General features: G+C 39.9%; 1 protein-coding gene across 1 annotated transcript; it reads left to right on the forward strand.

Annotated features, from left to right (window-relative positions):
- The first annotated feature begins 10,873 nt into the window (after window positions 1-10,873).
- On the forward strand, window positions 10,874-39,890 carry LOC130146917 (opsin-5-like). The gene is made up of 5 exons (XM_056333553.1): window positions 10,874-10,961; window positions 14,510-14,672; window positions 22,061-22,188; window positions 22,736-23,070; window positions 39,350-39,890. The coding sequence occupies exons 1-5, from the start codon at window positions 10,874-10,876 to the stop codon at window positions 39,839-39,841; spliced, it is 1,206 nt and encodes a 401-aa protein (XP_056189528.1). The 3' UTR covers window positions 39,842-39,890.
- The last annotated feature ends 21,058 nt before the right edge of the window (window positions 39,891-60,948 follow it).

Here is a 60,948-nt window from a genome sequence, read left to right on the forward strand (position 1 = left end):
TTAACTAATGAAACCAGAACTGTGTGATGAAGATGCTCTCCCATTTGTTGGAAGCCTCCTTTCCCCTCTTCTCAGGTGCAAAACTGCAGTATGAAGCCAACGAATAAGACCAGCAGTTATAACCAGCCAAAACAGGAGAACTTCAGCTGTTCTGGGAACTGACTATCATGTTGACCTGCCATGCTCTGCTCTGTGCTGTTGGGCACACACCAGTCTCTGTTCTTGCATTTTGTTTTGGTTTTTGAGTTGCTAAGAGAATTTCCATTGAAAACAAAGGTAATGTCACGTGTGGTGTTGAAATAGTTCAGAAACTGTGTCCTCTGGTTGTAGTTGGTGCCTTAATTGTGGTTTTCAGAAGTGATGCCCCTCTTCATTTATTGTAGTTAAACATTTGGTTTAGTTTTTGTTATTTAATGTGTTTATCTGAAGATGCACTTTCTGCTCTGGCATTGGAGATTTCGATGGGCGGTGAGACAATATGGATTTGATGCTTTTACAAAAGTAAAGGTGAGTAGAGAATCCCCTGAAAATGGTTTCCTTGTCAATTTGTTAATAGATTCTGTGACTTTATGTTCTAATGTCCCTACAGCAGGCATCTTTGTCAGCCACCTTGAGTGCCTTGATTATCCCAGCTCCAAACGTGTAGCTACTGTCTTTCTCCTTATTTCATTTTGATTTGAACTCTCCTGGAGGAACAGTGCTTGCAGAATAAAATTTCTGCACCAGTTCACAGTATTTTGTGTTATGTGATTCTGAGCTTTTGCATATTCAGCTTACTTTGTTGGTGGCTTGCAATGATAACGTTACAATCAGAGCTGGTTATTTACTTCATATATTCAACAATATAGTAATATGCTTCTTTATAGTGCGCCTAGATTAATTGAATCCATAGATCAAGTTTTTCTTTGGTTATTTTGGCAGGGAAAAGACTAAATTATGTGATCACTTTATAACATCATCTTTGTTCCAAGGGCACCTATTATTAACAAGTAACAGCCTCCCGTAGATATGCCTTTGGACTGTACTATGTTTTAATGTGTCTGAAGCAAACCATGCATTGTCTGTGCTCAGCACAAGGCTGAGTTTATTCTTGCTAGGGCTTTTCAAGATTGACAATGGATTCATTTTCCAAGCATACATAATTTAGTCTTGTTCTAGCCTTGCGGAATGATTACAGAAATTTATAATAAGCACGTGCTTTCTGTATCTAGTCACATATATGAAATGCTTTTCCAGGCATTCTGAAGTCTTAGTGACAGAAATAAACTTGTCATAATTTACTTTTTTTTCTCGTAAACTGTAAATGCTTTAGGCGATGCCACTGTTCCACTGGATGACCTACTGTAAATTCTTCGGGTTTGGAACTCTTTTTATTATGTTTTGTGTCCCATGCTGCAATGTTGTATAATGTTAATAAGCAAAACAAAGTAGACCAGGGAAATAAAAATTAAGAATGCCTTTTTGAAGAGATGTTAGAAAGGACTGAGTTGTGATAAGGTATTTTCAGGGTAACTGGGTCCCTTTCAAACAGTGCCTTTCACATCTTGCTTGCTGTCAGCACTGCTGCCAGAGAGAGCATGGTACCCTTCTTGTATTGTCTGAGAGTGCCAGCTGGAAATCTGATTCTGCACATTTTGTAGAACCTTTCAACCTTCTAATATAATGATAGTTTTACATCAACTTTTGTTTGATTTTATAGAGATAGAAATAGCATTCCAGAGTCAACCCAAATGGAAAACTGATTTGGAATTTGTTCATGTTTCATCACAAAATGAAGTTCCTTGTTTGAGCACATGGTGATATCCAGGTGCTTCACTCTTCCCCAGCTGTTGGGACTTGGTCATCAGATGGCTGTCCTGTTGAGCTACAGGAACTGTGTGACTGGGCTCTGGCATGTCCCCATCACTGAAGTCAGATGCCAGAGGAGAAGCAGGACGGGAAACACCCGAATGAGAACTGCTGTAAGGCTTCCTGATAGCTTAGTGATAGCAGAGATTAGGTTCAGTGTATCACAGGCAAGACTGAAACATTTTGATATGTTAAAACACAAACTTTGACCCTTTCAGACATATCTTTCTTGAACTACTCATGCCTCAATTTTTTTCTGTTGGGTAGGTGGTGTTTCAACTATTTCAGCTGTGGAGCTGCCTTGCTTTTCTTGTGATGTTTCACTTTTGTGTCCTAACTTCCAACCTTTTCTTGTCTTGGGGCTGCATGGTTGGCTGGATGTGGACATCTGGCCAGATTGTTTCCAGCACAAGGAAGGAAAGGGAGGCAAGGGCTGGGAGTATGTTGTGTGTATGACCCTGCACATTTGCGAAGTGTGCATGCAGAGGACTGCACACAGCTGGAAGACAGACCTTCTCTTTCCAAAGTCCAAGTCTGTCTTTTCAACACTTACTCTGTGCAAGAGATGGTGCAACTCCTGGCTGCTTTCCAGCTGTCTTCACCTTTTCATTCCTTTCATTTATACGTGGACTGTCAGACTTGTCCTTGTGTGTGCAGTTACTCTCCAGGGAAGCCTTCCTGGCTGCTTGTGCAACAGTATTTCTATTATTTCTGTGAATCACTTTATAAAGAGACACTTAAGCATCCCTTTGTATCGAAGGGCTGAGGGTGTCTACTCACTTTTTCTAGAGCTGGAGCCATAACTGCATTTAGCATTTCCAGAATATTACTGCAATACTGATGAGTTGAAAAATTAATTATAAATGTCTGGTTGGTTTTTTTTCCTGCTGTTTTACATTCTGTTAATACTGTAATTAATTTTTTTCCTTTATCTGCTGAATAAATTTTGTGTCACTCAACAGATGTTTCTGTTTTAGCAATGAACCAACCCCCAGACAATCTTGTGCTTTTAAATGATTTCCTATTGTTTCAGCTCACTTCTAGAAATGACAGACGACTTAATCAGCTTGAGTTTTAGCTTTTATATATGCTTTTCTTCTAGTTAAAACATGCCCTTTCTTCTTCCAGCTCCATCAGACCTCTGAGGGAATGCTTTTGTTAAAGGGCCTGTTGCTTTGTTGTTCTTATAGATTCATAAATCCTCACACATTCTTGTCGTATGTCTCATCTATGATGTAAAGTGCTGTGGGTATGAAATGGGAAGCGCTCCTCCTCAGGCAGAGATCCTTCAGTGATCATGTCTATATATCTTTCCAAGAGTTGATGATCTTCTCTAAATGTTACTAAATACACAGCCATTAATAGACCAGACTTGCTGATTAGAACAGAAAGAGTTTTTAAGATTTCATGTGTTCAATGAACAAGATTTAGTGTTACTTATTTAACAATTTAACAGCAATTCCTCTTTTCCCTGAAGGCAAACAGGAGAGATTAATTTCCTAAGAGAAATCATTTTAGGCCTCACTATCAAGCAAATAGATTCTGTCATTAATTACAATGCTCAGATGAACAAATAAAATCATAATTTGATACCATCCCAATGAAATAACAATAGAATAAGCAGTATATTAAACTTAATTTTTTAGCATTTTGTGATACAGCAAAGTGCAAATAATTAGAAAGGCAAATGACATTTTTTTCCTCCTGCTTGCTAGGAGACTGCAAGATATTAAAATAAAAATTCCTACTTGAGATTAGTTTAGAGAATTCTTCAGCTAATACTTCTTGGTCAATGTACAGTGGAAGAACAGTCCATGCTGTGCTGGTTAAATATATAATCCATGCAGAATTTTCCTATTCTTAATTGGGAATACCTATTTTATGATATAAAATGGAAATTTTGTAATTTAAATGGCAATTAAAAATTCTCTTTTCATAACTTATTTATTGACCAGGTCTGCCACTGATCTACTGCAAGCAGGTAAATTAATATACTGAAGTAATCTACTGTAGCTATAGAAATTGTCATCTGAGGAAGCAGCTCATATGCTTCTTCTCTTAAGAATTTGTTTCAGACGCTGCAGTACTCTAATGCTTGTGGGGAGAAAAAGAAAACACTCCAACAGAAATACATGTTGGTCAGAATTTTGCAGAGGTTAATTTATTTCTTGCTCAGTGAACTGTCTCGTTAATAGCAACAGGTACTAGGGTCTTGGTTCTTTAGTAGTATAATGTGGTATATGTGTGGTGATTTTGCTAGGAAGAATGCTAGCTTGAATTAAAAAAAATAATCAGTGTAGAAAGCATTAGGCTTCTAAAAGGATTATCTAGAAGTACATGAAAAGAAATAGAGGAAAAAAGGGAAAAAGCATCATAAATAGGTTTGCTGGCTGAGTATATTTCATTTTTTTTCAAAAATTATTTAGAAGAAGTCTTCACATTGTTATAAAGAAAGAGTTGGTTGGGTCAGTCAGTACAAAAGGGTATGTGTAGCATGAATGAGCTCAGAATATTAGGGAAAAAATAAAGGGCTTAACAGTAGCATTAACTTACGCTTCTTCACCAATGAGTTCCCACTGTGATGCTGTGACTGAGAAGCTGTGACTAGCTATGCATATCTCAGTTGGGGAATATTGAGTTTGAGAGGTTAGATACTGCATTTATGAAGGTAGTTTGGGATTATAAGCTTTGTGCCACAGCAGGAGAAATGCAGGCTGAACAACTGCGAAGGAGCCAGGGTGAAGTGAATCAATCACTTCAAGAGCGATTAGGAAAAAAAAAAAGTTCCATCATAAGATTATTAACTCTATTTTATGCAAGTGATGAATATGTCATGCTTTGCAACTATGTATTTGGAGAGTACATTCCTGATACCAGAGGATTTTTCAGTGAAAAATGGTACAATGTGAGTTAGTGGTTGGTAGTTGATGCTAGACAAATTCAGGTTATAAATGGGAAAAGAAACGTAAAAAAATATGTATTGAGAATAATTAACTCTTAGACAATGTTGACTAACAATATTAATGTCTAAGTTTCTGCAAGCAGAAATTATAATAAGTTTACACTTTGTAATTCAGGAGGTTAGCCTGGAGGCTGGTGGCCCCTTCACTGCTTACAGTATTTGAGATACTCAATATTTAATTAGATGAGTAATTATCTTCTATATATTAGTTGATATTCAAAGGCATTCTTAGGCTGAGCATGGAACATCCCTGCCACAGGTTAAGAGTTTTTTTTTCTCCTATAGTGCTGCCCCAAGAAGTTTGTTTGTTTGTTTGTCTTGTTGGTTTTTTTGTGTTTGTTTGGTGGTGGTTTTTTGTTTGTTTGTTTGTGGGTTTTTTGTTCTTTTTTTTTTTTTTTTTTTCCCTGAGAGTGCTTTATCTTTTGATTCATAAAGGAGAAATACACAAACAAAGCATTTATGTCTCAACCCCTCTCATTGTGCTCTGGCTGCATATACAAGCAAGATTTATAAAGCAATTTTGAAAGTGATAACTTCCAGAATAGGAATATGTAATTTCCCTGGTAAACTCTATGTTATAAATTGACTGCAAGAAGAAAAAAGATAAGTAGGAGAAGAAACAATAGGTAAGGGAGAAATAACCATGCTTTAGGGGGATGCCTTACCTGAAGAAGAGAAAGTAGAAAGAAATGGGACTCTTCTAGACCAGACCTTCTTCTTTGTCCCATCCTATCAGTTTATCACTTCTAACATGAGTTTATATGATATAGAGAGCATATGATGCTTAAGCCGTAACTTCTGTACAAAGCCTAATTCTTTATCTTAAATGTGGATAATGCAAACTTCTGCCTTGAAATAAGTAAAACTATTTGTGCAAATGCAGACCAATTCATTAGTTAAATTATCACAAGCATTAATAGCTGCACTGAACAGGCAAATGAAAGTTCATTTTGTGTTTTACTTTTAAAGGGCCTAGCAATAATTCTTGATATTTTTACTATCCTTCTGACAATGCAATATTTTGGAAGTGTCTGTAATTTCATTAGATTTTCTTAGTACTGTAAGTAAGTGATCACATTAGCTATTTTTATGGAATGAGCAGCCGTTCATCTTGTTTAACCTGCTTAATCTATAAATGTCTGGAGGAAAAGGCGAACAATCAAAATGCATCTGTAAGTCTCCAAAACTTGCTAAGAGGCTAATTATCTGAGAATGCTGGCAGACTGACAGGGAAATGAATTTGAGAGTCATAGCCCACTTACACAAAACACATTGGCAACTTTTATCTGCTCTGGAGTAATGTGCTGGGTTGACCCTGGCTGGATGCCAGGTGCCCACCAAGCCACCCTATCGCTCCCTTCCTCAGCAGAAGGTGATGTGGGGGAGGAGATGAAAAAACCTTGTGGGTCAAGATTAAGGCAGTTTAATAAAGCAATAGCAAAGGTCATGTGTGGAAGCAAAGGAAAAGAAAAGCATTATTCTTTACTTCCCATTAGCAGGCAATGTCCAGCCACTTCCTAGGAAATAGGGCTTTAGTACATGTAGCAGTTCCTCTGGAAAACGAACGCTGTAATAAAAAATGCCCCCTCATCCTTCCTCTTGGCTTTTATATCTGAGAGGTGCCATAGGGTATGGAGTATCCCTTTGGTCAGTTTGGGTCAGCTGTCCTGGCGATGTCCCCTCCCAAGACCTTGCCCTTCCCCAGCCTGCTGGTGAGGGCAGGGGGGAGGCTGGGCAGACAGCCCGGGTGCTGTGCCAGAGCTGCTCCTCCGCACGGCCAGAGCACTGGTGCGTTATCACCACCTTTCTAGCTACCGGTACAAGCAGAGCACTAGGAGGGCTGCTGTGGGGCTCAGCCAGACCCAACACAATCTGTGACAGTAACAAACAGCAGTCCACTGCTACGGCAAGTCTTTCTCGCAGGGAGGGAAGGGATGTTTCATGTAATCAAATAGCAAATATTGAGCCATCCACAGAGTATAAAATGGTGACCATGTACTGTTCATTTCAGTATAATGGATGCTTACCATCAAACAGTAGTTGTGCAACATTATATTTTTAAGGGAAGGTTAACCAATGATTCCAAGAAGCAGCTAAAAAAAAAGATCTGCTTGTGAAGCTGGATCTGAAACCAAACTTGCCAAAAGAAGTTGAACTGTGGTTAAGGCAAGCCTATATAGGGAAAGGTAAATAAGGTTTAGTTCTCAGTCAGCTGTAACTAGAGGGTTGACTATTCTTTGAGACCCCCAGAAGTTTTCTTGAATACCTGTAAGGAGCATATGTGATGCTTATTTAACATAGTATCACCTATTCTTGGGAAATGAATGAATATGCATGACTTCTCTCAGAAATATAATGCATAAACATATGCATGATCTATACAATCTTGCCTGAATGTAACATATGGCATGCATGTTAGGTGGAGTGATCCCCCACACATCCAGTGCTGCAATAAAGGAATGTATGTTTCTTAATGCTACACTGGTGTTAAGGAGTTGTCTTATTGCTGATTTCAGTGACAAAACCATACGCAGTATAATGGGTAACCTGTGTGAGTCACAGACACTGAGGTAAAAACTTTCCTAATAAGTGTTTTTTCAGTTGTTTTTGTAGTGATGGAAAATAACGGCTGAAAAATTTTGAGTTGTTAAAAAAATTTAATGAAATAAAGCGTTCAGCTTTCAAATATTAAAAAAATATAATTGAAGTAAATCTTGAAACAATGTATCAAACAGTGTTAAATTCAACATATTTTATTAAAATATTATGCTAAGGTTTTTTTTGGTTTAAGAACCAGGACAATAGGAAAACCACGTGTGTTTTACAAAAACACTTGTTGAAGTCAACTAGACCATTTAATAAAATTTTATCAAAAACATTTCACACAGATCTAGTTTGAGGATAGGATTTTGTGCCCATTGTAATGAAGTCACTTTTCTCATCAGTTTCTGCTTTTTGTTTCTCTTCCAATATAGCCAGGTTTGCTAAGTCAAAACATAAATGATAACAGGAGCAGCATATGTTTGTGTGGATTATAACTACCATTTCACTAGGTAGGGATGAAATGAATTCTGTTGGACTCAGATGTTCCCTGGATACCTGTGACCTAATCAGCATTTATGTCCTGTGGACCTGAACCAATACTGTTTCACTCCTTCAGTTCTCTGTTACTAGTCAGTTTTCTTTCCAGCAAGCAGTAACATTCCCGCTGTATACACCAATAATTTATTTTTAAAACTTTGGAAAGATGGTTCAGATCAGAACACATGGCAGTATAGCAAATAGTCTTCTTTATGACCTCTGGAGAGATAAAATTAGCCAGTTACTGCTGTAACTTCTCACTGAACTGTCATTGTTTTGTTCTGTATCTGCACCACTGTAGCCTGTGATCTGATCAGCTTTCACAAACCTATCCCTGCTCACGAGTGCACTGTATGTTATAAAGTTTGGTGGAGTATTATGAATGTCTAAGTTTCTCTTTACTGACTGGTTAAATAAGTCCTCCATTCATCAGATAGAAATATTTCTGTAAAATTACAGAAATACTGGAATTAAACTATGCAATTTTTTTCAGCAAGGTAGACAGTTTGAATTACGTTCTTTGTAAATATTTGTAAATATTCTGTTTTCTGATGTCCAGGAGTGGTCTCAGGTATTCAGTGGGAATAGTTTGGTTGTTGTCAAAGCTGAAACCAAGTTCAGAACATAAACAATAGTTGTACGATTTCCCCTCTTTTCAGCTTTGCTTTTCTACTTACTCATCTTACCCCAGTAATTAAATTTTGATTCCTTTTTACTAACCTTGTCCTACAATTGAATACTGAATGCTGTTTATGCTTTGCTTTGAACAATTGCAGCTTTCTGACTAGAAGGTAACTGAATTATAGGAGTTGAATCTGAGAGCTTTTAGTATATGCAATAGATTTGTAGCATGAATAATGATGTGCTACAAATAATGATTTGCTTTGTTGAGAATTACCTCATCCTCTGGAAAGGGCTCCACCCATGACAGTGCATGCTGCACATCCCATATGTGTCAGACCTGTGTTTCTGGGAAGTGGGGTAATATATTGTGTACATCCATTTAAATCTGACCCCTTGGGAGGCATCAGATCTCATATGAATTCAGTAATATCGTGGTGGGCAGCTTACCTTGCCAGTATGAATTATGTGTCCCGCTCAGGCGGAGAGGTTGGTTGTCATTCCTGTCAGACATCAGGATTTTAGTCTGAATGCAGGTAAGTGAGGTGGGAATGAGTGACTAGGCCGTGCAGGCTAAAGAGTGTTAAGGGAGGGCATGGGGGCTGTCCAGCTTTCATGCGTTAACTGAGGGAGTCCAGCTAGACTGACACCCCAGTGTCAGACAGGAGTAACTGAAGGTGAACTTCATGGTCCTAATGACCTGATGCCATTTTAACCTAATCAGGCTGTAAGATTTGCTACTTTCTCCCCTGGAGAAGCTTTTTCTCATATTAAATGAAGAGCCCAGGCCGTTCAGTACACAGTGGTGCTTTAGCCAGAGGTGCTGGTAGAAGGATGTCTTCATCCATCACAGCAGTGAAAGCTTTTGAGCTTGTGTCTCCAATGTACTAAATCTGGACTGAACTTTCTCGTGGTGGTCACATTACACTGCAATTCAGAAAGGAGAATCCATTGTGGTCCCACTGAATGGGTGGTGTTTGAAGGTTGGCTTAGAGAAGTGCATTGCTCTTTTACATTAGTGTAACTCTTCACAAAGGATTTTGCTGGGAAAAGCTGAGCAACATCCCGCTGACTTGACTTGTCACAGCAGGTATGCCTCCTTGCTGAAGACATATACTAACACCTGTGCTTATATTCAGAGTTGTCACATAGGATGCCTGAAATAGACTTTTAAGTTTAATAACCCACTCCCTGAAATCTGAGTCAATCTGTTGTATTTTAAAGGAATTGGCAGGAGCTACACACTAAAGGAGGGGCTGTTGATTTACCTTAGTCCCTTTACTCTTTCACATACTTTGCTAATTTCTGGGCTGCAGAGACACAAATTTCTATGGACTGGTTTACAAATGCACTCAATGAGACAGATTCAGAAAGGTGGAGGGCAGGGATGGCAAATAAAGGTGGAATGCTTGTGGAAGGCAGGAAGAAAGAGAGAATTTATTTGGCTCACCACTACATAAAGCTACAATTTAAATGCTATAAATAAGTTTTAGAATTAAGTGCATACATACACATATCTCATACAGTCTTGTCTCTACTTACTAGTTATTCTGATGCCCTTCATACGTGTGTGTGTTCCCTCAGGTTTATATTTGCAGTTTTGTACCCCTTGTTATTAAGATTTCCTTCATTGGTTCCTCTGGTTGTTGTAAGGTGGTGATGAGTAATATTCTGGAACAAACAAATCATTGAGGCAAGGTAGGTTTCCAAAATTTAATGGACCCTTGCTCACCGATTGCATTCATAATGTTGTGAGCGTTCTTATATTTGGATAATTATATCCTCAAATTAATACTTATATATATTTTTATATATTAATATATAAAATATATTAAGATTATATATATATTATACCCTCAAATTAATAGAATTTTGTTTACTTCAGTTCTAGGCTGTGATTTAATCTTAAAGTTATACAGAATCACAGAATGGTTGAGGTTTGAAGGGACCTCTGGAGGTCTTCTGGTCAAAACCCCCTCCTCAAGCAGGGCAGCCTAAAGACAGTTGCCCAGGACTGTGTTTTTCACTATCGCTAAGGATGGAGACTCCACAACCTCCCTGGGCAACCTGTGCCAGCGCTTGGTCACCCTCAAAGTGAAAAAGTTTCCTGATGTTCAGAGGGAGCCTCCTGTGTTTCTGTTTGTGCCCATTGCCTCTTGTCCTGTCACTGCACACCACTGAAAAGAGCCTGGCTTTGCCCCTTTTGCATCCTCCATTCAAATAAATTAATTGCTTATTCAGAAAATAAAATTAAATTCTCCTTGTCCTTTCCCCACAAAACAGCTTGCAGCCTTGCAGAGAGCTCACAGGCGCCTACTTGTATACTGAATTTCTAATGCTGTGTTCTGTTTTGTTTTTCAGATGGGCCCATCTTTCAGTAACTCGACATTCCAGTCCAAAATAACAGAGTCAGCTGATATTGTTGTTGGAATATGTTATATGGTATTTGGTAAGTATGATTTCATGGTATAGAGCTTTGGCTGTATTTGATGTGGTAAGGAGACTTGACTGTAAAAGTAAAGTTTTTTTGGACACAGATGAACTTCTCTATATTCATAAAGAGGGGAAAAAAAGCACAGGGTGAAATCATTGAAAGGTTTTTAATGTGTGATTTATGTTAGGCAAAACCCCCTTTATTCAGTACTAGGAATATAAAGCTGGGCAGGAACATGAGTTTTTGAGGCCCTGGCAGTTTTAAGCATCCGTGTGATCATTGTTAAGTCTGAACAAGAGAGTGTCTCTTCCACACATCATTGCAAACCATAGAACAACGTATCCTGACTCCTCATAATGCCTGAAGTGAAATACCAAAAGCTGTAATTATAACATGTCGGGGATAGGTGCTGGAAAGACCAGGTTTATGGCCAGTGTCCAGTCATTGCCTTAGAAAGTGAGATTTCTGGGGAGGGGGCTATGCTGTTAGAGAGGAGGCAGATTTATTATCCGTAGCTCTGGTCTGGCTGAAGAGAAAACTCCAGATCCTAAAGGTACTGGCCAGTGTAACCATGAGCCAGAGACCAGGAAAGTCAGCCCAGACATCTGGGGGAACAGTGGCCACCCTCGTTACGTGCAGTTGGTAGGCATGGGGATAGAATCATAGACTCATTTAGGTTGGACAAGACATTTCTGGTGCTTCAGAAGATGTTGAAAAAGGAAAACGTAGCAGTCGAATGAATGCCCTAACAGACCTACGGCAACCAATACTAGCTCTGAAGTGTGGGATTAATGCAAAATAAATATAGCACAACAAAGAGTGAACTCATGTCTAGTCCTGTCAACAAACATTTGCATCCTAATGGCTTCAAAGATTAACATGTGTTCTAACATGTTTTCTCCAAATTTAAATGAATGTACGCCCTATTTATTTTAGAGTGTAGCTGTATATGGATAGCTGAGATTGAGAGGAGACATATAGCCTGGGTGGACAATACATGTCAGTTTAGAGACATGTCCCTGCAGCATTTATACTCCTGAATTTGCAGAGCTCATCAGCTAAATATAGGATCATTTCTCATCAGAAACCTCATGCAATTTTTCTACTGCCAGATGGACTAGAAATTTTCTTGTGTAGCTTCATTTCTGGTTTTAATGTTTTCTGTTTGTTATCAGTACCAGATAGGATGCAGACCTCTTTACTGACAACACTGCTGATAAAATAGTGACAATTTTATCCATGTCTGTCCCATGTTTTCCTCTCCCATCTTTGTTCAGCTAGTCATACAACGTAGTGTTGCCTCATAACTTTTGTTTTAACTTTCTCTTTCTGGATCCTATGATAATCCACTGTGCTCAGATCACTGAGTCTTTTTTCAGGATGTATCCTCAGTATCTACTATACCAATTTTACCAAAGCTGTTGGACAGCGCTGCTTGGAAAACAGATGCAGTATGTTCACAAGGCCATAGGAAATGGAGCTTGGAGTGATCCTGATGAGCATTTAGACCATTTCTGGGCCTCTTACACCATTCCTGACCAAAATTTGTCAAGCCTTCTCTGAAAACCTTTCTATGAACTCACTAAGCAGTTTATTCCAGTGTTTGCTAATGTAAGGCAGAATAGGAAACATGGCAAAGAGGTTTCCAGTAAGTGGTATTTTGTAAAAGTTGCACAAAATATTTGAATGAAAAATCATATGCTTAAAAAGGAAAAAAAAAAAAAAGGTTTTAGATAAAACCTCTTCCCATCTCTTCCTCCAGGGATTTCACAATGGAGATGTATGTGAAGAGGGATGGCTTTGACCATAACGGTCAGCCAGATGCTAAAGTGACTGTCATGTCAGTTGGTGCATGCTAAAAACTGTAAACGGACTTGAGCTGGTAATCCAACCAAGAACAGACACCATGGGAAATAAAAACAAAAAATAAAATTGAGGTTTTGCTAAAGGAAAAATGTGGTGATTGACTCTTCTGTAGTACAGCTGCTGAGGGTATTTAGTATAAGTGATATCTCTGATGTGGCTACTACTTTAATATTCTGGTTAAAATTAATCTCACTAGGAACAGTGAGAGAGCATATTCTGATAGTCTGATGGTCTGTGCTCCCTAACCTCAGTCAACTGGATTCTGCTTAAGTAATGTTCCTTTTAATGATACCAAGTGATAATCAGATTGAAATGTAATTGAAACATTGGAAAATATTAAAATGGGGAAAGAAAATGGAAATAATAATTTTAAACAAAACTGTTGCCTTTTACTGTGTTTTTGTCGTTATATTTTTGAAGTCTTGGAAGAAAAATGTTTGGAACAAAATTGTTGCACATTTGTGGGAGCAGAATTCAAGGAAAATATCTTTTCTCTTTCCAGGAGGTTATAAATTACAAATATTTTAAATAGGTGTAAGGAGATCAGTGGTAGAAAAAGAAATTACCAGTGTCTAACATTACTTGCTAAACTGCCATTTCCTTATAAGAAAATATCATAATCTGTAAAATATTTGGGAAAATTAGGTAAATTATTTCCTGTGAGAGTATGATTAAATTAGGCACATTCTCTTATGGGTATAATCCAAAGCCAATGTTGGTTTGCAGTCTCTATGCGAGTTGTTAACCTCAGTTTCTATATCAATATTTACCTATATTCTATATTTATAGTGTTGCTTTTTTTAGAGGTATACAGGAACAGGCAGTGAGGTCCATAAAGCACTTGGTCTCTATCCAACAGCTCGATTTCACACGGCATTAATTAAGGGACCCTCTTGTTTATTAGGTATTCTCATGTCCATGGCCCTCTGGAATTTTTACATTTGGAAGTGTTGTTCTTGTGTGTCTATAAAAGGCTGCTTAAAATTCTGGTTTTTCACTGTTATTTGACCTTCAAAACTGATGGTCACCTAACTCACATAACTTTGTGTATCCTTCATAGGGTTTGATCCTGTCAGTTTAAAGGTAGAGAGCAAATTACTTGTCTTCTACTAGATTACTTGCAGCCTTCTTAAGTTTCTTGTCAGGGCTCATAGTAAAACCAGCATTCACAGAGAAAACAGTTCTATTGACACACAGTGCAGACATTACTTAACTACATTTTTCTTTTTCATGCATGCTTCAACATTCTTGCTGTATTGTGTATTATTACTAGGAACTATAACAAGCACCACTGAAAAAATGCCTCAAAGAGAAAAGAAGAAGGTTTAGCGAATGGAGAGCTCTATACCTGGAACTGGGAAAATGGGTGCAGTGTCAGATGGGTATTGTCTCGTGCTTAATTAATGCCAGCTTCCTAAAGGAAAAATTATTTTTGGCAGGCCAGTTAATTTAATGAATACAATTATTCATTAGATCTTAGTAGACAGTTTGATGAACAAAACAGGAAGAAAGCAGGAAAAATGACAAAATATTTTGAAAAATCTTTGAAATATAAGGAAGAGAAAAGCACAAATATAAAATAGAGACAAGTTTATCTGATAAATGATAGTTATGATGACAGCGCATTATTCTTGTGCAGGAAAAGAAAAGGGATGGCTGAAAGTAAATTTTTCTTCATATTCCATGTTTCTCTGCAGGAATATGCTCCTTGTGTGGGAACAGTATTCTCCTACATGTCTCCTACAAGAAAAAGAATTTGTTGAAACCAGCAGAATACTTCATTATTAACCTTGCCATCAGTGATCTTGGTATGACTCTGACATTGTACCCTCTAGCTGTAACCTCCAGCCTCTCACACAGGTTTGTTCACTATGCACATATTTAACATGTAGGCTCTGGGGGTCTGTGTCAGTGATGATGACCAAATTGCTCTGCCACTTTGCGTGTTGTAAAAGTGGGAATTAATTAGAGGGACTGAGAGAAGTATGTTCTGTAACAGCAGCTTTATGGACTGCTGGTGTTAATTACTATTTGTGTCTGTTTGAGGTTACTGTCTTTTTGATTTCTGTAGGGCTGGGATTTTGTTCCAAATATTCGATTCCTACGGTATTTATCCTTTGTGGGTAGTATTATTCAAGTGATGGTGAAATGCTTCATTTTTTTCAATTGGACAATGAAATTTGGTATCATAAAAAGGAAACCCTGAATTTACTTATGATCTCCAAATGTAGGGGTAGTGATGATGCATAGAAATGTAGTGTTCTGTATTAATTTTTAGGTCAGCACTCTAATTTGGAACGTCTTCCTTCCTTCCCCACTTCTCTTTATCCACATGTATTTAACCTCATATCATTGTGCAAGATGTATTTTTTGTGATCTTTTAAAGTCTGGGAGTCTTGGGAGGCTCATTACTAGACCTCAGATAGTATTTGTGCAACCCAGGAAGCATGAAAGTGTTTGAGAGAAGGGAACTAGGTAGAAAAGGTGAAGGGAGATCAAGACTGATAATCAGGAGTTGTTCTGCAGGGTTTGGGATAGGATGGTATTGGCAGTATTTTGGTCTATCCCTCTGGGTTGCAGAATGTCTCACAACTGATGGGACAATAGGAAATGGCCTCATGCTGCACCAGGGGAAGTTTAGATTGGATATTAGGAAAAATTTCTTCATCAAAAGGGTTATCAAGCATTGGAACAGGCTGCCCAGGGAAGTGGTTGAGTCACCATCTCTGGAGGTATTTAAAAGATGGTAGATGTGGTGCTTAGGGACATGGTTCAAGGAGGGACTTGGCAGTATTAGGTTATTGGTTGGACTTGGTGATCTTGAAGGTCTTTTCCAACCTAAATGATTCTATTATTCTATGTGACTATGCAGTACTGATCTGGCTTCCCAAAACACTTTACTGAGAAAACTATGAAGGCCTGTAAAATGCTAAAGATTGTGAGAAAGTAAAGGATTGCTAACTAGATGGAGACATCATCAAGATAGCCCATAAAAAACCTGAAAGAGATAAAAAGATTAAATTAGTTATTTAAACTGGCTTTTCCTGTATGGGAATGATAAGAAAATAGCAGCAGAATCAAAATCATTAAAAAGGTTAATGTGTAGTATGATGAAAGACAGCCAAATCTGGAAGAACTGCCATGGCAATTTGTATGTTGGTGACAAAGACATATAAACTAAATATTGATGTGAAGTCAGCTAAACAGAAAAAAAGGGAGAAACAGCCTCGTGGTCAAGAATGGAAATTCATTTAATTGTCACAGAAATTACATTCATTGTAATCTCCTTTGGGAATTAGGTGGCATCCACCAAGAATTCCTGCTGTCCCTCTCTAATAGGTGTCTGGTCTAACTGCTGCTGTTGTACCAGCTGTTTCTATAGCAGCAACTGAAGCTCCACAGCTTCCAGCCTAGCATGTGGTGGTAGATTGGCACTTGTTTTAGGACATTTAGCACGTTTTAGCCCAGCACTGATATACTGGCAGTGGCTCAGTGCGACGAGCGAGGGGAAGCAAGCAGCCGACTCAGTATGAGTGATAAAGCAAGCTCCGATTTATTACGGCGCAATTATGGCATTTATACAATTCCAGTTAATTATGCCTACTAGTCATATGTTGATAGGCTAAGCCCTAATGGTTACGTCTTCATACGGCCTCCTACTTGCGGTTTCTGCGGTTAACTGGTCACATAGCTCAGCTCCGTGCTCTACGTGCCTTCCTCAAAGTTAGTTGCTACATCTTCTGCAAGCTCAGCATTGACCTTTCCCTTATCTTCCTTGTCCATTGTCCATTATTGCAGTAACTTTTTTACTGCGGCCTAGTCTGGTTCACTCCAAACTCATGTCAAGTGCTGTGTCACACAGTCCTTCCATGGATCCGTGGCCGTTTTCTCTCATCCATTCTGCAACAATTCCCCCTTTTTCTTTTTGGACAAGGAAGGATTGGGTAACACGTTCAAACAATTTTCGGATACAAGAAAGAATACAAGGTAACAAAAGCAACAGTAAAACAATAAGCAACAATACAGATAAACCCTGTTTTAACAAGTCTCTTAACCATCCATTTATGCCCAGAGAAGCAAACCACACATCTATGCCTGATGAACCTTCTTTAACTTGATGCATACGATTTCTTAACTCCTCCAGCTGTCGATGAATACTTTGTGAATGATCAGAAAGATTTAGGCAACACATGCCTTCAAAATCCTGACACCCATGCCCATTTGCCAAAAGCAAAAAATCTATAGCAGCTCTATTTTGCAAAACTGCATGTCGTAAGCTATCAACATCAGTGGCAAGACCTGATAAAATGTCCGTCGTAGAATTAAATTGTTTCACTGCCCAACAAGCTAGAGTCTTTATTTTAGCCCAATTCGCAGCTGCTGCGCCACCGGGAAGAAAAAATGAAAGAGCTACGGTTCCAGCCACTGTGCCAAGATTTACATTATCATTACAATCTGGCTTTAAGTCATGAAGACTGCGTTTTGCTCTACTCTCATTTGCTTGTCTTACCAAGTCACGCATGGTGGGTGCAAACATGGTTAGTTTGCCAATATAACAGGGTCCTCCCACGGGACGGAATGGTATGGCGGGCCATGCCCTGTCTCCACATATTAGAAAATATCCTTCTGGTAATAATTTCGCTGTAACATTTTCCACATCAAATTCACCGGCATATTTTGAGGTGTTCCAATGGCTAGAATTCCCTGATACATTCTGATATCCTAAGTAAAATTGTATTACATTGTCACGGTGCATGATGCGTTTCCATTCATCTCCAAACATGACAGCACCTGAGCCATTGATAGGTCGAAATAGGGGGCGAACTCTGGTACAATTAAGTTTTTGACTAACATTTACTAAAGGCCCAGCGGCTGGAAAAGAGCCCCATAGGTCTAATTCTTGCTGAGGTAAATGGATTGATTCATTTAGATGGTAAATCAACTGTTGTAAAAAATACGTATTTTTAATAAGTGTACTATTCCACCAGGTACAGTTATCACCAAAGCCAAAATTCATGTCATTATACTTCCGGTCTAACCAGGCCAAATATGATTGATTTATGGCTGTATAATTTACTCCCAAAGGTTCAAAATCAGGCCAATGTATATAAGGGTAACCAATTAGACACGTTCGGAAAGGATCACTTGCTTTCTGCAGGGAAAGACAAAAATCTGTAACTCCTGATTGATTTGCCCACGTAACCCACATATTTTGTCTAGGCTCTATACTATGTAAAGCGAAAACAACGACAATATTCAATAGGCTAATTCCCAAAAACAATGCCATCATCCACGTTTGCAATGATGTTGTATGATATGAGACTCAAAACTTTTCTTAATAATGCGAACCCAAAAGATAAATTCGTTACGTAATTCTGCCAAAAATAATTGTTCAAAAGCCTCATAAGATTGTAATGCTTTGTTGATAACTGCAAAACTAGGAGCAGGTGTTTCAGTCAAAAGGGAATTTCCACCAAAGCCAAAACGTAAAATGTTATTTTGACAGGGTGGACATACCCAGGAACATAAAGTTTTTCGTCTAAACACTCCAACTCTTTTACAATATCCACAATAAAATGTAATTTTTGAATTACAAACAATTTTACATATAGGACAAAATTTTTCTAATTGTATTGGTCCTTGCCCAAAGAGGTCTTGCAAAGTATGCAAAATACGGGTAAAATGTAATAAAGACAATCTATCAGAGGGTAATTGATATTGTATCTCCCGAGGCAGCTGCCATAAAATGGGAAGAATAATATATGTCAGCTTTTCTACAAGTCGTTTTTCTTCATCTGGTCGTGGCAGCCGAAATAATCTGTCTCGATGCTGTGTCCATTTGACAATTTTTGCACCATAGGTGGCGCTCTCGACATTGACGACGTGTATGTCCAGGACGCCCACAACGAAAGCAAATAAAGTCTTTTCGAGGTGGTTTCTTACTTTGCCGTTCATCTAACGTCTTTAAAGGAGCGAGGGCTGCAAAAGCTTGTTGCTGAGTTTTAACTAAATTGTCTCCTACCTCTTTAAGCGTTTCGACTAACAAAGCTTGAGGTCCTACAGGCACTCGGCTCATTCTTTCTAACATAGTTTCAACAGAAGCATCTAGAGGAAGGGTAACTAAAATGCCTTTTGTATAAGTGTTACAATTTTCTAATACACACTGCCTCAATAATGGTCCCTTCATAAAATCCGCTATATCTGCTCGATTGATCGCATCAGTGACTCTGTCTACAAAAGAGGCAAAAGACTCATCCCTGCTTTGTTTAATCGACATATATGAAGGGGTAGCAGGGGTTGTTCTTACTTTTTGTAGTGCTTCACGCGCCAGTTTCATAGATTCTAACAGTACATCAGGACCAGTTTGCATCTGCATTTCTATTGAGGCAAAAGGTCCAGACCCCATCAATTGTTCTACGGTTACTCCTGCTAATCGGTCACGCGACGCATGTACAGATAGTTCACAAAGCCTTTGCCAATGAGCTTGCCACAACAATTGTTGTGATTGCTTCAAAATAAGTCTCATAATATTTTTTATATCTTCCGGACACAATATTCCACTTCCCCAAATATAGTTTAACATTTGTCGGGTAGGTTCACCATGTAAACCTGAGTCATTAACTATACTTCGCAGTTGATTTAAAATTTTCCAATCTAAAGTATGATGTTCTCCTGTCATTACTCCTGCATTATCGATCGTGTAGATCACAGGATAAGCTTGACAATTAATTTGAGTTACAGCATCAAAATCTTTCTGCTCCATTGCCTCTCGGAGTATTTTGTCCCAATCGACCCGAACTAACTGTGAGTGCGGGGGTGAGTGAAACGGTTTACTAAATGTTTTATCTTTTAACTGTCCCCTTGTCATTTTTCCCTCAGTCTCAGTAGACTCCTCCTCTGAATTGTTACTTTGCGAGCCATCCTGCACCTGATCTTGAGACGGTGCCGAAGGACAAACTTCTTTCTCTGTGTGAGGAGGAGGAGGTGGTTGATTTGAGGGCTGACGAACAACAGGGACAGGAATTCCTGAAGCAGGAGGACTGAAGTAATCTCCTCCTGCTGTAAAACGCCCCGCTGTTGAATCAGTTTTTTCGAGCCGATTAGTGGCAGCTGCGGCCATTTGTTTTTCAACTTTGTAACGTTTTAAACAGTTAATGACCTCTCTCCAAGATTTCATTAACTTTTTAGCAACTTTATCATCGTCAATCACTAAATCCCATAAACAGTCCCCATAATTACGCCATTCTTCTATTTCAAACATACTTTCAGGATCTTTAAAGTAACCTTTTGCCTTGCCTAACGTAATTAGCCCAGCTAAATCTTTCAAAGGGCTTACCCCCCGCTTTTCTAAAAAGCGTTGTAAAAGAGCGAGTGCTACCTCTTTTTCCATAGCGCGCTTTTAAAGAATTCTTCCCTGATTAAGAGAATTCTTCTCCTTAATTAAGATGCAGCCTTTTTCCCCTGGGTAGCCTCTGACGGACGGCGAACCTTTCCCTTGATTAACGTGGTTCAAGCACGGATCGAGATACGATGCCAGCATCAGTCGATCTTTGCTCCCTGGTCGCTGCTACCAGTGCTTCTCCGTCCTCGCTGTCCGGTGAAGAACAGGGATTGGGGGTCCCTGTTCGGGCGCCACTTGCGACGAGCGAGGGGAAGCAAGCAGCCGACTCAGTATGAGTGATAAAGCAAGCTCCGATTTATTACGGCGCAATTATGGCATTTATACAATTCCAGTTAATTATGCCTACTAGTCATATGTTGATAGGCTAAGCCCTAACGGTTACGTCTTCATACGGCCTCCTACTTGCGGTTTCTGCGGTTAACTGGTCACATAGCTCAGCTCTGTGCTCTACGTGCCTTCCTCAAAGTTAGTTGCTACATCTTCTGCAAGCTCAGCATTGACCTTTCCCTTATCTTCCTTGTCCATTGTCCATTATTGCAGTAACTTTTTTACTGCGGCCTAGTCTGGTTCACTCCAAACTCATGTCAAGTGCTGTGTCACACAGTCCTTCCATGGATCCGTGGCCGTTTTCTCTCATCCATTCTGCAACAGCTCAGCACAGACATGAATTGCTGTGGCTCAGCTCTTGCTGGGTGCCCCTCAAAGCCGCGATACTGGGAGAAGGGGGGAAGTGAGAGAAGAAGCTGTTCTAATTTGTGTGTTGCCAATGCCTGAGATTTATTTCAGTTGGAATTCAATACTAAATGTATTTATGCTCCTTATATATTTTATTTCTCCACGCATTCCTTAATACATTAGAAGCAAATGTACCTACTAGTTAAAATACCCTTCTGGATTTCATATATCAGTAGATACTTGAAAGGTAGAGTTATATGTGGAACAGTTAAGGAATTTCTCCATGTTCAGCTAAATAGTTGCTTAAAGAGAGACTGGTAGCACAGCGGATCAGAGAGTCATGTAGCAGTGTGTGGTGCAGAGATCCAAGCCCTATTGGAATGAGTGTTTAGTAATGTAGTCAGGTAAAATATATTTAACAAAAGACACAGAGAGAACCTCACCCAACCTAACCTCTAGGTAACTTTTTCTTTTCAACTAATCAAATTGAAAAAATTGTACTTGATGTGAAAAAAAATCTCTCTTTGTCCTTCTTGCATCTAGTTTTCTCTTATTTTGGCACAAAATTAAGAAATAAGAGAAAAAAATCCAGTAATTACTCAGTTTTTACCACATTACTTTCTGTGCTGAAATATTGCTATATATATTGACTAATGGAGGTGATGTCTTCAAAATGTAGCAGGGGGATTTTGACAACTGCTACTGTAAATCATACAAGTATATGAATAGAAAGGGAGGAGGTATAGTGATTCAGATCAAAGTTTTGTTCCTCTGGAGAACCTTCACAAGTGTATGTGTTGACTTTGATGGAAACTAGTTTGAAAAAGATGCATAAAGGTAGCAGAAGTAATAATAAGCAGTATTTATGAATTTATGAATTATCATGACCTAGGTCTACTACTGACAAGCATTGTGATTATTCTTTTCAGAAAGATTATCATTAAGATATACTGCTTTGTTTTATAAAAATGGCTTAAATGTGAATCATAAAAATGAAGCAGAACATTACTGGCTGTATCTTCTGTAATCCATCATTGACCAACAAATGATTTAATCATGCAGTTTTATTGAAATTTTAAGGCTACAACTATAACTATATTTCTACCATTTAGCATTACATTTAAGAAAAAAGGATAACATCTGAGAATTAGTTTTCTTGGTTATTTTCCAGGTGGCTGTATGGGAAACAAATTTGCTTGTTCTATGCGTTTTGCGGGGTGCTGTTTGGGATCTGCAGTCTTTCAACACTGACATTACTGAGCATTGTGTTCTGCCTCAAAATTTGTTTTCCAGCTTATGGTAAGCTAATGTTTCTGTCCTAGGTTACTCAATTTTTCTTCTGAACACAGACCATCATTTTTGGGTTGCATATCCTAGAGAGTATTTTTATAGAAGAGAACTTTTAGATCCAGTCAAAAAATTCTTATTTCTGTGATCATTGATAATTGACTATAGGGCTAGATATATGTGATTCATTACATTTAAGCTCTTGTAAGTCAGTGTGATAATTTGGAAACCTGGAATAAGAGTTCTTATCTGAAAGCAAGGCTAGTCTGAATAAACTGTGGGTTTTTTTCAGAGTTTATTGCTACATTTTGATAGAGATTTATTCATACAGATTTATGTTGTACTAACTATCCTAATTGTATACCCAAGAATTCAGCTATCTAATCTTTTTGCAAATTGTTGTGAACCGTGCCCTATTCTTACAAACCTTCAATATGCTATAATATCTAGAACACCTGTTGAAGTTATCCTTCTTACTTACCCTGCTTATCTGTCTCTATATGGGAAACTCCATCCAGATGTGTCAACGATGCTGATCTTCACTGATTGTGTCTTCCAGGGAACAGGTTCAAGAGAGAACATGGACAAATCTTGATAGCCTGTGCTTGGACTTACGCAGCGGTTTTTGCCTGTTCTCCTCTAGCTCACTGGGGAGAATATGGACAGGAGCCCTATGGCACAGCCTGCTGCATTGACTGGCATTCCACCAACGTAAATGCCATGGCCATGTCTTACACCTTAGTCCTCTTTGTTTTCTGTTTTATTCTCCCTTGTGGAGTAATTGTCACTTCCTACTCTCTTATTCTGGTGACTGTGAAAGAATCCAGGAAAGCAGTGGAACAGCACGTCTCCGGCCCTGCCAGGATGAGCAATGCACAAACCGTTACTCTCAAGGTATTTGAAAGTTAGTCTTTGGCAAGCTGTATTTGGCACAGCTGGGCTGCACCATTTAAGGACCCAGAAACTTCCTGAGAAGGAAATAAAGATGGAAAAGAAAATCGGTCCTTACTGCATTTTCATTTCAGACAACAGTGTTGTCTTGTGCGGATTCACTGTATGTCAATGAGTTGCTAAACATACAGATAGTATTTGTATTGTTTCTGGAGGGTGGTAATTAAACTCACAGAACTCCATTATTTGTGAAAATTAAGGTTTCAGTTTTTGATCAAAAGGAAGGTTAAAAATTGGAGCACTATATAGAAGTGAGTTTGGGTCTCATGCTCTTGAACCACTGCTTATGAAAGCCATTCTGGTTTCAAGTGAGTAAATTCTGTTTGCCCAGCTACAGAGATCTGAGCACATCCAGTCTTAAGCTTTGTATCACTGAATATTTAAAATAGTGTCGTAGAGATCAAATTCTCTTGTTTATAAATGAAAAAAGGACAAAAGTCACAGAAAAGTGTTTTTCTGTAAATACTTTTTGAACCAAAACCTCTGAAGGTTTGTGTTTCACTAGTTTATAAGCAAAATTAAACCTGTGGTTGCAGTATTTGTTGTGGAAATTGTTTCTGGCTGCCTGTCCTTTCCAGAAAACCAGCATCTATCTTTTTAATATAACAAAAAATAAGAAGAGAAACTTGCGCAGCTGACATTAGGTGTGCTTTACTCCTCAGATAATGTACCTATTGAAAGATGTGTTACTTCTTGACTCTGTTAATTATCTCCAGTGAGAAAATCTTTGTTTTTTCTTGATGTCAGTGTTCCTCTAGTTATTTGTTTGGCATGTCCTTCTAAGTATCTTCCTCACCACCCTTCAGTTTTCTGCTTGGAATCATCTTTGGTCCTTCTCTCTGTTCAGGAATATGGACACTCATTTGCAAATACAATTAGATATCTCACAGATCTGCTTCTGTATAGATGATCTGCTTTCTTTTTTTCATGCTAACAAATTTGGTCCCTTTCGGACATCTCTCTTCAGATGACCAAGTGCAGTGTAGCTGCACTAGACATCTTAATCTGCCTCATCTCTCCCTTTGAGTATCTTGGGTTTGACCACTGTTGGAAACATCCTCCTCCTATCTACTGCATAGTCTTTAAACCTAAATATCTTCTGCAATCCAAGCAGTTTAATAACTAAAGAGTTGTGTCCATATCTTTCCTACTCCTTCTTTGTAATAACCCTTAGATGGGAAATTTCCCAACTGAAGTTTTTAGGTATATTCCTGCCTTGTTCCTGGATATTCAGTAGACATGTAGACATTAATTTTCTTAAGGCTTTCATTTGACCACAGGATACTTTGCTGTAACTCTAATTAACTTTTAAAACTCTTCATAGCTTATGCTAATTCTATACTCCAGTAAGACCAAGATGCTGGTTACACTGCATCCTCACAACAATCAGAAATATGCAGGCATGTTCCATGCTACTTGTCATTCTTATGAGTTCCTCCTAATAGAAACTGGCAAAATGAAAACAATATGTCCTTCAAAACTTCCTTTGTGATGTTAACACAAAAAGTCATGCTGGTGTGTCATACAGATTGATACTGGTTGGGCTGCTGAAACACCAGGAAAACTGCTTATCATGTACCGACAAGTATCTCTTCTTCATATTACCTGATTTTTTCCCCTCAAAATTGCTCTGATCTTCACTGTTAGATTGTAAACTCCTTAGTTACTCTGAGGGTGCTTATCATCTATGGAGAATCTCACCCTAGGATAATAGTAATAATGCAAACAATAAGTAGTTATACATGATAATCCCTTCGAGACATCTGCTAAGAGGATGATGTAAGTCAAACTCCTAAAAGCAGAGAGGAGAGAAGAGACCTTGTTTTGGTTTGCTTTCTTTTGTTTTGGGGTTGTTTTTTTTTTTTTTTTCCTTAAGAAACTCTGCTAAAACAATCCACTCCAAATCTGCCAATTTTATGGTGTACTTGGAATGATCATTTGTTGAACTGTAGCTCTTCCTGCAGGATTTGAGCTGCAATACAGTCCACTTTGTAGTGCCTGTCAATTAGAGACAATTTATAGCCTGTTCTTCATCTGGCATTTTCCATCCTGCCTCTGACATCAGGTCACTGTGACTTAGGAGTCCTGGTCAGGTTTGACCTGTGCCTCTACGGTCTGATCCAGCTTCAGCTGAAGTGCTTGGACACTGCTTCAGTCTTGAAAAGCTAAATCCAGAAACTGATCTGGGGCTTAAAACGGGGCTTAGACACTTACAAGTCCAGCTAAGCCTAGATCATGGAAGCTCTTGTGTGGTGGCTCCCTATGCCTCGACGCTCCAAGAAAATGTCACAGGTTCCTCTTCAAGCATAAAGGTTTCCCAAGTTCCTGCAGTTTGCTTTAATCTGTATTGCCCTGCACTCTAAGTGGCTCTTTCCCAAAACATATTAACTTAACCAGGCCATAGCGTGCAATTTAGGCCCACTTTAGCATATTTATTAGTAATTAAAATTAGTAATTAAAAAAAAGAACAATAAAGTGCTGATAACAGTCACTATCATTAATCTACTTCCCATGGTAAAAGATCTGTCTATAGTGGTGTTTTCTGTGCTTTTTTAGAATGACACTAGCAAGATTTCTAGAAAATTTAATGGGAGCTGTATCATGCTATTAGTGCTTTTGTGCTTGTGAATTTGCAAGGCTGGCTAACTGCTGATATTGCTTTTATTATTATTATATAGTGCTATTATATAATGCTATACAATATATTATATAATATTATATAGTATTATAAAAATCAATTATAATGTGTACAGAAGACACTATTGTTCTCATGTGATCTCTTCACAGGTGCATGAGTTTTCCAGCTTCTGGAGAAAACATGCTCTGAGCATATAGATAAGACTGATAAATATTATGAATGCAAGGAGAGATGTAGAAAATTGCCTCTTCTCCAGGAGTTCCTTGGGATTAAGCTATTTCAGAAACACAATTTAGTTCCCCCTAGATGCTGCAGGAGCAGAACCATGATGAGCGTAACTTCATGTCTCATCAGATACTGATCTAAATACCATTACTGAATTGTCTGCAGTACCTTCAATTTAAATCATGAGGGATAAGCCTTTGGCCTGGCAGATCGTGTTCAGTTTTTGTTCTGATTCAGTCTTCGTGTATGACCTTGGACAAAACTCCTGCTACTCAGCTTGTATTTCTTTGTGGCTGTAGTCTGTGATACCTCTGAAGTACCTGATTTAAAGCACTGAAGTATCATTTGGCTGAAAAGAAGGTTGAACAATTCACATCTCTCTTCTAATATTGTTTACTGAAGAAACTGGGTTTGTTCATTTTTATAATGCAATGATTTCCAGAGAAACAACACACACAAATCTACACACTATGGAGGTTAATTGGTCTTAAACTGGGTTTCTACAATGCAGGGACATAGGGTTTGAGTTTTTTTAATCCTCACTAATTTTTTTTTTGTTAAATTAACAGAAATTTTACCACCAACATTAGTGGAAGGTGTTGCATTGCTTTGAAATTGGAAGTATTCTATATCCCCTGGTACAAGAAATCTTGAAAGCTGTGGCTAATTACAGGTGGGAAGATCTATGAGCATAAAGGGAAGTATAATGGAATAATAAATTGGATAAAGGTTGCTATTCAAAGAAGACCCTCAGTTTGGAATACAGGATGCTAAAGCTCAGTAATTCATTGCAATGGGTAAATCTACTCCTGAAGTAAAAACAGAATTACAGCTGTTCAATGACCTTTGTGATTTTGGCCACCTTAAATACAAGCTTTAGTTGTAAGGCAAAGCAACACTGTGATTTGCTGCAGGCATTTCAAAGCTGTTTGGGGATTAGTGGTCAGTGTGCTGTTTCTAAATGTGTGTGAAGGGCAAGAATCTGGATGAAGATACAGTCTTAGTGCCAAACCTGCACTATTGACTTTATCATATTTATTGATTTGAGGGGAAGGCAATCAGCTTTTTGACAAGTGTAGGAGAATCTGGTTGACTGATAAAGAACATGTTGAACGTGTCTTACTTCAACGCATGTTATGGAAGAATACAGAAATTTCATTTGGAACGAATGTGAGATTGAGCTTCTGTTGCTTTAATGCAGATGGTCATATTTATGGTTGGCTTTTACTTTTGTGTAGGATAAGCATTTATAATAGTGAAATGTGAAAGAAGTGCTTTTAGATTCCTGTGTGAGCATGGTCCACATCAAAAAAAACCCTCTTCCATTATGTTTTTAACCTTTCAGAAAAGTTGCCTTCATTTTTGTGTGCTCTCATTTGACTAGTTTATTTATAGTGATCACCGCTACACATCTAAAAATCCTAGGCTTTCCAGATGTACAGGTCCTACAAAGTTGCCAGGCATCTTGGGCCAAAGTACAATTGTTATTTTTTTTAAATCTGGAAAAGGTTTACAGAGGAAAAAGAGGACAGATCAAGGGTAAGACAGCCACTAGCCATCCCAAGTTCATCAGGCTTTTGTTACAGCCTTATGAATATCATTTTAATTCCTTTCCTCCCATTATAGGAATAATAGCATTAGTTATTCTCATTTGTTGCTTTTCAGACTTTGCCATCATTGCTTTGGAATGTTTTGCAAGATACAATTGCAATATGCCTTGGCTTTACAGTTCAGTAAACTCCCAGTATGCAGAGCGTTTAGCTGGCTAGTTTCATGATTTCTATGCACAATGAAACTCTACAGGATGGGAAATTATGGCAAATATTTCCCTTACTGACGAGAACTGGAGCAAGGTTGAACTACCAAACCAAGGCCACCAGTGTAGTCATAATCACCTACCAGATTCAAATTCAGGAACCAGTCTTGCTTTGCCTGGTGCTTAGCCTGTTAGCCTCTGCCTCTTGCACATTTCTGCCTCCAGGCTCCAGGTATAGTACTTGTGGTGACCTGACTACTCAGCAAAGTTTGCACAGATAGCCTGCAGTTTTCTAGTAGAGGGGTCTGCTCTTGCAGGCTTTTGAAGAAAGCTAGATGAGCCTTGCCAGAGGCTGGTCCATGAGATTGGATCTGTGAGCCTTGTAGCCTTCAAGGACCCAAAGGGCTATTTTGGGGTCTGTGCTGCCTGACTCTAACATAAATTCAGCAAACAGAGGGAACAGGTGATTTGTAAAGAGCCTGTCTTCATCTTGTGAGCCACACTAGGGGACAAGCAGCATCTTGGTAGAGGGTGGTGGACAAACTGACAGGTTTGAGGTCATAAAGGGCTGGATCAAGGGACAAGAGCCATTTCCTCCATCATGCTCCCTGCCAGCTGAGCTATTTGGCTCAGAGAGGTACCATCCCCTGTCCTGCTCAGACATTACCACAGTGACTGCACTTCTGAGAAACTCTGGAGAAGCAGTGGTTTCTCTATGGCACCCTGCTTATTAGACCTTGCTCTGGGGTGCACAGCTCATTGGTGTTCTAGGAAGACCAGAAGAAAAAAACGCTCACCTATTAGTATTGCTTTCTATATTTTGATGAAAAATGGCTTTCAAAAAGGAGGCTGAGCACACAGTACTAAAATAAAAGAGGTAAAAATATCAAGCGATGGAAACACTCCCATGATGATACGTTTATATTCTCCTGTCATCTGTGACCTGGATCAATGAGAAGGCTTTCTTTCCAGCTTCCTTAATTGCCCTGGGTGCTCCTTGATTTCTGAAAATAAAGCCATAGCAACTGTTTGTGAAGGCCTCTAGCCTAAAATCTCATTGGTGAGATCCTCAGTGAAATCTAGGAATTCCCTTTGGCACTTCAGCAGACAGGGGTGGGTGCTGGGCACTCTGAGGACAGGTTGGCTCTGGTCATTGGGGATCACTGGGATTTTGCCTGTGTGGTGCATGTGTACCTGTGCGCACAGACTCTGAACAAAACCTTGCTTTTGCAGCTTGTGAGATGTAGAAAAAGTTGTGCTGAGCATACAAGGAAGGGCAGAAACCAGCTCTGGATATGCTCTGTGTGTGTAAAACCCCACAAGGAAATCTGGCCCTGAATCTAGCACTGGAATTCCTCCTCCAAGGGAGCCTAGATCTTCCTCACTCGTGTGCTTTAGGTGACCCTAGGGCAGGATAAGTGGAGGCTTTGTTTAGTTTTTTTAAGTATTTAATTTATCAGGTTGCATATAATGATCCTATTTACATGACAACCAAAGTAGTCCATGATGCAAGGAGAATGGATTGCACTGAAGATACATAGCTGATACACACATTTTAAATAAAATGCTTATGCTACACTGGATCATTGTTTTTACTTAGAGCTATAAGTAATAGGTGACTGACTAGAGGAGAGGGTATATCTATTTATGTGTACTTTTTGTAAGCTATCCACTAATCATAGAACTCACTTTATAAAAAAAAAAACACAAAAAACAACCATAGGCAACTACCAAGAAATTTTTGGCAGTTGCAACTAGATAGCATTAAAAACATATTTTTGCCATATTTTAGCAAGACAGCTGAAGAAGACTTACCTTCACCTTGCACATCTCAGCAGCTCTAAGCTGAGCAGATACAGTGAGATCTAATTATGTATAAAATAATAAGTCAAGAAAATAATGCCGCATTGCTTAAAAAAATCTTGCCAAAGGTCTGTTCCAAAGTCTGGGGAGCAGAGTGATGATTGGAAAGAGGCCCATAGACTTGTTTTGGAGCAGATACCAATATGAATTAGGCAGGGGGTTTTCTGAACCATGTCGCTGTAACAGTATTTTACTGTTTTTACTTTTTTTACTGCATTGTACTTTGTTGAAGGGAGGAGTAAAATCCATGACATGAATTCTCAAAGCTTAGCCTGTGAGTTTCTAATTTCTTTTACTTCTTCCTCTATTTTAGAAATGCATTGGTTCACTGGCTTATTGTTTTGCAGGAAAACAAAGTAGACGTTGTAATAGTCCCTTGAGGCATAAAAAATCGGTGGAATTAATTTGTTGCATATAAGCATGCATTTGGACTAAGTCTTACAGATTTTGAAAATAGTGGCACTTACCCTGTCAGAAACAATTTTTAGGAAAAACTTTCTATTCTCAGCAGAGCATCTTCATCCATAGCAATTCTTTTAAAAGTGAAAGGAAAGAAGAAGTATCATTATATTGGCTTTGTCATAGCCTTATCTGATCATCTTTGGGGAGCACATTGCTTCTTCTTTGCATCCTCTGGGAACTGAGAATCCTTTAAGGCTCTGCTGCAGTAAGTATATGCCATAAATAAATAGAGAAAAGTTAAGCACTTGCTGCAAATATTCTTTTCTGTTTTGCAGGCAAGAATAAATTTGGCTTCTACAGAAGAGACCAAAGATGGACAATACATAATTCATAGGAAGGACAAGATGCAGTCCTCTTGATTTGAATGACACAATCATAGGGATACTTGATTTTTCTAATTCATTAATGCTCAAGACTTCTTACTGAAAAACATTTTGCAATGTATTTCTTAAGAAGTAGAAAAATTACTTCTAACGTTCTATTCTAAACACCTCTTGTTAACTCAGGGAATTATCCTTTATTAACAATTTTGTACCAGAAACATCTGTGCACTGGCAAGGTTCTATGTTGTATGTAGAGATACTTCAAGTCAAGACATGTAAGATGCTGAGTACATCAAAACTCTGCTTTCCTGCCTATTCCTAGAAGTGGCCTCAGGCATGTTGGGTGAACTATCCCTGACAGCTTGCAGGTTTACCTTCTCTGCACCTACAGGCTACAACTGTTCTGTGCTTTGTAAAAGATCCATAGGGGCACAGGGTTTTACAACAAGACTCAAAACTATCTTTCTTTGACTCAAAACTCAAAAGTATCTTTCTTGAACTTGACCATAATCTCTTATTTCCATGCCTTCTGTACATTGCTCCTTCTTACTGATATTCTTGATAATCCTGCCAATCTTAAGCAATAACGTTGTAGTTTCCATATGGGTATATAATAGTCAGTTGAAAGTGAGTATTTTTAGGTGGGTTTATTCTTTAGATGGAAGAATTTCCCAAATCTTTACTATAGCGAATATACTGATACACCAAACATTTATATGAGTCTGAAGAGAGTTCATTATAGTGAGGGTAAAGTGTAGTGAAAAAAATGTTACACAACTCTCATAATCATTCTCAATTTTTGTATATATTTCTGGACAATATTATTCTTCTAGGTGAAATTTGTAAACATAGAGGTTGGCTGTTAAGTTGAACCTACCACATTAGATTTGGAGACCTAACAAAAGTTCTTCAGGCTATTTGAAGATCTGCAGCTCATACTGTTTTAGTGGAACCTGTAGATAACGGACACACATGTAGCTGTCGAGTCTGTAACTGCAAGCAGACGCTTAAATAGTGACAAACATGCTGAGCTGTAGGTGCTAAGGACTGAATGATCTAAAGCATCTACATGGTTTCCATTAAAGCTTGCTGAGATTACACACTACATGACAGATAAATTCAGCATTTATATTTTTTATAATTAAAAAGCAAGCCCACTATTAAATTATTATACTGTTAGCTAAACCTGGCATCTAGCAAAAGCTTGCTGTTATAGCTCCATGCTGCACTATGATGAGATAAGAAAGTAACGATGACTCCTAAGATTTTAACATGCATACTTTTTTACCTATATTGAAATCTTCATTTGCTGTTTCAAATACTGGTGGTGTAAACTAGTCTTGAAAGCTTAGGGCAGCCTAGTATCACAGGTATAAGGTATGTACCTGTTTACTTGCATCTGAAAGTATATGAAATGTATTTTGTTGAAGAAACAAATGTCACCAGAATGCAAAGGAGCTTGTATTGTTAGATGCTGTGGCAGTACAAACCCAGAAAACTGGGAACCCAAATGTTTAGGAAGCAAAATACAGCAAATAAAAGAAGAAAAATCTGAGGATCTGTAGCTGGATATGACAGTAGTTTCTGTTTTTTTAAAGAAGGTCAAGGATCACAAGCACTGACTCACTGATTGCCCTCTTGCTTAGTTGTTAGCATGCTCCCTTGTGTGTTTTTTACCCATCCCTGGGCATAGGCCACAGAACAACACAAATCAGGGACTGTTCCTAAAAGATGATCTGGGCAAAGCTGTGGCACATTTGTCTTGTAACAGTTCCCTCTTGTATAGCTTGCCAGTACCATCCTAGGAGCATCTGCACCCTAACATGGCCCTAATGCCCCTTCCTGGGGCATACAACAAATACTCTGTACCATGCAATAAAAACTCTGAACGGAGAAAATGTACTCCAAACCCCCAATAATTGTGTCTTAAGCCCACCGAGATACCACAAGAGAATGTTGGTGAGACCCAAGGTCAAACACCATGCAGTGTGGATGTAATGAGCCTGTGCTAGACCCAGACAGCAGTTCCTGATCTTATTTAGCACTTTAGTCTTATATCCAATGAGACTATCAAACCCAGTTTTTGTGTCCTGAATAAATTTCCTGCTGCTGTGTGTTAGTTCTTAGATGGATCCCCTTTTCTAACATGCCTGCTGTGCTGGGAAGAGGTTCTGGGGTTTTTAAAGAGTTTTGTTTTTTTTTTAAAATTTATTTGCAAGCTACCCCTGGCTGAGTTACACCATGCAGGAGAAAGCTTTATGTCTGTATAGTTTAAGCAGGAAAATGGGCAATAACACCTTGGTTTTTCTAGCAAGAAAACTGTCAGTGTCAGGAGCCAACTGGCCTCTTGCTGCTCCTACGATGACAGTGCCCCATCCTGTTCCCAGGCCTGCAATGCTCCTTTCAGTACAGTCTGGTGCTAAATGATGATGCAAGATTAGATTGACTTTTGTCATGCTGATGCTTTTATACCAAGCTTAACAGGATCTTGACATGTTCTAGTGATTGTTGATCTTAATTCCTCTGCTTAGTGTCTGTGATGTCAAATCTGTTTGCTTTACTAAGGACATACATTTACCCAGGGAGATTTCTGGCTTCTGATTAAATCTGGAGTAGTTCACTGCAGTTTGGGCTGAAATTATTATTTTGAAACTTCTATGATTCACAACATTTCTAGATTTCATATTATCTAATACAAGCAGCACATCCTGCCAAGATAACTCCTCAGGATACTAAAGTCGATGAGGCTCGGCATGACAGTCACTGATGCCACTTTTGCAGTAAGCATGCTTTGCATCTGTTTATGCTGGCCAGAGCAAAATGGACCAATCTGTGGGGACTGTTCTGAGAAAGATGAGAACATGGCTGACTGATTCATACTAGGTATACCTACAAGGCTTTTAAAATCCTTTCAGCAGAAAAGAGTTACTAGAAACTTGCCTAGAACGTAACTTTGAAATAATGCTGCAACCCATAATTAAATATATAGACAAAAAGACTTTTTGTAATGCATGTGCTCTCATTCTTCATGTACTTTCTTTTAATTATAATGAGTAATGCTTTGCAATATGGGTAGTTTAATGCAAGTTACTTTGGTGACTGTGTTAAGAGAAAGATGAGGGCAAAAAATGAGGACAATGACTTGTGCATTGTGTGCTGGTTCCTGTACAGCAGAAGTGCAAGTCTGGAAATTTGTTCCTATATGTTGGTAGTTCTCCATAGGCCGGGAGACTTTGTTATCTGGAAGCAGATTGGAAGTGACAAATACTTTCCTTGATAGGGTGTGGAAAAACATGTAGTTTCAGGATTTGATTTGTTGAATGTATCAAGCATGGGTGGTATGTTGTGTTTCTAGTTCTAATTTTTATAAACTTGATGGACAGATGGAGAAATCTGGACTGCACATGCAAAAATGCACATTCCTTTGCATGCATGATTAGAGATGCATGAGAAAAAGGCAATTTGTTGTTGTATTTTTAAATAAGTTTAGATACTCCAGAAGATTTTGCATGTAAAATTACAGGATATGTATACATAATTTTAATATGCGTGTACACAAATACATATGTGCTTTTACATGAAGAAATCAGTAACTTTCTATTGAAAACTTGTGGCAAAATAGCTCCACAAGTTAAACATCTACAATTTAGAAACAGAAGTCAGACAACAAGGTTTCAAATAAGATATTTGTGTTGTAGTAATATTTTGAATAAATATCATAGTGATCAAGCGGTTCATGTTTTTCAATTAGTTTTCAAAATGTATGATTTGATCAAATCTGGTTTTCACTTACTTTAAGTCAGTATCCTCTCCAAGCATTGTGCGTCCTTACTAAAGAAACTTAGGGTAACCCTAAAAGGCAAGTTGTGAAAGATTTGTACGTGTGCATAGTTTCCACTTCATGGGAACAAGTAACACAACTTTGTTTCTGGTAGGCTGACAGCAAGACATTGCTGCCACTAACTGGCCGAGTGTCATTGCCTCAAGGATATTCTCACCAGTGGTTCAGTCCTGTAAAACACCATTTACTTAAATGTGTCAAGAAGTTGAATTCAGTCCATATTACTCAATATGTACTTCAATAAACATCTAGTTTGAAATAGTTGAATCTGATCCTCAGCTTGTGCCAACAGCCAGGGTTCCATGAGTGAACAGGCATACACAAGCCGAAGATCTAACTGCAAAGATGACTTACCACTGCAAGTGTAGAGCACCTATTTTCTTTTTCTGTTTTTCTGTAATGTAAAAAATATCCTCTGTAATTTGTGGGGTTTGCTGTGAAGCTCTTCTTATATACTGTAAAGTTTCCCCCTGTTCCAGCTCAATCGTAATTCCCCAAGAGAGACTTTTGCCTGTAAATTTCTGAGCAGTGTCACCTACCATTATATTTGGTATGTTAGCAATATCCTTGTGCTTGATATACAAAGAATTTTTTTTTAATTTGTAATGGTGTTTATTTGCTTCTCCAGGAGGTATTTTTAAGAAGGTTTCTGTATATAAGATTAGCCTACACACAAGGCCAAAGTTTAAAAAGATTTTTGAAAACTCCTCTATGACAAATCATATTGTTCACAAGCTATGATAGAGTCCTGTCTAGACTAAGAGGCAGAGCAAGGATTCATCACTTCTTTCCTTACCTTGGGAAATAATTACATTGCTATATGTCTACATTTATATGAATTTTTACATTTTATGAAAAGATTTATACTTGGCAAACTATGTAAGTTATGTGAAACTTCCCAGTCAGAATGGATGCTGGATGTGTAGGGGATGCTACGTATCCCGTGATAGTATTTTTCTTATGTCCCTGTACGATAAACAGGACCATAGGGGTTCTTCTGGTCAGTGAGATCTTTGAAATACAACTAATTAAAATAAAAATATGGCTTGCAAGTTGTAGGAAGAAGGCATTGCCTTTTATTCATACTACTTCAGAGCAACAATGGAACACTTGATGGTCACTTTGATAAGGAAAAGTTTTAGAAATTTCCATGGATATGTGCAGTTATGAAAATATAGCTCATAGAGCTGAAGCTGTTCTATTTCCATGATAAAGACATTACAGAAAGTCCATTAACATCATCTTCCTATTAACATGAAAAGATTGTGGATTGTAAACCTTTGATTGTACTTGTTACAAACTGTGATGAGTTGGTGACTTTTGGAATAGTTTCCATAACAACTAAATATTTTTATTGCTATATATGAATCCTGCACATATTTTTCTAAGTCACGTTGTCACATTGTTCCTTAATCAGCCACACAACTTTATGCTGGATCTCCTTGTGTTCTACACAGGCTCAGTTTGCTGTTACAGCAATGTTAGCAGCTGTGTATTAGGCAATATGTGTCTTCTTTGCTTTAATGGGAGATGCTGGGCTCAAGTCTAGAGTGAAATTATGAAAAGGCTTGGCTGTAGCCCAGCATGCTGGTTGCCCTCCCTGGGTCTCATTGTGTAGTGATGCACAGGTGACTGCTGCCTCAGGTGGTGTCACCTTCACAGGAGGATATCCAAAGCCAGAACTGACATCTGTCCATCAAGTATAGCATGAATATAATTGAATCGATCACAGAGTGATGTAATGAAATGGGGTAGTTGACCCATTTCATACTGTGAGAGTCATATTCACTTATGAACTGTTCTCCTTGGCGTGTGGCCTTTGTGAGTTAATGAAATGAAATAAAACAATGAATGTACAGATCAGTAATTCTGAACAGCAGTTTCTGGAGTAAAATTAACTCCTCATTGGAAATAACCTGCCTCAGGCAGAAGTAAAGGTTTTTTCTGACATATTCACAGAATTCTAGTTGGTTATTGAAGCTTCAATTACAGAACAATGCTGTTTTGCTTCTGTCCTGGTACTTAAATTTTTAGATAACCTTTGGTCACTGGTAACATGCACTGAATTCAGAAAGCTCTTTGGAAATCATTGGCAAAGTTGAAATACAAACCAGCAGGAAAAAAGGAAGGGTCACTCACAAGTACTACTCTGCCCCTTACAGTGAAAGAGCTTGTAGAAAAGATTATTTTGCTTTCAAAACTTTTTTTGTTGTTATCTTTGACCAGTTTATATACAGGTAATTGAAATCCCTTGTTATGGCTGACTTGTAATGCTTCGTTGCCTCTCTGTTTTCACTGGAACAGTGTACCTTCAGTCGTCTTTTTCTGATCATTTTAGGAAAAGTGACCACTGCAACTTGTATGTGTAGTATTTCAAAGGTAGCTAAGATACGGTTATACAAATACACCGTGTCTCCCAGAATGTGTACTAAAGGACACTGAAGGCATAGTGTGCCTATACAATGTTCCCCCATTTGTTGTCCTTATGCAGTTCTGCTTTTGTTTGCCTACAAAAACACAACAGTGTCCTTTGGTTTGGCCCTTTGGCCAATTTCTTTTGAATGTTCACAAAGTTGCCCCATATCTGCCTCATTAAAATTCTTCTTTTTGTGCTTCTTTTTGTGTTCTTCATCATGAAAACCTTGATGTTCTTTGCCATCTTGTGTTGCCATCACTGGTTAGCCCACTCATACCTATCTTCTTGGAACCATGTTGGTCACTTTGTTGATCTTAAGGAGCTGGAGGTACTTCATCAAGCACTTGGCTTGAAACTTCTTAACATAGGCAGAAAGTGTTAAGTCCTTTCAAGCCTCCAACTTCAGACTTCTCAATATGCGGCATGATCATAAAAAATAAAATGAAGTCTCTTTCTACATTCATCTATGTATATGTACAGTTGATATGCTTAAATATCTTCAAGGGGGTTCCTTTTGCCTAATTGTGCTCCACTAAAAGCTAGTTGTCTTAAGTACATCTTCAAAATTGTCACTGACAAAGACCTGAGAGCAATCTATCACTTCTGTTTTAGCCATAGATCTTTGAATGGTATCAATTACTTTCAGGAGATATGTCTCTCTTTCCTTTGACATTATAAAGAACATGGGCTGGCTTAGATTTACATATAAGTTTTTGGATAGCTCAAGATTCATCCTGTCCTTGCTCTAGAAACTGTATTGATGGAGTTTTGGAAGTTAGCTGAAAGCTCTTTGAAAATATGCGCCAAATGTCTTTTCATAGGAACAATGTAAAGCTTATCGCAATCCCAAAGATTAATTGCTACCATAAATAAGCCATCTGGGAAATGCACCAACTGATTCTAATGTCCATTTCTTCTTAATGTGATTCTAAAGGTCCAAGGGATATTATTTGCCACAGAGATTGCTTTTAGTTTCAGGCTTGAATACTGGCCACGGACAGTTGAGGATTACAAAACCAATGCATATGGCACCAGTATATCCATAGACAGAGCCAGACCTTCAGCAGATATTAAGAAATAAAATGCTGTGGAAACAAAGAGTAAAATTAAATTCACCCCATCCTGTGGATTTGCCTCTTCATAATTTCTTAACTAGCCTCATTCGGCCAAAACACCTTGTTTCTCAACTCTGTTAAATGACTTTAACTTTGAACTTCATGTGAGCTCTAACCTGTTAGAGCTTTAAAAGGTTATCACCCATAAATGGGGATTTTCTTCTCTGCCACTACTATTATAGTGGATAGCTTTTTAGAGACATACGCAAATTCATAAACAGATTTTATCCTAATAGAAAAAACAGTTAAATGCCAAAGACGTTCCTCATAAAACTCATAGTATGTATTTCTTGGCAGTCACCACGCATTTCTTCTTGCAAAATAAAATTTGTGAGACTATTAAACTTTGGGAGAAAATAATAGCATTTGGAGGAGCTCTCTGTGCCTTAAAAGAGTCTAATGTGTGTTCCTCTACTGTTAGTGCCCAGGGTCTCTTTCATTCTCACTCTGAACACAACAACGTTGCCTCTCTTAATAAAAAAAACCTCAAGATTTTTGCAACCTTGAATCTATAGCCAGCGCCTCACTGAGAAAAGTGGTGGATTTGCAGTTAACTGATCTAGTTAGCAGCTCTGTACTCCCACTTGCAGAGGGCAGCTCAGGCAGGTGGCACAATTAGTAGCTAAAACCAAAAGTACTTTCCTTATGTATTTTCTTCTGTTCCTTGGATCCAATGCTACTCTAAATTGAATAGATTCTCTACAGTCTTCCTTATTTGGAAATACGTATTTTCGGCAAGAATGGACTCATGAAGAGCATGAAAATTCTTGTTTCTGTCTATAAAATATATGTGCACTTCAGTTCTAAACAATGTTTAGGATGATGCCCAGCAAGTTAGTCTTCCTAGATGTGCTGATGCTCTCACAGTTTAGATTTCTCGAGGGTTATGTTTATTGCAGATCTAATATTTATTCTTGCATTTTACATATCTCTGTAATAATTCATACAGAAAAACTTGTTGGTTTTGTTTGGTGGTGTGATTTTTTTTTGGAGGGGGGTGTTTTTTTTTTTTTTAAAGATTCTCAAAGCTTTCTTCATAGAGTTTATTAGGACAAACAATTGTGCAGTAGGAATTCACTTAAATTCATTAATTTGATGCACCTTCAGGATTAATTCTGTTTTCTGCTTCAGATGTGTACGTGCGGCTCCAGTTGAGCACTGGCAGTAAAATTATGGAAGACATTCCATAGCCAGGAAAACCAGTATTACTAATGAATTAGACAATAAATTGGAATGGCTTTGCAATCCAGACAGCTGTTTCACCAGAATGGTATCTTTTTCTTTAGGTTGGCTTCCCTTTTGGTCTAAAAAGAGTTTTCATGGCACTTTCATGAAGAGAAAGAGAAATGTAGGCACTGATACGTTTTAACTCTGAAAGTTTCAGGTAGAAGTAAGGTTCAGAAAGAATTAAGTTGCTAGAAATATTGGCATTTGGAGAGCAGTTGAGGTATGATGGAAGACTTGGGGAGACTTTTAACAAGGGAGTTCAATCAGGTGATATTTTTATGCATATACTATTTTGATGGCTATTTTTCTCATGCATGCAATTTTTTAACTCGCTGTTTTCTCTTTTTCTCTGCAAGCTGAGTGTTGCTGTGTGCATCGGATTTTTTGCTGCCTGGAGCCCTTATGCCATTATTGCCATGTGGGCAGTTTTTGGATCAATAGATAAGATTCCTCCATTAGCCTTTGCTGTGCCAGCTGTCTTTGCAAAGTCATCCACACTCTACAATCCAGTTATCTATCTCCTCCTGAAACCAAATTTCCGAAAAACCGTCGCCAAAGACTTCACGGTTCTTCAACAGTTATGTATTAGGAGTTGTTTTTGTGTCAAGGCACCGCAGGACTACAGATCAGCTGTGAACACCAGTCTGAGAACACTTAAAGGCAAAAATGAATCCAGCTGTAATTCTCTGCCTGTTGTGGAAGAATGTTCTTATTTCCCCCATGAAAAGCACAGTGATACTTTTGAACATTTTCAAAGCTATCCAAAATGCTGCCAGGAGAGGCCAAGCGCTATAGAATGCCCTCCTCAAGAAACTATGTCCTTGGCAGCAACCTCCAAGCAAAAGTGAGACAGGCCAGTAAGAAGTCTGTGGGGAATAAAAAGCACTGAAATTGATACCTTGGAAATAAACTTGGAAGCACTACCTGTGCATTGCACATTTACAGACCTCTAGAGCTGCTTGCTTGGAACCCTCTGACAGTACTTTGTTATACTGGATTTATGAATGTAACATTTTCTGACGAGTCCTTCTACTCCATTTTCTAGACTGTTTTCCTTTTCTCATACTTTTTGATGGGGCATGTGCTATAACATGGACATGCTTATAAGTACTGTATGACTCTTGCGATGCCAACTTAAGTATGTTCTGTGTTCACATCATGAACTATGTCAGACAAATCCTCTCTGCATTTCATAACATCCTTTCACTCTGTTTTCAAGAGAATACACTAACCATTGAGAGGTTTTCCATAAAGTGTTATTACCCTTTCTAGAATATGTACATTTTATATTCTGGCTGTTCAAAAGAAATAACTCAATGTAGAGTTTTAAAAGGACAAGCTCAGGCTGTCCTTTTAATTGTTATAGCAACTGAAAAGGTAAATGCTAACTGAAATGTCTGTTTTCCAGGAAGCAATGCTGGATGACTGCATATGTTGCATTTACTGGGAGGTATAGGTCATTTTGTTCCTTGCTTTGAGATGAACAGGCAGGTTCTGACCTCATTCAGGAATGAAATCAGAATATTTCTGGTAATTCAAGATAGTATGTAACTTTTGTTTACCTTTTGGTGTAATTTTAGAACTTGCCCTAGGACATAAGGTATTATTCCCAGTTTCCTGTATAGGACCTTGGAATAAGGAGTGTGAAGACCTGACCAAGAAATACTGTAAGGGACAAGAATCTCTGCTGGTGCAAACCACTGAAACCTACCCCACACGAAGATCCCAGTCCTCCAGAAATTCTTGAATTTGGCTTAAAAGGACAATGTTGCAGGGTAAGCATAGGCACAGTTCATCTTTCCCTTGTTCTTGGGCTCCTTTTTTCTCTGGCTTGCCAGCAAAAAGCACCATATCTTCTGGTGTTGCCATGAGGGCAAGGGCATGCTAGGAGTGCCAAGCTCTGATTTTGACCAGGCTACAGCTAAAATTACCATGTATTTGTTAGTAGAAGTGATTATAGCTTTGTTTTCCAGCTGGGGTTACTTTGGTTGATAAGGCAGTCCTCCCTGCAAGGATTTCACCATCTGCAGGGCCAGTTCATCCTTTGCTCCCCGGGAGACACTACCAAAAGCTCAGGGGAATACTTGTATCATTATAACAACAATGATTCATGAGCAACACATTTTGCCACTGTTTCTGTGGTGACTTGAAGAAAAAGTACCTGACTGCAAAAGGGACAGCCACGTTAAACTCTATGAAAGTCTCCAATTAGACACTTCAAGGGATTTTCAGTTGCTATAGAGCGTATTTGGCATATTTACTTGGGACACGGTTTTCTGTCCTGTTTTTAAAATGCCCCCCTTTTATCCTCAATGTTTTTGTATATGAGCAATAATTAAAATATTTTTATTGGATTTCCACAGATGCATATATGTTTAAAATACATGACCTGATGAAGAGTATAAAATGTTACAGAGCATTAGAGGAAAGACATCCCCCCAAGGTAAAAAACACCATGTTTCTTCAGGAATCCTGAAAAAGCAATCAGAAAAGACAGCTAGACTTTGAATGCTTAGAAAGTCCTTTCAGTGGGTGTTTTCTCCAAGACCTTCCAAGACACATGGTAAGTGATGCAATACATACAGCAACCTAGTTCTGCAGAGCTGTGATTACTGTGACTGCTGTCTCGGACTTCAGATGAGGAGGGAACAGGCTTTGAGGACCTTTTGGCAATGCTGAACTTGAACTTTTCAGATGGTGAATCAGTGAAAAACAGGAGTGGAATCTATGGCCAGAGGTCATCTGGTCCTTCTTGCTCCAAGTCTCATTGATGTCAATGCACAAAGCTGAGTATGTGAATAAATCCCTGGAGCACTCACTGATGAAGGTGTGTGTTTGCGGGTTTTAACTGGCATATCATTGCAAAGAAAAGCCTAAAAATGTCATGCTATCAAAAGACAAAAAATTATAACCTGCATTGTGCAAAGGGACCGCATGTTGCGCTTCCATACAGATATTTGAAATCCCAGTTGTAACATGCCTCTGTGCTGGGTTGACCCTGGCGGGATGCCAGGTGCCCACCAAAGCTGCTCTATCACTCCCTCCTCAGCTGGAGGGGGAAAAGAAAACATAGCGAAAGGCTCGCGTGTTGAGACAAGGGCAGGGAGAGATCACTCACCAATTACTGTCACGGGCAAAACAGACTCAACTTGGGGAAAAAATAATTTATTATCAATCAAATCAGAGTGGAATATATACATTTAAATATATTATTGAGACCACAAAAACATCCTATCTGCCTCTTTAGCTAGCTATCTGCTAGATAGTTTGAAACAGCTTACAGCTTGATACTTAATATTAGTATGTAAGAGGCTGTGGTGGGTTGACCATGGCTGGATGCCAGGTGCCCACCGAAACTGCACTATTGCTCCCTTCCTCAGCTGGACGGGGAAAAGAAATTATAGCGAAAGGCTTGTGGGTCAAGATAAAGGCAGGGAGAGATCACTCACCAGTTACCATCATGGCAGACCAGACTCAGCTCGAGGAAATTAGTTTAATTTATTATCAATCAAATCAGAGCAGGGTAATGAGAAATAAAAACTAAATCTTAAAACACCTTCCCCCCACCCTTCCCTTCTTCCCGGGCACAACTTCACTCCCGGATTCTCTCCCTCCCCCCAGCAGCGCAGGGGGACAGGGACGGCATGGGGCTGGGTCAGTCCATCACACGCTGCCTCTGCCGCTCCCGCCCCCTCGGGGGAGGCTCCTCACACTCGGGCCCTGCTCCAGCCGGGGGTCCCTGCCACGGACACGGCCCTCCATGGACTTCTCCAACCAACGCGAGCCCTTCCCAGGGCAGCAGCCCTTCCCAGCCCGCCCCAGCCGGGTCCCCCCCCGGGCGCAGCCCCTCAGGCACAGCGGCTCCAGCGCGGGTCCCCGCGGGGGCACAGGCCCGGCCAGCAAACCTGCTCCCGCCTGGGCTCCTCTGCACGGGGCCACAGGCCCTGCCAGGAGCTGCTCCAGCGCCGGCTGCCCGCGGGGCACAGCCGCCTCGGGGCATCGCCCTGCCCCGGCCTGGGGTCCCCGTGGGCTGCAGGTGGGGATCTGCTCCACCACGGCCCTCCACGGGCTGAGGGGCACAGCCTGCCTCGCCAGGGGCTTCACCGCGGGCTGCCGGGGAACCTCTGCTCTGGGGCCTGGGGCACCTCCTGCCTCCCTCTGCGCTGGCCTGGGGGGCTGCAGGGCTGTTGCTCTCACAGTCTCACTCCTCTCTGGCTGCAGGTTGCTGCTCAGTTTATCCCCCCCCCCCTTGCTAAATACGCTGTCCCAGAGGCGCTACCGCCGTCACTGATGGGCTCGGCCTTGGCCAGCGGCGGGTCCATCTTGGGGCCGGCTGGCGCTGGCTCTGTCAGACATGGGGGAAGCTGCTGGCAGCTTGGCACAGAAGCCACCTCTGTAGGTCCCTGCTACCAAACCACGGCCACACAAGCCCAATAAAGCATCTCTTTAAAATGATCAGAAAAATGGGGGGTGGGGGTGGGTGGGGAGGGTGTTTGTGCTATGACTGCTCTTTGAGCTCTGCTGCTAGTTAGCTATGTGGTGAGATAATATCATGAGCTACTAGTCTAAGCCACAGATACAGTTTTTCCAATAGATCTACTTGGGGAACTCAGGAATTTGAAGTGTCCGTGCCTGGATTTATAGTCTCTTTCAATTTAGTATTCCCTATAATGGAAGCCAAGGCTGATTTGCACTAGATGCTACTTTTTTAAAGTGGAAAAATATGTGGACATATATTTACATAATGTCTATTTGTTAATGTGAAGAAAAAAACCACTATATCTTTTAAGGTTATTTCAAATCGGTGTTGGGCTCTCTGAACCTGGCGGTCAGCTCCCAGTATAGAGTAAAATATTTATGTAGAAGGTCACTTTCAACTTTGAGTAGAACTTGTAATGTTTTTAAAATGACTGAAGAATCCCTGCCAGCTCCTTTTATAAGTTAATGGGAAGAACACTGTGCCTTTGCAGAGAATTCCCCATATATTACATATTATGAATGACAGTGCACTCAGACTATGTTACCATTTGCAGGGGTAGGGAGAGTTTTCCCTCTTGTGTGGGTAGTTTTTTCATAACAATGACAGTCTCCAACAAACCTGCCAGGTTTTGAATTTTTCCGTCTGTTGTTCATCATGGTTAGTCATAAGTTACTGCTACTAAGTGTATAAATCAAATACCACTGATTGCAGGGGACTCTGTTATTCTGCATTAAGGTCTGATGAAAGAGGTAAAGGATTACTGGAATTTAGTAACATATCTAAACAAAATGTTTGTTTTTAAAGAGAAAACAATAAAACTTACTCTTACCTGACAAGTGAATTTACCATTTTTGTTGCCAAAAATGTATTTAAGTACATTGAATTCAACAATTATGGTGTCAGTGGCAGAAATGGTAAGGCAAACCAGTGAGGTTGCTAGAGTAGCATAGCATATCATGGAAGATGTAGCAGGAACTGATTGCCTGATATACTTTTTCAAGGGGAAACATTGTTTTTCTAGATCTCAGTTGCTGAGAGAGATCACTGATCTAAGCTTGCTCCTGACCAGAAGGGACCAAAAGTCATTCCCACCTGGTGGGACTGTTGGTGATGCACATAGGCACAGCTCATGCGCTTACAGATAACTTGATTTCACTGCACACATATTGCTTAGCAAAGACCTAGTACTGAAAGTGTGCAAAAAATATTCCTCTTTGCTTGCACTGATGGGATGAGTGGACTCAGCTGGCTTAGCTGAGGAGAACAGGGCAGAACTAGTGGCTCTGGGATGAGGATGGTTAATCCTTGGGCCACAACAGCAGGAACTGGAAGTGTGTGTGCCTGCACTACATAACCACAGCACCCTTGCTCCATGTGCTGGGTAGTGATGTCCTTGCAGTGGAAGGAGTCTGTCAGGGGTTGTAGAAAGCGTGTGAACTAGCTGGCCTACCTCAGCCAGAAGAGCTGGAAATAGCTCTTCATAACTTGTCTGCCACCTTCTTGCTCCTCCTGTGGCACTTTTCCTCCTTTACACTGTGTCCTTTCCTGCTGTGCTCTCTCATTCCTCTCTGCTCTGCTCTCTGCCTTCCCTCATCTTCCTATTTGTTTTTCTGATCTTTCTTCCCCTCCTCCTCACTCCCTGGTACTCAGAGCACCCCCAGGAAGCTCTGGCACTCTCATTACACCCAACAGAGTCGTACAATGCTGTGAGCAGCCCGGTTTCTGTGCACAATGTCAAACCTTTGAGACTGATAGATTTTGTTTTTCCATTCATTACCAAAATGATATTTACAAGGCCAGGTTGGATGAGGCTTTGAGCAACCTGGTCTAGTGGAAGGTGTCCCTGCCCAAGGCAGCGGGATTGGAACTAGATGATCTTTAAGTCCCTTCCAACCCAAATCATTCTACAATTCTGTGATTCTGGTCTGTGGAGGCCAGAAGCACATGCTATGTATTTAATTTTTGGGTTTTTTTCCTCTTGTTGACTCTCTGGCTTTATTTTAGAAAGGTACCATGAAAGTTTTTCTCTAGCACACATGCCAAGATGACATGTTCTTGCAATAGGGTTGGAAGGACACTGGGATAGCTCCATTATTTTTCCCCTTTTAGACAAAAATACTATCTGCAGAGAGAAGCAGTAAAGGCATTACTGTAGTACATGCTTCTCATGCTGTGGTTCCTCTGTGAGAGAAAGTCACCTTTTCCTAAAAATGGGCTTTTAACAAAGAGCTCAGTGATGTTCTTCTTGTTGTGTCATCGGTAAAGGACATCTGTAAAGAAAAGCCAAGAAGAGAGGCTTTTTGGACAGGAAGTCTATGACTGGCATCCTACAAGTTTAGTACCCCTAGGAAGGCTAGAAATAGACTCTTTGCATACAATCTTTGCATAAGCAAGCAGGAGCTGTACTTTGGGCCAGTTCTGCATGGTCGGGCGGTGCAAGCAGTGTGATGATGAAACAGACTGGCACTTCACTCACCAAAAACAAGACCATGAAGCATGGGATGTATTTTGCAGTGAATTTCAAAATGCAGTTGTGAGATAGTGAGAGCACTGAATGGTTTGGGTGGTGGTGGTGTGTGAAACACTGCTGGAAATGTCAAAACTGTTCAATAGAGCAATTTTGAAGTGAAAAGCTTTGATTTTCTCTGTCTGGAATCATAAAGGTGTTTTGGTACCATTCAGAAGGTGTCAAACCAGACGAACCCTTTGTCTTTGGGTGATGCCTGATGGCTGAGGGTGCCTGAGAGGTTGTTGGGGGCAGCCATGCAGCAGCCTCATCATCCAGCATCCCACAACCTGCACCACACCTGGGGGGGCTGGCAGGGGAAGGGTTAAAACTGCACAATCTCTCCTCCACAGGACACCTTACAAGCCCCCAGGCCAGAGCTAGCCATAAGCCTCCCCAGCTGGTAAGACCCATGGACTTCTGGAGGTTTAGAGGCAATGCTCCTCTGCTAAAGAGCTGCTCTATTGCTGGCGTTCCAGCCCTGGAATGAAGCAGGCAGCTGCCCAGGCCAGCAGAGCTGAAGAGCCAGCTGGTGATCTGAGCTTGTCCGTGGTCTTAGTGCAATCAATATATTTTGTTCCAGATGTAGGATATCTGGGACTGATCCTGTCTTTCTTGCACTGTGGTGATTGCATCGTTATTGCCAATTACACTTTGCAGTTACTCACGAATTTTAATCTTATTGTTTTATGAACTGCAACTAATTAATCCTCTCATTCCTCTCAGCTCAACAGACACTATTGAGAATCATCTGCATTTTTGTTTCAGATGAAGAACCACAGCAGAGATTTCAGGAGACTTGTCAGTGTAATTAGAGGAGTCAAGGTGCTAGAAATTGGTCTCCCATCACTTGGAATCTGGGCACAGCTCTGGCTACGCATATGTTATTTGGAGTAGTCACACCATAAAATTAATAGCTGTGAGCTGAAATGAGGATGAGTCTTGTTGTCTTTTGTTTGATGTGTTTCACTTTCTGAAGAGGGTCAGGGACAACCTATTCCATTGACAGAGAGACACTAGCAGACACTGTCTGCCAGTCAGTTGTTGAGATTTAGTTCAGAGAGACTGGCAGAAGTCGTCCTGAGCGCTGACACATTTTCCTTTTCAATTATCTTATTTCTCTGCTGTGACACTGCTTTCTTTCAGGCTTCATGCCGAGACAAGGCTGTTGCTGAATGCTGATTACCTGCTGTTTGGGGAAAATGACATTTTTTCTGCATGCAGTTTTTCCAATTCTATATGCATGAATACAGACAACTTCTCTATGGACTGTGGTCGCAGTCAGTGTACTCTCTGATGTACAGAAGCGTACAACAGAAATGACTATGCTGTTTTAAAACACTAGCTAAGTCCACAGCTTAAAAATGCTTTGCTTTTCATTTGCTGTCCAGTCCATGATTCCCCCCAGTGCAGCTCACCACAGCTGACTTTGTTGGGTTTTGAAAATCTTTTTACATCAGTCCTACCCCAAACAGCCTAATTACCTGGGAAGGGTGTTCCTTCAATATGCCCTGGCTGCACCTCCAGTAGAGAGGCAGAGCCAGAAAGCTGGAAGGCAAAAAACCCCCTTTTAAATCCTTTTGCAGAGAAAGTTTGGTCCAGGCCCAAGGTATCAGGAAGCATTCTGTACAGCTTTATGTAGGTGATTTCCCCTACAAAAAAAATATTTTGTTCTTTTCATTTCTTACCTGTGGTGGATTAAGTTCCACTCCTGATTGCAAATGAATTTTCTGCCTTCATTTTTTCCTACAAACTCTACAGCCCTGAGTCAGGATATCTGTGGCAGCAAAACTGCATGCAGGTGGGTTTTTTTTCCCAATACTCTTAAAGCAGTGACATTACAACATCCGCTCTGAATGTGGATTTTCTAGGTGAATTTTGCTCACCTTGCCAGCTGGCCACTGCGAGACAGAGAGAATTCTACAGTAGCTTTATGCTACCCCGGTGCCTGCACCAGAGCGCTGCCTGCTCAGCAGATCAAAATCAACAGCACTCCCAGCTAAACCCAATTTGACCAAGCCAATGAAACCAAGGTGTTAACCAAACCGTAAGGCAAAGTGTTTTCCCAGAAGGTACACTATTAAGTACTATTTTCTTTTCAGTCTGGTCTCTGCCCAGCCCAGCTGAATGGGAGCTGATTTTCTTCTGCTTCTTTCAATTATCAGCTCCCTATCTACATCTGTGGTCTTGCTCTTGCAACTCACTCTGCCCTGGCAGATTGCTGTGTCGGCCCAAACGCATTCATTGGTGCCAGATTTCTGGTATCGGTATTCAACAAATTTAGCTAAAAAAAGAAAAACAGAACTGAAATAAAAGAAAGATGTTCTTGCTGTACAGATCGTACTGTCTGACATAGGGCAGACTCACTATGGCTTATGTTACGAAACTGTTATTTCCCTTTGTTGTAACATTGTGCATCTTCTGAATGTTTCCATAGTGAACATAATTATTACCTAAATTTAAAAAGTTTTATATGCTAGATATGTGACATAGGTGGTGATAGGGTGGTGACAGCTGGTTAGATAGGTGAGCAAAATCTAGAGCTACTGAGTGATCTATTTAATACACTAAAACTGCAAGAAGACTGGAAAAAGGCAAACCATTTTAGTTATGTATTCACTATTTATCGAGTCTTAACAAAAGGTAGAAGAACATGTTTTTTCCTGGGGTATTCCTTTGGAAACATGACTCATTATTCAGTGTTTGCTAGAGAAGTGAAGACAATGTCTTTTCTTTCAGCATGGATGAAGGATTTAAAACCTCCATCCTGTTAAGTGATCTGTCATATATAAAGAAGGAATATGGGAGATCTGCAAGGACATCTACAGGAACTTTGTCTTGGCAAGGACTGCAGACTGCTTAAGCTAAGGGCAAAATCCCTCTGCCTTTATGGTCTGCCACAAAAGCTTGATTCAGTTCTTGTCTTTGTTAAATCTTTTAACAACGTGATTCTGATTTGAAAGCCTGGGGGTTTTACGTGCCTAGAAAATCCCAATACTTGCACGTTGGGAAGACTAGAAGACTTGGCTAGTTCATTTCAGTGGTCCTCATTCACTTCCCAAGTCTTACGGAGTGCAAATGAGGGCTGTTGTATTGTTGCCTGCATCTTGATGCCTGTACGTTTACCCTGCCTCTGAGACATGATCCTGAATTGGTTACCTCTGTGTGGAGTGATTATTTTAGGCTGCTGCATTAAATAAGTGTGTGTTCAGATTGCAGCTCTTAGCTATGTGAATAGATGTTATGTATAGATGTTATGTATGGGGTGGGCTAATTTACTCCAGAGATTTCAAAAGTTATCATAAACCCATTTGAGATTAGATCACCCACATAGTTCAGACCTCTGTAGAACCATATTTTCCACATCATTCTGCCAATCACGAATTTTTATTGAGAGTTATACTGCAGGGAATCTAAAGAGGTTGAATCGTAAGTCATTAACAATGTTAATTATTTTTGTTTCCACTAGACTGCAAAGTGTATGTTGATATTTTAGAAGGGAAGAAAGAGAAGGGACCTTTTCCCCTGTTATGTTGTACTGGATTTAGGCCATAATAATTCCCTTGACAGTAAAGGAGGGTGGAAGAGAGGGCTCAGAGATAGGCATTTCCACTGATTCATCACAATCCTTTAATCTGGTACAGAGGGATGGTCCAAGGCTCTGCCATCAGCATCTGCTTAGCATGGGAAGGGAGGGCTGCCTTTTTGGCCCTCTGACTATACTGATCATTCTCAGTTTGGAGAGAGCCTGGAGCATCTATGAAAACCAAACATCCAGGCTTCCCTTATGCCTTGCTCAAAAGGCAATATAGGCATTCCCAGACCACTAAGCTCTTTGCAAAGTGGACTTTTCTCAATACCCAATACTCAATAATAAACATGGAAGTTAGAAACTAGTGGGTGTCCAAACAACGGTGTATATTTAACATAGTGAACGCTGGATGTTCTCATGTAGTGAAAAAGAAACTCCTCAGGCACTGTTTTTTCACTGTTAGCTAAATATAAATCTAGACTAAAACACTGGGGGAGGGAGGCAGAGGGGAACTGCAGGAGGAAAATAACAGCAGCGTGATGGCCTTTTGAGATGCCTCTATATACACGGGGAAATGAGAAGAAACTAAAATGAAAGGTATGACATAAGTGGATCAAAAGAGGTGGCACAATTGACCTGCAGGATGAAATTTTCAGCATAAAAATATGATACTCTTTGGGAAAGAAATGCCAGAAAAATAAGAGATTTGTGCTCTATATCAAGACTAAAAATACCTGCTTTTTATCTCAGAAAGAAAAGGCTTTTTGAAAGGCATTGAATGAAGGTAAATGGAAATTTAATGTGCATGAGGTTGTGGTAAGAAACTGGCTACAAATCGCCTATTTGGGAAGAAGTAGAAGGTGTCTGATTTGGTTTGAACCCGTAAGTAGGTATGCAGCACTAAGCAAATTAAAGGACTTGAAATAGTTGAATAACTACTGGGAGATAAAAAAAGTCTTATAAGGCGAACATTAAAAAAGTAATAGAACAGAGTTTTCAAAACAAGCTGACAAAAAGCCTTGTTCAAACTATGGAGGATGTTGTATGAGGTTAAGCTATTTTCTGTGTGGTCCCAAGTAGTAAGCAGGACTTGACTAAAGTACCACAGTGGAAGGAAGTGTAGATTAAAGATAATGATTGTATTTTAAATTTTTGGTTTTGTTTTTTTTTTTTTTTTACAAAATTTTACAGAGGAATAACAATAGAATAAGGAGAATGGATTTCAAAAAAGCAATGCTTCCATGAGGCTGGCAGGGAGGGAATTTCTGGGATAAATCTGAACCTGGGAGACCTAAAAATCAAAACTATATCAGAATTGAAAACAAGCTGTGTTTATGAAGGAGTAATTCAAGAATATAAAGAAAGTGGAGGTGCATAGTAGTCCTCAGATAGTAAGAGACAAAAATGAAAAAGATCATGTTAGAAGTGAAAGAAAACTACTGGTCTTTAGCAAAAAGAAAAGAACCGATAAGAGGGGAAGAAAAGAATGTTGAAAAATCCAATTATTTCTTTGCTTCAGTCTTTTAAAAAATCTAATGCAATCAGATACTTTTTTAACTAAGTGGTTATAGAAGGGAGATAAATTCACAAGAGACTAAAGAGCAGAATCAAGTACATTTAGCTACTAGAGATGTGTTCCACTTTATTGGCAAAGCAACATTAAAAAGCACCTTATAAGGGAATTTAAAAAAGCAGCCAATGTAGCCTGTGAACCACTAGCACTTATATGGAGAATTAATAGAGGACAGGGAAAGAATAGAGGACAGTCTCGGAAGACTGGAAAAGGATCAACATTATTCATTTTTAAAAGGCAGAAGATCCATAGCTTTCTGATTTTTTTAAGCAGCTGAACTTTGATCACTGGAAAGATTCTGCTCAAGTTATTAATCTTGATTTGCAAGATGATAAAATGGCTTTACTGAAAACAGAGCACAGTAAAACAATCCAATTTCCTGACAAGGTGTCTGGCCTGGTGAATTAGAAAAATGTGACTGGTGAACTCTGACTTGACTTAGCAGAGTTTTTGGCAGTGTCTTCCATGACATTCTTAAAAGGAGGCATTCTTAAAAGCAGGCAGTATGTATAAACAAGGTAGTCACCAAAACTTACAATCACTGTATGGAAGAATATAGTTCTGAAACAGAAATGGTGAACTCATGTCAAACTGGGAAGGTATTTCAAATATGGAAAGACCTATCAAAATATTTTGACAATTGGAGTATTTTCACATCCAGCTTATACACCAGTTACAGATGACAGGTGTTGGGAAAGCCATCAGCCCTGCGGAGATGTTAACTGAGTTTGTGACTCTGAAAGTGAAAAAAAGAGTAAACTGGTATCATGCCACTAGTAGGAGACATTCTTCCCCAGTTAAATTGTCTCATCTTTATAAATATGTCCATTGCAGTTTTAAAACATGACAGTTAAATCTAGAGGCTACTGATTCATATCCATAGTCAAAGTTGTGCTTTTTATTTTCTCCAGAGGATGAAACACACGTTCTTTGATATCCACTAAAACTTTATCCAAAAGGTCACTGGCCATGAATAATGTCTCCAGTCCAGGACATTTGCATATCAATCAATCAGGCCTGAGTTTTGTCCTAATTGCTTTTGGCTAATTGTCCTACTTTTTCCTTATGCTCAATGTTTCTTTAGAGCATGATTTTAATGAACTGCTCTTTGAATGAAGAGCCATTTCATATAGCTTTTATGATTTTATTTTATCCAACCACTTTATATTTAAATATATTATTGAGACCACAAAAACATCCTATCTGCCTCTTTAGCTAGCTATCTGCTAGATAGTTTGAAACAGCTTACAGCTTGATACTTAATATTAGTATGTAAGAGGCTGTGGTGGGTTGACCATGGCTGGATGCCAGGTGCCCACCGAAACTGCACTATTGCTCCCTTCCTCAGCTGGACGGGGAAAAGAAATTATAGCGAAAGGCTTGTGGGTCAAGATAAAGGCAGGGAGAGATCACTCACCAGTTACCATCATGGCAGACCAGACTCAGCTCGAGGAAATTAGTTTAATTTATTATCAATCAAATCAGAGCAGGGTAATGAGAAATAAAAACTAAATCTTAAAACACCTTCCCCCCACCCTTCCCTTCTTCCCGGGCACAACTTCACTCCCGGATTCTCTCCCTCCCCCCAGCAGCGCAGGGGGACAGGGACGGCATGGGGCTGGGTCAGTCCATCACACGCTGCCTCTGCCGCTCCTGCCCCCTCGGGGGAGGCTCCTCACACTCGGGCCCTGCTCCAGCCGGGGGTCCCTGCCACGGACACGGCCCTCCATGGACTTCTCCAACCAACGCGAGCCCTTCCCAGGGCAGCAGCCCTTCCCAGCCCGCCCCAGCCGGGTCCCCCCCCGGGCGCAGCCCCTCAGGCACAGCGGCTCCAGCGCGGGTCCCCGCGGGGGCACAGGCCCGGCCAGCAAACCTGCTCCCGCCTGGGCTCCTCTGCACGGGGCCACAGGCCCTGCCAGGAGCTGCTCCAGCGCCGGCTGCCCGCGGGGCACAGCCTCCTCGGGGCATCGCCCTGCCCCGGCCTGGGGTCCCCGTGGGCTGCAGGTGGGGATCTGCTCCACCACGGCCCTCCACGGGTGAGGGGCACAGCCTGCCTCGCCAGGGGCTTCACCGCGGGCTGCCGGGGAACCTCTGCTCTGGGGCCTGGGGCACCTCCTGCCTCCCTCTGCGCTGGCCTGGGGGGCTGCAGGGCTGTTGCTCTCACAGCCTCACTCCTCTCTGGCTGCAGGTTGCTGCTCAGTTTATCCCCCCCTTGCTAAATACGCTGTCCCAGAGGCGCTACCGCCGTCACTGATGGGCTCGGCCTTGGCCAGCGGCGGGTCCATCTTGGGGCCGGCTGGCGCTGGCTCTGTCGGACATGGGGGAAGCTGCTGGCAGCTTGGCACAGAAGCCACCTCTGTAGGTCCCTGCTACCAAAACCTGGCCACACAAACCCAGTACATAAGCCTACAGATGACTTATTCAAGAACAGATATTCATATCAGAGATGAAAATGAAAGATGGAACATGTAGGATGTTAGTTTTCTTTCATGATGTTTTTCCAGAATGCATTCCCAACAACTGTGTAATTCTCTGTGAAATAAAATTGCTCAATTTTCCTGGAGTTAGGGACTAGAAAATTATGAGGGTTTCAGGTCCAAGGCAGTTCAATGTTTGGTTTACCTGGAAATAAAAAATTGGAAATCTTCTAGTCTCTTGACAATTCATTAACCTGCCAAGTACTTTGGCAGGAAAGAAGGTGGAGTACAAAAGATGTCTGGAAAGCACTTTCTCACTGGTAACCTGCCTGGCTTTTAACCTTGAAGTTAATTGAAGTTGACAATCCTCCATAAGGTACTTTGATTTAAAAAATATACAGCTGTAGAATATCTAATCGGAATTTTTCAAAAGAGTGGTAGCTGGCAAGGAACATAGGAAGTCTCCTCATTTCCATTTGGTTTGTTGCATTATGCTTTGTCTGAGACTTCTGATGTGCAAGCTGAAGTGAATAGAGAATCAATTCATTTTAAAGTCCCATTGCCCTTTTCCAGGGGCAAGAAGGTCTAGGACCCAGACTCTACTAGAAGCATAATAAGCAGATACAGTACACAGATAAAAGTTCAAAAATTCAGGTGTAAAAGTGAGCCTTTCACAGGCAAGGGAATTATCAAACTAAGTAAAGGTGGGTTTGGTTTTTTTTTTTCTTTCCTATGTCTCTCATGAATTTTAGAGAATTTATTAAAAATGGGTGGCTTGGTACTGTCTAGCTGTTCTTCTAGACCAGAACTTCTAATGTGAGAAGAATAGCATAATGTACCATGGTGGCTGGTGTAAGGAAACAGGAGAGAGTAAATTCTTTGGGGCAAGGCAGACTTTATTTTATAGGTACTGCCCATGGGTTAACAAAGTGAAAACTTCTGAGTGCTGAAGGGGAAAAGAATTGTTCAGGTTGATTCAAAGCAGTGCATTTTATGAGAAAACAGCTTTTACTCAGCCACCCTGAAACACTCCTAACAGTGAGGTTGAGTGAATTAGCAGAAATGCGTCTGAGGAAAAAAGGCAGTTCTTTGCTTCAGTCTTTCCCAACTAATCAGAATACTTGCAAGTGAGCTGGAAGATTAGACATGGAAAGCTTGACTATGTAGGATTTTATTCAACTACAGCAAGCTAAAAAAGACAAGAAAAGTGTAACCAACTCTCTTTCCCCTCCCTCTCACCTCAGATTTTTTTATGATGCTGAGGGGTGAGAGCAAGGCCAATTTGGCATACTAAATCTTCCCAAACTCACATTTCTCTGATTTAACTAACATATTAAAAATGATACCGGATTTTGTGTGAAAGCTTATTTCCCTCCTGTTTTTTCCTTTTTCTTTTTCCATCAGATTACTTAAGAGATTAAAAACACATGAAACCTCCCCTCAAGATCTATTCTGCATAAGAGATTCTGTATGTCAGCTCAGGTATAAAAGAAAACCACTAGTATACATATAAAAGGATTTGTCAAGCTTGAACAAACTCACCTTTGCTTTGATGTATAGCATTTTCCAGTTTTAAAGTGTTCCATTGTACAACTAAACTGGGCATGACCAGGGAAACCCAATAATCTCAGTCTTTACCATTTCCTCACAAACTCTGTTCTTCACTTATTAGATTTAAGGTAGCAACTGCCAAGGCTGTCTTTCCCATCATTCTTTGATGACTGGGCTGCTAGTTTTTGCCCCAGAATAAAAATATTCCTAGCTTGAAATAACAGATCTCTTTCCTTAATGTCAACAAGTTACAGCTGTATTTGTATTTGTAAATGAGAGCAAATTACTTCTGTCAGCACCCAGACACTGTATGGCTCTGTCACTTAGTGTTTTGCCATCTATATTCTCTACAAAAACTGACTCTATTTAAACATTCCTTAGTGGATATTGGTAGCATAATATTTGGCCAACAGTCTCAAGTTTGAGAAGATATCAAAAGCTAGTCTTTTAAGGAATAACCTTACAATTTACCTAGCCACAGGGACAAACCTACAGGAATTTATACATTCATGGGCAAGTGTTGCAATGGAGTACATGTGCCTGGGAATAAGGGACATACTCTTTGATTCTACTGCCATAGTATTTATCATGCAACCTATCATACTGAGTGGCAGTGAGTTCTCAGAGTTATATGAAAACACTGCCATCCATTCCACACTTGTCAGTGTTGTCTGTCATTCACACTGAAGACAAACAAGGTCTTTTTAAACTTGAAATAATTAAAAAATGTTCAAAATAATTTGTTGGGCAGAGCCCGCTGAGGAATCACTTGGGTGACATCAGTCTCTAACCAAGTACAAGGCTTCACAGAGCCTCTGGAATATAACTTCATAGTAATATAAAAGAACATGTTTGTATTTGCAAAATGGAATAATTAGGACTGATTTCCCTAGTGTCCTGTAGCCTATAAACACAGTAAGACATTTTGAACAGTCAAATTCATAAAGATTCAAGTCTGAGAGTTGCTTCTGGAGGCAGAGACATCGGCTAGTGTAATAACAATCCCCCCCAAAGGGCCTTGGAGGCTTCTCTAGGCTGAGGGAAATGAGCAGTGAGAGGAAGAGTTGCTGGCACAGACAGGTGAGGTGTCGGAGACAGGATGGAGGTGTCCTTTCACAAAACAGGAACCCAAGACCTCCGTCACTCTTTTGGATGTTTAATGCATCACAGGAAGTGTGGCAAAAAGGTATTTTCCTTGCAGCACCAGCAGCAGCTTAAGGGCTCTGATGTCATGAGCACTGTCAGGTTTCATTGTGCTGCTCTGAGATGTTATTCTCTTTACCCGGAGGGAACTTCTGGCAAAGGTGTGGGGAAGGTACACTGAAATCAGTTCCAGCAGGAAGTCTTGGACAAACCTACTGAATTCAGCGACTACAGTAAGAACTCTTTCAGCCTTGGCAGAAGAAGTACCTAAGGTCCTTTTGCCTTAAAAACCTGGCTGCATCTCTTGGCCCAATCTGGCTACTTAGCCTAGGGAATATTTAGGCAAATGTAGTTGTATAAATTCTCAAGTGCTAATTTTATATTTAAATGGTACTACTTTTGTAGATAACATTGGCAAGAAGGGAAGAACACCACTTAAGAATGGCACTTCTGATTGCTTCTTTGTGACAGGGAACATGAGAAGATTGCACCTCTGCGGGCCTGGTTTGTCTGCCTGAAGCTTGAGTGGGGTCAGCAATAGATTCCAGCTGCCTAATGCACACACTGGTCTGCCGAGGATGGAAATCTGCGTGCCAGCTTTACAAAGGGGTGTCTTCTCAAAGAAATCTGATCAGTGAAACCCTGAGCCCAGCGTTTCTTTATAAGGATTTTAGTCATCTTTAACAGTCAGGTGCAATAATACAATAAATAGGAAAATAAGGTAGGAACCCTGGCTGGGACAGCCATAAGCTTTTGTGTAGGCAAGCAAATACATATTTCTGAGAATGAAGATGCATATGGGTGTTCCAATAACTGAAAGCATGCTGGAAATGCTTTCCTGGTTCTTGGACTTGTATTCACTGTTGGCTTTGCATATTTACATTTGAAATATCAAGTCAGAAGATTTTAATTCTGGTATTTTTAAAGTAAAACTAATTTATTGATTTAGAACAGCAGTGAGGAGAAGGAAAAAGGAGTGGGAGAGAAGTTACACAGGAAGAATGTGGTTTTTGGTCCACATCTTCATGCACCAATGTGAAGTACCTCTCATCTGATGCTGTTTGATGCTCTGAAGCTGAAGAGTGGATGAAATTTTTGAGATCTGTGTGTATCCATTGTGTGTGCCATAGCTTTTTTGTGATTTTGTTACTGTATGATACCAGTAAGCCAATTTTTATGATGTGTTGTGTTAATAATCATGCCTGCCAGAACCAACATACTGTGACTAAGCCTCCAACCAAACTTCTAGAGCAAGTACCCATGCATGTAATGACTTCCTACGACATCAGTTGTCCTAATAAAAAAGAGTCTGCCCAACAATCATTCAGGTGGGAGCTGGCAGAGATGATATGCTGAGATACCCTCTTCAGACTTGCAGATTCACAAGTGCAGTCTTAGTTTCAGTTAAAAGTGACACTATGATCCATAATACTTTGCTGCTAGCCAAAAGTGTTAGTCTGTGCAATAACGTGCTTGAAGCAAGTCAAGTTAGTCCAGCCAGAATGTCCCAATGTTGCTACTGTACAGTGTCTGTAACTGCACAGAGCTCCTAGTGATCTGTGCTTGATCTACAGAAAATCTTGGGAGACATTACTCTGGGCGATACTATGCTATTTTAAGCAGCAAACCTACCTGGCACATTCATCAAATGATATAGGGACTTATTCAAGAAGGGAGGTATGTGTAGTAACAATGCTGCCTTATTTCATACTACATGAAATTCAGGTCAGGAGGAATAGAAGGTTTTTCCACACCAGTGCACGCTCACTTCCACAGCTTCATGGAAAATGGTAGCTATGAAAGCCAACAGTCTGGTACTTCCTTTCTTCATTCCTCAGAGATTGATTCCACCTTGAATACTACAAAAGTTTTAGAAAACTAGCAAGTCTTGATATACAAAATCTTGGAGTGCCAGAAACTATCAAAAATGCCAGAGCACAGTAGGGAAGTATTTCCACTGAATTAAGTTAATTGGAAATAAAATGTATGATTCAAATCATACCTAATGCCCTCTGACAACCTCAAGAAAAGCCTACATTAGTGATATGATTAAAGAGATTATGGGAAAATCAAGTGACACAATTTGTTGCTACTGAAGTTTTAAAATTAGGTGGAATCTAATTAGGCCTTCATTGAATAAGAGTTGATGAATTACATATTCTGTTAATTGCTTGTATAAGAAGCAATTACAAGTCAGGAGAGGTGTTATCTGCTTTGTCCTGCAGCAATGATAATCTTTTTCTTAAGCAATAACAAAATCTAACTAGTCTCTTTGGTAATCAGTAACTTGTTTTGTAATGCTGTCGAGGTACTCTTGGCACATCAGTTTCAGTATTTTGTAATGTGTTGACCTTTCTCTCAAAGGAAGATTAAAGCCTATTTTTTCTTCTCATTTATAGCACATTTTTTAGAATATACAGGAGTTGCAGGGTGTTTGACAGGGGACCAACTTTTTGTTCCGTGTTTGTTCGGTCTTTACCTAAACTAGGGAGGGGGAAGGGGAGCGGAGATCCAACTGCTACAGGACTACAGATCTATAATAATAATAATAATGGATTATTTCTTTTCTCCAGTGTGATGAAGATTCACGGTAGATCCTTTTAAACTGAAGCAGTGTTACCAGAGCAGAGTGTCTGGGCTCAGTTCCAGCAGCTTAGACTGTTAACACGCAGCTAATGCTGCTCAGCTAGTAAAACTAGTTATTACTATGCTCTGTTCTAGTGAGTGCCACCAGATTAAATATTTGTTAAAAACTCAACATTATCCTTACAGCTTTGTCAACCTGAGAGACTGCAGGCTGGTATAAGCCTGCTCTGCCTGCAGATTACACCACAAGGATGCAAGCCGGTTCTAATCTATAATGAAAGCAGTTGTGATACCCTGGCATTGAGTTTGAGCTGCTAATTCCATGCAAGGTTTATAACCTCGGGCTGGGTGCTGTACTATCACCATGGGTTTGTTTATCCTAGAGAAAAGAAAACTAGGGAGGGGTGGGTTTAAGTGCAGTCTTCAGTGACTGAAGGAGGGGTTATAGTGAAGACAGACTCTTCTTGGAAGTATATAATGAAAGGACAAGGGTCAATGACCACATATTGCAGCAAGAAGCAAGGGAAATTCCAGTTGCATGTAAGCAAAAAAATTATTCACCATGAAAGGGGTTCAGCACTGAAAGAGGTTGAGCAGAGAGTCCTTGGAATCTCCACTCTTAGAGACATTCAAGGCTAGACTGGATGAGGTGTGAGCAACCTGCTCTAACTTCAAAGTTGTTCCTCTTTGAAACAAGAGATTGGACTACAGGACCTCAGAGGTCCCTTCCAGTCTGAACAGCTCAGTGGAAAAGGGGCACATCCTACAGATCCTGACATTGTATACATTCCCTCTTCCTCTGTCTCCCTCTGATGTGCTGATTTTTATGTAAAAATACATTTCTTATCATTGAAGGATTTAATTTAGAAATTGTTTTGTACTGGTGGCTTACTTCTTATGGGCTGTTACAGTATGAATGCAAAATACCATCCTAATCCTCAGGAAAACAAATCTCAGAGGAAAAAATGTTCTTGACCCTTCTGGCATGCCACAGAATTTTGAGCTGAACAGCAAAACAGTAAATTGGGTGCTTTGCTGCGTATAGGACATAGAAACAGGAGGGCTGAAGTTGGTACAAGAATAATTCTCAGCTCAGTCAAGCAGAGGGACTGCTTCATAGCTGATCTTTCTCTTCTTACAATGTTAATAATTGTTCTGGCATTAGGTTCCCTGTGCAAAAATATAACTTCTTCCTGGATACAATCTAGATGAGGGGTTGGGCCCCACAGCTGGGAAATTTTCCTCTTTGCCTGGTAAGACTTGATGTTTTGTTCCCCTTATTCTCTGTGGTACACAACACCAGCCTCCAGAGCATCCTATCTTGCTCTGGTATTTAATCTGCATTAAGATCACAAAGGTAGGAGGGAAGTGACCGGTAATATGAAGACAGTCATTGCCTTTGTTGACATGGAAGATGATAGTTATGAGAGGATGAAGACCATCAGAGAGGTTGCTTTGCTTTATCCAGTGTTCCAGAAAATGGTGCTCATCTTAAAAGATGTCTGAACCAGTCTTCACAGGATATTCTGTTTTTAAACAAAAAGCATCCAGAACTTAACTTTTACAAAAACTCTGGATTGCATAGCACGTAACCCCACAACTACTGAAATATCACCTCGTAAATGCAGAGCAAACCAGCTGCACAAAACAGGCAAATAATGTTTTTGAGAAGTAGCATATTAGCACTAAGAGGAGTCCTAGGATTTTTTCATTTATATTTTTGCTATATTTATTTTTCTTGATGGCTTCAATATTGGAAATCGAAACATTGTGGACTGTTTATATTCTGTGAGCCTCCATGTGCACCTTTTATACCTACAACAGCAGGTGACTGCAGTGAAGATGGAGGCCCATACCCCATTCTGTGAAAGAGATGCAGAAATCTACTGATGTTGTATTGATGCGAAAATCCCTTCACTTTTCCCAACACAGGTCAGAAAAGGAATGACTCCAGTGGGGGGAAAAAAAGCCTGGTGTTTGCATTTTTAAGATGATCAAGGTCAGGGAGGGTTATGAGGTTAAAAATCCCTGACAGTCCGGAACTTTGTATTGAAGCAACTAAGTAAAATGGGGACAATAATTTGCTGACTTACAGAAGTATAATGGAATTATATACATTTATACTCATTTCATTATTTTGGAATGAAGGACAGAAATCTATCGATCA

This window comes from Falco biarmicus, chromosome 3, assembly GCF_023638135.1.
Source record: "Falco biarmicus isolate bFalBia1 chromosome 3, bFalBia1.pri, whole genome shotgun sequence".
NCBI classification, from domain to species: Eukaryota; Metazoa; Chordata; class Aves; order Falconiformes; family Falconidae; genus Falco; species Falco biarmicus.

What these genes read in the sequence shown, in the direction of transcription:
- LOC130146917 (XM_056333553.1), top strand. Translation starts at nt 10,874, where the DNA reads ATGGGCCCATCTTTCAGTAACTCGACATTCCAGTCCAAAATAACAGAG. An exon ending in ACCTCCAGCCTCTCACACAG is followed by an intron (nt 14,673 to 22,060) that starts GTTTGTTCACTA and finishes GTTATTTTCCAG; the next exon opens with GTGGCTGTATGGGAAACAAA. An exon ending in CACAAACCGTTACTCTCAAG is followed by an intron (nt 23,071 to 39,349) that starts GTATTTGAAAGT and finishes TTTCTCTGCAAG; the next exon opens with CTGAGTGTTGCTGTGTGCAT.